The 60,948-nt window shown below is 39.3% G+C and overlaps 7 protein-coding genes across 7 annotated transcripts; 2 read left to right on the top strand and 5 right to left on the bottom strand.

Moving 5' to 3' along the window:
* Positions 1-953: 953 nt before the first annotated feature.
* Positions 954-4,110, bottom strand: LOC141838664 (protein IQ-DOMAIN 22-like). The gene is made up of 4 exons (XM_074726204.1): positions 3,421-4,110; positions 2,466-2,660; positions 2,316-2,393; positions 954-2,218 (listed from the first exon to the last, which is right to left on the bottom strand). Exons 1-4 carry the CDS (start codon positions 3,859-3,861, stop codon positions 1,466-1,468), a joined length of 1,467 nt encoding a protein of 488 aa, XP_074582305.1. The 5' UTR covers positions 3,862-4,110; the 3' UTR covers positions 954-1,465.
* Positions 4,111-9,399: 5,289 nt separating this feature from the next.
* LOC141838666 (ethylene-responsive transcription factor ERF024-like) lies at positions 9,400-10,225 on the bottom strand. The gene is given in 2 exon segments (XM_074726206.1): positions 9,400-9,810; positions 9,812-10,225. Coding segments are annotated over 2 exon segments (600 nt in total). The 5' UTR covers positions 10,142-10,225; the 3' UTR covers positions 9,400-9,540.
* Positions 10,226-11,958: 1,733 nt separating this feature from the next.
* On the top strand, positions 11,959-13,365 carry LOC141838665 (bZIP transcription factor 29-like). The gene is made up of 4 exons (XM_074726205.1): positions 11,959-12,755; positions 12,842-12,974; positions 13,078-13,162; positions 13,289-13,365. The coding sequence occupies exons 1-4, from the start codon at positions 11,959-11,961 to the stop codon at positions 13,363-13,365; spliced, it is 1,092 nt and encodes a 363-aa protein (XP_074582306.1).
* Positions 13,366-14,518: 1,153 nt separating this feature from the next.
* Positions 14,519-26,319, bottom strand: LOC141838663 (conserved oligomeric Golgi complex subunit 6). The gene is made up of 12 exons (XM_074726203.1): positions 26,154-26,319; positions 25,765-26,015; positions 25,639-25,691; positions 24,346-24,493; positions 24,154-24,261; positions 21,927-21,994; positions 21,361-21,484; positions 21,138-21,284; positions 20,683-20,946; positions 20,327-20,611; positions 18,141-18,284; positions 14,519-15,305 (listed from the first exon to the last, which is right to left on the bottom strand). The coding sequence occupies exons 2-12, from the start codon at positions 25,981-25,983 to the stop codon at positions 14,790-14,792; spliced, it is 2,076 nt and encodes a 691-aa protein (XP_074582304.1). The 5' UTR covers positions 25,984-26,015; positions 26,154-26,319; the 3' UTR covers positions 14,519-14,789.
* A 344-nt stretch (positions 26,320-26,663) lies between these two features.
* On the bottom strand, positions 26,664-29,418 carry LOC141841050 (pentatricopeptide repeat-containing protein At3g22150, chloroplastic). Its single transcript, XM_074729175.1, has one exon. It carries the CDS (start codon positions 29,395-29,397, stop codon positions 26,851-26,853), a length of 2,547 nt encoding a protein of 848 aa, XP_074585276.1. The 5' UTR covers positions 29,398-29,418; the 3' UTR covers positions 26,664-26,850.
* Positions 29,419-30,674: 1,256 nt separating this feature from the next.
* LOC141836983 (uncharacterized) lies at positions 30,675-33,107 on the top strand. Its single transcript, XM_074724472.1, has 3 exons — positions 30,675-31,583; positions 32,097-32,648; positions 32,739-33,107. Exons 1-3 carry the CDS (start codon positions 30,675-30,677, stop codon positions 32,847-32,849), a joined length of 1,572 nt encoding a protein of 523 aa, XP_074580573.1. The 3' UTR covers positions 32,850-33,107.
* Positions 33,108-45,324: 12,217 nt separating this feature from the next.
* On the bottom strand, positions 45,325-57,780 carry LOC141840528 (BAG family molecular chaperone regulator 4). Its single transcript, XM_074728542.1, has 4 exons — positions 57,427-57,780; positions 57,077-57,333; positions 56,848-56,994; positions 45,325-45,846 (listed from the first exon to the last, which is right to left on the bottom strand). The coding sequence occupies exons 1-4, from the start codon at positions 57,632-57,634 to the stop codon at positions 45,649-45,651; spliced, it is 810 nt and encodes a 269-aa protein (XP_074584643.1). The 5' UTR covers positions 57,635-57,780; the 3' UTR covers positions 45,325-45,648.
* Between the last annotated feature and the right edge of the window lie 3,168 nt (positions 57,781-60,948).

Here is a 60,948-nt window from a genome sequence, read left to right as displayed (position 1 = left end):
TGCTTGATCAGATTTGATTCTGACCCCATGAGACCACTTGTTTTTCAAAATGCTCACTAGGCTCGATATGCTCGTGCTACTCGGTTCATTCCATTCCCTTAATTTATTTAGTCTAATGTCATAAATTTTTCAAACTTCCCAAATGTAATACGTTAGGAGTGAGATTTAAATCTTTATTACTAAGGAGTCTATCCCACTTTTTATTGCATCGCACCATAGTCCGAGGGTCTCATTGCTTGCAATATTTTTTTTGGTAATTTAAATATCATACTCTTTGAATTGACTAATCTAAAAGATGATCGACCTCATAAAAAATTTTATTGATCACTCAGAAGTCAGAAAGCACAAATGACGTATCGCTTCTTGCACGGTAGTTTGGGCGATAATAGCAATAATGAAGTAAGAAAAAAGGTGCATGAAAAAATTAGGTGCTGGTGGGAAGCAAGAAGAAGATAAGAAGAGAAGACATTCACATGGTTGAGTAACAAAAAAAAAACAAAAAAGAGAGAGGCATTAAAAAGAAGAAAAAGAATGGTATAAAAAATTCACTAGAAATTAAAACTGCATTTTTTTTAATCTAGAAATCCAAGAATAGTTCCATGATCACGATACAAAGAAAGCATGAATGTAATCTTTATTAAGACGCGAATGCATTCAAAGTTCACATGTCCTTGTTATTTGCTTATATTCATTGATGTGCAAGGTACCTCAGAAAGTTGTGACCTGTCACAATCCAAATGGCTCTCGGAATTCACCTATCTGACAGAATTATCGATTAGTATAATAAACATAATTTAATAAATGAAGAATCATTTTGATTTATGTTTGAAATTAACAAGTTGATGAAGTGGCAGAAAATGGAACCTACCTATTCTTTATCTTCAGGGAACAAGAAAGAAGCTGGAACGATTGATACAAACCATGAGGTTGCTCTTGTCACTTAGGGGCACATGTAATGAACATCTCTTTTGAGATTCTTCTATCTAATTAATAAAGAAACAAATCTCAGCCCAAACGACCTCGAAACCTCAATACACTTACCTTAAATTCAATAAGATTTTTAATAAACAAATTTAAACTAGAAGCAAAATCCTGGGAGAACTGAAGCCTCTGTATCGGAACGTCACGAGCAGGGAGCATCGCCTTGAATTAATGCCTCGATCATAGACAGAACGTCGCATGCACGGCACTCCCCACCGACAGCATTCATTTCCCCAACCTGTTTTGGCACGCCATTTAATTCATGGTTCTTCGAGATCTTCGCTTCGAGTTAACATGAATGAAGCATTGAAGAAAGTAAAGAAGAAGAAGAAGACTAGCATTAGATACATGACAGTCTGTTCCAGTTGCAAGACGTTAATTCGAGTCGTCAGATTCGCTCATTGCAGCATTCGAAGAAACGAGTAGAAATTTAAGAACTAAAAAAACAGCAACACGTAGTATTTCTTCCAGGTTCAGCACCACTTCAAATTCTCAATGGCATTCCTAACCTATCCAACCTCCCTGAACCAGGGTAGGCCTTGTTCGCAAACTTGGCATGCAGGGAAGACGATCTGTGAGCTAATGCACCTGCCGCGGGTTGTCCGTATCCATGAGCCGATGACCTCTTGGTCGAACCTGTTTTTTCCAGCTCAGGACGCTGCTTTGGCGCGCTCTGCGACCGTACTTTGGCCTTGGAAGACTCCGTGTTTGCCATGTAGTTCGGGTAGTCTGAGTAACCACTGAACAAGCTCTGCGTGCACTCGCTCTTTGAAGGTGTGAAGGGACCCTTCCTTGAGTTGCCATGCCTGGATGAGGCGGAGAAGAACTGCGGGCTTTCGCCGTAGTCCATGATCTCGACAGGGAACATCAAGGAGCCGAGGCATTGGTGTACGTCCACAGAGGCTGGGCTAGGGACGGAGTGTTGGACGCTGGAGTGCTTTGATGGCGACTCCGCTGCAGTAGTGAAGCTATGGCTGTTGTGATCTGGAGTTAAGTTGGAGAATTGGTGCTGATGATGCTTCTTGTGGCCGGAATGTTGCGGCTTGCCGGGGTCTACTTCCAAGATCTTGGCATTTTTCTCATCGTCCGTCGACACGAAACTTCCTGCCTTCCGGACCGCTTCTCGGCTGTCCCAATACCTCTCCTCCATCCATCGATCCAGCCAGTTCCATGCGGCAGTAGTGCTTGCTCTGTCAGAATCAACCGTTTCCATTCGAGTGGACTTGGAGGAACTCCTCTGCATGTGCATCAAACAAGCATGAACGAAAACGAACTTAAAAATCGACTTGTAAATGATTAATGAGTAGGATTCAACACACATGACTAAAATTTACCTTCAGAGTGCAAGGATTATCAGATTTGGTACCATTTGCTCGAACAGCTTGTTCATACGCATCGACAGGTGGAAGGCCCTATTCAGAATGAAGTGTTAGCAATGAGTCTCTCTGTATGCTTCGCGGTCGGAGAGAAACAAATCAACTTACAGCATGAGTTCGAGGGCGTTTGTCACTTGCACTAGTCTCAGAGCCGATGGCTCGGGATGCCCGTGCTCGAGCTTGAACCCGCACCAGTGCCTGCATGCATCGCAGTGTTTCAGCCGCCTGTTTCCTAACAATGTTGCCTCTGACCAACGCCTGAAGCTTCACCAGCCCCCTCAATGCCTTCAGTGCTCTTCTCGCCTTCACGAAATACCACTCAGTCACTCACCAGTTGCAATTGCTATTTCGTTAAGCAAAGAGTAACGAAGTAAATGCGTGGTAAAAGGAGTAATGATCTATAGCCTTTGGGAACCAATTCTCGAACTAGTTTCTATATCTTAGGCTGTGGTCCGTAGGATTCACGGAGTCGAGTGGACATTTCTAACACGAGAAAGCGCCATCTTTTTTGTGGGCGTTTCACTAGCAACAAATGAGAGCAAAAGGACAAGCTAGAAAAGGAATGAGAAGGAAGCAGAGAGGAAGACTGTGGATCTATGACCAGAGAGAGATACGTCCATTAATGCCGCATCATCACCGCGTCTCGTCTTCTAACTTCTTGGTAGAATGTAGAGATGTACACTGCGTCGAGGAATTGATTCAAGCCAGTTAATTGAATGATGTAACGGGAAGGAAGGGAGATGGCAAGAAGGTAAAGGGAAGCGGTAGTATAGGGCCTACAATCTGCAAAGATGGCAACTTTGAGATGACAGGGGCGATTGGAACCACGCAGCTCCAACGGGTGTGGCACAGAAACTTCCAAAGGATTGATTGTTGTGTTTCACCGACTTAAATCTGGTAAAAAGTTGAATCTGGATGTTCATCATGGCCAATCCATGCTTCATATCAAGCTTGGCAGTTAAGAAAATTAAGGATATAAAATGAAGAACAAATTTGGTTATGTTTCTAGCTTGAATTTGGAGCTATTTTCACTGTTTTTTTTTTTTTGAAGGAAGAAGCTAACCAGATAACCGCGAAATGCGGACTGGATCTTGATCGCCGCCGCCTCCTGCTTCCCAGCGGCGATACCCGCCGCCGTGTGTCCGCTGCTGGTCAGCCTCACCACCACGGCAGCCGCCTGCGCAGCGGCCACCGCTGCTTCCGCCACCACCGCCGTGGCCGCCGCGACGGCGATCGCCCGCTTATTCTGATTCTCCTCGTCCATCACCACCCGTTCGTACGGCAGTCGCCTCTCTCTATACGATCCTTTCCGTTCCTCGGATACCGCCGGCGACGGAGGCTCTCCCCGTTTCTGCTGCTGCTGCTGCAGCTGCGGCCGCTCCTTCTCCCGGAAGGACTTGCCGAAGCCCCATCTGCGCTTCTCCTTGTGCTCCGCCGGGAGCTCGCCGACGCCGCTCTTCTTCCCGCCGAGAAGTCCCCGCAACCACCTGGTGGCGCGCCCCATCCACTCACTGCTCCGTCGCCCGCGGTGACTCCCCCATTCCTCACTCAAACCCGCAACTAAGACCACCAAAGAGCGGGAAACCAACCCCAAAGCCGCAGCAAGCAAGGAAACCGCAACTAAGGCAGCCAAAGAGCGGTAAACCAGCCCCCAAGCCCCAGCAAGGAAAAGGAAGCTGAGACTGGAAGAGAAAACGCGTACGAAACACGGAGTCAAAGAGAAGAGACTACTGCTGGCTGCTCCAAGGGGCCATCGCCTCGGCCCTATTTATATACAATTATTCGTAATTACACCTGATTCCCTTCACAATTCACTCTATTCCATTCCATTCCATTCCGTTCTATAGTAAATTTTGTAGTAAAAAATAATAACGTGATGGTGGTGGTACCAAAATTCATGATGTGGCAAGGCTACCCCGTGAAAGTACGGGGACGTCCCTGCCTGCCTGCCTGGACCTGATCTGACCTGCTGATACACGACTCCATCGCTTGGTTTTTCTCCGCTGTGTCGGCAGTACCACTGCACTCAGCTGAGCTGAGCTGAGCGCGGCCCGGTCGCTGCTTCGCCTCCTCGCCTATGGCATCACCTTCACGTGAGCAGTGCAGCAAGCGGAGGAATTCCCGGTTTGCTCTGCAGACTCGATCAGCTCTGGTTTTGTCTCTGTCTGTGGTTGAAAAAAGGTGTGGATTCAGTGAGGCGTGGGCAGGCGATTCGCTCCTTGGCTTGGCTTCGGTTAACGAGCTAGTCTGTGTGGACGGGCGTTTGGCTGGATAGTTTGTTCTGCAGCTCCGAGTAATGTCAGCTTAATGTCGCGGTGTGCAGTGGTATGTATATAATTCCCCTTTAACTGCTGCTGAGGTTTGCTTAGTTGGTCCAAGGGTTTCTACAAAACAAATGATCTCAGACATAGTTAATTGCCACAAGGTGCAAGTGTAAAAGTTACCATTAGGTTCAAGGTTGAAGAGGAAGGAGGATGGCTGCATTTAAGACCTCCAAACCTTCAGTTCTGTTCTGCACCCATGCCAACACAACTGGATCAAACCTTCAGTTAAATGCATTAAATGTGAGATAGTGGCCGTTATTCATATTTAATGGACCTCCATCATCACCAAAGCCTGCAAGCATCATATATATCAAATGCAAGGGTGGGTGGTGGGTTTAATAATTAGTATATGATTGTGATCACGAGTGGAAAGGCATATAAAGGTTCAGGTCTTAGTTGTCACCTGGCAACAATGGTAAATACAAGATCGTGATATTTGTAGGCAGAGTGTTCTCTGACATTTAAGTGACAACGCACAGGGCATTTTTGTGGCATGAAACAAAAAACATTGAAAAAGTGTTTCTTGGTCCATTGTGTAGATATTCAAGATGACCTTCCCATTAGCACTGGAATGAAACATTTTAACTCGGTTGAATAATGGTTTTGGCTTGAGTTTCTGATTAAGATTCATTTTTTGCCTTTATTTTCTTGTTTGAGTATAATTATCTGTGTTCATTCCCATAACAGGGCACGTGGTTTGCTATTAATGCATTGGGTTTCCCTGTAGCATCGGTCACTAGACACGAACAGTGAGCGAATGATAAAGGCAAGGTATTTTTGCTCCTACTGGATCTCCAATTGCCTTGAAAGCCCGTATGGTCAAACTGTGAGATCAACCCATTGAATTAGATCATAGAATTGACTACAGCAAAGCAATTGTACATCCACTGTGGGTGGCCTTGAATAAAAGTTAGCAAAGGAGCAGTTGAACAGTGCTGTCTTTATCGCTACATTCATTTGGAATACCTCCTCTTGTGGCAAGAGAAAGACAGAACTAGTTGCAGTGGTGGCCTTGTGAATGGGAATGAAAAAGAAACAGGAAGAAAAACAGAGAAAAGTCATAGGAAGAAGGAAAGTAGAATCGAAGGGAGAAAATTAATAAGAAAAGAGTTTTAGAGGCAAACAAGCTTTTAATAAGAAGTTTGGTGCTGCTGAAAGTTAAAAGAACAGAACATGAAGAGTTCAACAGGGCTGGAAGGAGAAGGAAGAGAAAGGGAAAAGGGATTTCAACTTAAAGGAGGATAAGGATGCCAAGTGAGAGATCAAGAAGAAGACCAAGTGATAGTTTAACCCACTAATGGAGTGAACTCTTAAAATTAATTATATATACTTTCTCCAGACATCGGTTAAGTACTTAAAATGTGTATGGATCTATCTTGGCATTCTAATAAGTATATTTTCAATTATTTCAGATGTGTATGTAAACATACTCTTAAAATATGTATGTCTTTTCTTCCATATCTTTGAGATAGTGATTTTTTGTCACATAGCTGCATTGTATGCTGCTGAAGGCAATAGCTTGTTTCTCTACCATCTTCCAAACCAGAACGATACGTCCTCCCCTACCTTGAATCTCAGTCTATAAGCAACAAAATCCCCATATGTATTTAATCTTCTCAAGTGAGTTTCGTTGAATTATTTATACATCACAATGGTTTTCCATCATGCCTTCTCCATCGGGTCAGCTAATCTCCACCACCAAGAGCATAGACAGTAAGGTAAGTTTGTGGTTTTCCATATTTACAAAGCCTAGGGCCACCTCCTGTCTTTGTGTTGGGTACTATTTGTATTGCATATATACAGCAAGAATAGCTCTTCCTTGTCATTGAAACTTCCTTCTCATCTTCTCAGTGGCCTTAGCTTGATCACCTAGATGGGTATTAAGTAGCTAGACATCCCTACACTATTTATCAGTACTGTTAGTCTACTACCCAGCCCACCCAATTGATGGCATCATAGTCTTCCAGTCTGTTTGATACTTTGTCAACTGTAGCTTTTAAATGTAGTACTTCATCTTGTCTTCTAATTGCCAGTTGAAAAGGTAACTCATTGGGAATTCCTAGCTTGTGCAACTAAAGATCTTACAGTTATATAGCAGAACACCTTGTCTTCCTCTCAGCTTAAGTACGACAAACTTATTTCCCATATATAGTTGAGTTTTATACCAGTACTGAATGAGAAACAGCTAGGATAACCTTTGCATGTTTTCGTTCCTTCTCATCAGTCTTCATCAAAACTATAGTGTCACATGCCCTTGATGTCTAAACTAAAGCTCAACCTCACTCACCATTGATCACACCATTGCATCTAGTGGGAAAAAGCCCAAGAATTTCAATACGGCTATCAAGTTGTCCTAATTAATTAAGCATCCCAAAATAATCTTTTTCATTAATCCAATTTTATCATGAGTACATCCTTTCCCTCCTTATTGTACCAGTTAACAATTTCATTAATTGTATAAAACTAACAACCCTTAATGCTTGTACAATTTCAAACCACTGAGGGTTACTAGGGAAGGTGTTCCTCAGTAAAGTCTCTCCATATCGACCATTGAGTGGATTACATATATATTTCAGCACCCATGAATTAAGCCCTTGTACACTCATTTACATCAGTTATCAAAACCTCATCCCTGTTACTTTCCTTGATACTTGCTTGTGATCGATCTCCTTCCTTGTGCCGGAAAAATGAAGTGTTTTTCATGTCCTCGTGGGAGAGGAAAGAAATTAAGACGTGCGTACGTGCATACTGACACACAGCATGTCCACGTGTCTGTCGTCTCTTAATTAACATGGACCGCGATCTATATATAGATATGTACGTGTGAACTAATAATAAGCGCAGCAGCAGCTTTCAGAATCCGACCATTATATCTCCACAGGAGCCTTTCGGTCTGTGAGTGGTACTGCGAATTGCGGCGCCGACTTCCAACCACCGCCGCTGTGGCTCCCGCAGCATCCGCCCCACCTCTCCATGACATGATGCATGCCATCTAGCTCCCTCTTTAGTACTCTTTAACTAAGCTTCCTGGAACCAGCTTAATTAGTTTACAATGGCAACGTGGAACTGCATGCATCTGTTAATTAACTCATTACACAATGAGCACCAGGCACCATCCAATAAAAAATTCAGCCAACATTAATTCTTAATCAATAATTAAAGGTGCTCTTTATACAGTTATATATATGATACATTGAATCAGGGAGTCAAATGATGCGTGCAGACGTGGATATAATATTGATGTTGGTTTCATAAGTTGGTCAGCCTGAAACATGGAGATCTTGGAGTAGATTTGATGCATTCTTTTTGTCGTGGCGGCAGACGTGGATCTCTTTCCACCAGGCCCTCGCCCTTTATGAATGTGTGTTCCCTTTCTGGCTTAGCTTCCATTTTCAAGCTTACAACTTACAAGAATCACCTTTTTGTCTGTTGGTTTTTTTTTTCTTTCTCTTTACAAACTAACGCCAGTATTTTTTATTAATTTGACTAGATCAAATGGTTGAATTTTGTTGTAATGATATATATATATATATAGGACAATCATTTTCAATTTTTCTTACCTAGCTAGTTTTTTTTCTCAATTTGAACTGCAAGAATTTTAGCAATCGTTTTTCAGTCATATCACAAATTAATCAATGTGATTGTTTCTCCTTTGTCACAAACGTGTATGTATGGCAGCTGCAAATTAAAAGCTAGCATTGCTTACTAATTGCGTTATTCTTTCTCGGCCATTAATTGTCTTTCGAATTTGTCAGCTATGAGAGTCCTTAAGGCATTTTGAATCTGACCTTAGCAATTGTTCAAACGTTCAATATAATAATCAATCTGCTAGCTCTGTCTTCTTTTATGCCAATTTTATTTTGAAATAAGGATTTGGATAGTTGATTGGCCATTGGATAAACATATATTAATAAATTATATACTCAATCAAAGTTTATAAAATATATTTACACTCTATAAAAAATAATAAATGTTAAATTAATGATATAAAATAATTAATGACTTTATATGATGAACCCTAAATTCTCAAGTGTCTTTGGTTAAATTAAAATGATTAAATATGACTAGTTGAAATTTACACCTAATTGGTAAAGTTTGAAACATAAAATTTTGCCCTCGGGACATAGGTGAGTTGGTTACGACGCAGCAGACTTGCAGAAGAGGGTAAGAGTTCGAATCCTGTCGAAGCCAGGCAATACCCTCCATGCGTCGTAACCACACTTTCTCGATTTACCTTTTCACAGATGGTCGTTGGGCCGCTAAGGTGGCGGATCCACCTTTTTACAGAAGAAACATAAAATTTTAGAACGAACTTTTAAATTATATATCCTCTAGCTAATTAATTGACAAATATTGCAGAGAAACTTCTACAATAGTGATATTCCATGTCTCTTTTCCTTCCTTCTTAATTCATGCGGCTTGTTTGTGTGTGGATCAACCGGGCGATCCCGTCAGGTCAATCACAATCTTTGGGGTGTCAAAAGAAAGAGGATCGAATTTGTATTCTTAAAAAACGGCCGAAATTATAAAATGCTTTATTAATTAATTAATTTTGGATATATATATATATATATATATATTCTAAGCCACATCTTCTTCTAGATCACGTTCTTATTGTTGTGGCTACTGCATCCTCTTATTCTATTTGTTTATATCTGTTTGCTTATAAAGTGGAATTAGTGTAAATATTCAATACTCTGAGAAGAAGAAGAAAAAAATTGTGCAAAAAAAAAAATAATTTGCATAATAGTTAAATACATATATATACTCACCCGATCAAAAATAGAAAACATATATACTTAGATACTTAAATATTACGTCTGACTGACCCATAACTGGTGGTTGATGTGGTCAACTGGTCATGGATAGCTCCACAGAGACTCATCGTCGAACATCCCCGGCGCCTCGTCTGCCGCGTTCGGACTCAGCCTCGGTGGGCTCATCATCATCCCCTCCGCCATGTTCATCAGCAGGCCAGGCATGTCGAACATCTCCTCCTCGTCCATGTACCGCTGGCCTTCTGTCTCGGCCGCCGGCGACCTCTGGCGCAGCGCAGCAGCTGCCGCCGCCGCCTCGGCGGCCGCGGCCCGGATGGACGCAGGCGACAGCGAAGCCGGCGCAGTGCGCGCCCGATATCTCCTCGGGGAAGTTGAGCACCGCGTCCGCGCCTCGCAGCGCGTGCGCCGCCACGTCGTACGCCACGGCCGCCATCTCCGGCGCCGGGTAAGTGCCGAGCCAGATGCGGCTTGCCTTCCCCGGCTCACGTATCTCCGAAACCCACTTGCCGCTCCGCTTTCGGACGCCGCGGAAGCTCCGGCGGCGTGCGTCGCCCTCTCCGTCGTGCTTGATGCCCATGGGCGCGGTCGTCGCACTGGCGGAGCTCGGTTGGTGCTGTAATACTATTCTCAGTGGGGACGACGACACGTGGGGATTTCGCACGTGCGGATAGTAATCATCCATTGGGTTTAGTTAGGTGACGGACGGCAATCCTCACATTTAATTTTATGGGCGGGCTCAAAGTAAGGGGTCGATCTTTGAACTTGTTGGTGGAGGGATGCATGGCTGAAAGATGAAAGATTTAAAGGAGGCCTTGTAAGAAGGTTAAGCGTGGTGATATCGCGGGAATGAGTGCAGTAAGAGCTGGCTTCGGAATAGACGCGGAATAGCGATGATCTAGATCTGCTTGCAATGAGCTGGTTCTCTCAGCTCTTGAGAACGACAGTGGGTGATTAATTAGTATATATATGAATTTAAACGTTACTGCAGGTTTAATTAAATAGAGCATGTGTTATAAAGATCTAGGAACAGCAGCGGTAGTGCTCTGGTGCGTGGATGGATTAGGTCAACATCATTTGCCTGGTGGGAAGGGGGTACGAAGGATCTAAGGTTGACTATCCTGCTGCATTCTTTGAATAGTGATGGCGTTAGATTTGGAATTGTTTGGGGTTTTCATCTAGCAACTCCGATCCTGCAAAGCCTTTGTCCTCTTCCTATCATTCAGCTTGGTAAGGATATACTTTTTTTGCACAGGAAGTCATTCTGCTTCCATGCATGTCATCAATGTCTCCTCCTCCAACTAAGGCTTAAGCATTCAAGAATATGGATCCATAATTTTCATCATCATAATTAATATCATCTTAAAATTATTATTGATGATCTAACTTTTCTCACCCTCATCAAATTCATTCTGACAGTCTGTTATAACTTCTTCTTGCATCTAACAACCCATACTGAAGCCAAGCGTTCCCAGATTACCAAAAAGCTCTCGGGCTAGTTGCAGAGGTTCTTTATCAAAGATTATGATTCCTTTCCTTCCACAGAACCCAAAACCATGCTTGATAGAAGCTCTTGAAAATGGATCGATAACAAGAGATTGACCGAGAACAGAATTTTATCAAAACCACTTATTTGTAATTAAGAATATTGAAGAGTGAAGGAGATAGAGGATTACCTTGTTTCGCCCCTCTTTTATTCCTAAACAACTTCCCCACTTCTCCTTGAATCAGTACTGATGCTTTACCAAAATATAATAGAAGTTCAATTAATTTCATCCGTCTTGTACGCTTTCTCAGAATCTAGCTTCAACATGACAACACTTGCCTTGTGACTATGGCATAAATCAACGACTTCAGCGCCAGCCACAAACAATCTTTAGTATTTCTACCTTGAACAAGAGCATACTGATTCCAGGTACTAGACTTTTAATGACTGACTGTAGTCTGTTAGCTAACACTTATGGAATCAGTTAACAATGGTATTCTCCAGAACAATAAGTCTGAACTTACACACTCTGTTTTTTTTTCAGAAGATCATCAAAAACTTGAGCTTAGGCCATCAGGCCCTAGAGATTTGCTATTTCCAAGCTGACCCAGACTTTGTTGAATCTCTTCTAGGTTGAATTAATGGAGCAGCCAAATTGTGAAGAGTCTGATATTCATAATATAAACTAGCTAAACAGATTTTATTTTTCTGCTAATTCATTATCAGTCAAAGCTCTGATCTGCCCACCTCCCCAAATGCCAAATGGGATGTAGTTAAGGAAGTGAAGAAGAAGGCACGTCGAGCAATGTGAGTTCCACCCCCCTTACGTTGTATAGAATTCAGACGCACGCACGCACCGAGTCCAAGAGCAGAGTGCAAGCACGTTGAAACGAGACGTCCCATCTTCGTAGTCGCCGGCGACGATGCCGCCCAGGGCCCCACACGATGGCTGCCCTTCTTCTAAATACCTCTCTACGTTTTGGGTTTGAAACACTCCAGTCGGGAGGAAATTGACGATGCCACAGCAGCAGCTGCCACCACATCCATCCGTCTCCGACTCTAAACAACTGCCTCCGGCTCCACCGCCGCGTCCTCCTGCCGCTCAGTTATCCCCCTTCGCCGCCTTCCACTCCCACCCTTTCTTCTCCTTCGACTCCTCCCCCGCTGCTTCCCTCTCCGACTCCGTCGTCCCCATGGGCGACCGCCAAAACGCACCCGTCACTACCCTGACGAGTAACGGCTTTCCTCCTCGCAAGGCCCACCGGCGTTCGCAGAGCTGCGACGTCCCATTCGCCTTCCTCCCACCGCCGGCCGTCGGCATGAAGACGGAGAACCGCGAGGACCTCGGAATATTGGACGGCGATGACCTGTTCGACGCCTACATGGACTTGGAAGGTTTCGACGCCCTCAATTCCTCCGAGGACTGTCACAGCAGAGACAGCGGATGCAAGTCCAACGCCGGCGACAGCAGCGACAACGAGGGCGACAGCAATGCCAAGGGATTGCGCGCCTTGGGATCGCTGAATCGGACCGCTGCCGCCGTTCCTGGCTCTGCCACGGCTTCCAGGCATTGCAGGAGTCTTTCGATGGATAGTTTCATGGGGAAGTTTAACTTTGAGGAACCGCCGGCGGAGTTGCCGCTTTCCGGCGGATTAATGGCGACCACTGCTAAAGTCAGCTCTTTGGTCATGAAACCGACCACCTTTAGCTTGGAGTTTGGCAATGGTCAATTTACTGCTCCCGAAATGAAAAAGATCATGGAGAACGAGAAACTCATGGAGATGGCCATGGCGGATCCTAAACGAGTCAAAAGGTTAAATTCCAAATTAATGGTTTTACTCCCAATCCCTGTTAAAATCTTTCACTGACATGAATGCTAAATTGATGCTTAAATGCTAGAATATTAGCCAATCGGCAATCTGCTGCGCGATCAAAGGAGCGAAAGATGAGATACATTGCAGAGTTAGAACATAAGGTGCAGGCATTGCAAACAGAAACCACAACCATATCAGCACAGTTGACATTGTTGCAGGTCGTTTTTTTTTAATTCCTTTTTTTGTTCTCAACACTGATCATGATGTGAAAATTATCTTTTGATACATATTCTTTAAAAAAGACTCTTTGTTGCACTACAGAGAGGCTCAGCAGGGCTTGCAAATCAGAACAATGAGCTCAAGTTTCGACTTCAAGCAATGGAACAACAGGCACAACTAAGAGATGGTAGATTATGTATAAATTATTCAATTGCATCCTGCAAATGGAAAACTAAACGATTTTTGTTTGTTTGTTTGTTTTAATCTACCTGTTCCAAGACATTTGTGGTTCCAACCAATCTTTGTTGTGCAGCTCTAAATGAGGCATTGACTGCAGAGGTTCAGCGGCTAAAACTTGCTGCCACTGGGTTGGCAGATGCTCATGCTTAGTTCATCCACTGCTTCCTGTGTGTTCCTTCCAGCGACAGAGATTTATGTTAACCGGGAAAATTATTGCTGTGGGGTGGATTGTTTTAGGCAAGTTAGAGAAGATTGTTGTTTAGAAAAGTGTATGTTATTCCCAATCTATTTTTTATATTGTCTAAATTTAAGTAGCTGTTGGTCGTTGAGCAGTATATTACATATTGCAACTGTGGCTTCACGCATGATTTCGCAACTAGAACTTATTGAAGATGCTTTATTATTTGTATGTACTCTCTCTTTGATCAATCGATGTGATTTTCTTTTGATTTTTAATACCTATATATATATATATATAATTTATTTATTTATATATTTAAAGAAAAGACACCCTTGCAAGCTTATACCCAACCGACTTTGAATATTAATATGCCAAATATTTATGGGTAATTGAATGCAAGCAAAGAAAATAGAAAAAAGATTGTATAGAAGTGTTTTTTTGTTTGAATTGTAAATGATATTTATGATTTCTAAATTGTTATTCCATGATAATAACTTTGTTAATTTCATAATTATATTTATGTTATCAGGATGACAAACAATATTAGGATTTTTTATATAGTATTTGTATTTCAATTTTAGAATTTAAAGCCGCTATTTGGTTAATTAGAGTGAGTATAATTTTAAACAATAAGGTAAATAACACCCAACTCATGGGATCCCAGCCTTTAAATGCTCACATTTGAGTAAAATAGATTTTGAATCCAAATTCTTGATAATAACTTATGTGAAGGCCTTTACCAACTATGCTACTTAGTACTTCATACAGATTAATTAAAAATTATTTTCATATACAATTTATTAAATATAAAAACTATATCAATTTTAAATATTCGTTCACTTTTGTAGTGGTAAAACACACAAAGAATAAATAATTAAGAGATATTCGAATGTTAATAGATATAATAAATATTCTAAAAATTACCTTCTGAATATAACTGTGTCCTACGATATGATGGCTGCTACTTGACAGTTGACATTAATTTATTCGTATTCATATTGTTAATCTCATTTAGCAGTGCCTCAATCAGCAATTACCCGTATGAAATATCAAATTTTACACTGGCATATATGCATTTTATATATTTGAAATGGTAAATATGAGATATCCCCCAAAATAAAATAAATCCAAGAAAGAAAGACCATAAAATATTCAGTAAAATCAAATATGTAGACTATTACAACTCATACGGTACAGTAATTGAAAATTCACAGGTACAGATACAACATCAAGCCCACTCAAGGGACGGCTAGTGCTTTGTGCTTTCAAGTCCAGAAACCATTAACTAACGCAGGGAATTTCACCATGAGACTATGGTCAAGAAAATTATTTAAAAGCTCGACTAAGCAAGACCAAAGAACATGTAAAAAAAAGCATGCGATAAGGCCAACGTTCAAATTTCTAAAATGGTTCTAATCTGATCAGGTGAATGCCTCACCATGGACCTAGGGTCAGGGTAGTTATTGTTGGGATCAATAACTGCCTTGTGGATGAGCTCATAACCATCTGCTAGCGCCCTTGCCACACGTGTGCGTGCATCTGACCGCAGCCTTGGAAGTTGTAATTGTTCATACTCTGGGAGAAAACCCTGGTTTGCAGTAACCAATTCAAAAAATGTCCTCAGGCATTCAGATAGAACCGAAGGTGAAGTCTCCTCCGCCTCTGATAATGATCCAGCCTCACTGACATTTTCTCCAGTAGTAAATTTCTGGATGTAAGACAACTTGCTCAACAGCCCACATTTCAAGAGAATGGCATCTACTTCCTTCTGAACAAGAATATTGACGTTTGTCTCAATAGCAGAGGTTATTTTATTAACATAACCTGCAGCCACTTCCTGTCCTACTAGTGGCTGCTGAATAGCGGAAAAGCAATTGATGAGGTAGATTTTGGTTGAAGTTTCAACATCCTGTAACAGGAAAAATCATGACAGCAAACAGTAATTATCATCAACGAACAACTAATATCATCAACTGTAAGGTATAAGATTAGGTAACAGGAGCACATAGGATAAAATAGGTACAGTGCAAATCATTAATTCTTAGTTACACCACTGTAACCAAGCAATAAATGATTCTATAAATAGACCACAGTACCTCATGCAAGTTTATCTATATGACACAAACAACAATTCTGACAAACAAGACACGGGAATTTTGTGAAAGAATATCCAGTATGGAAAGGTTTTAGGTTCAGAATGTAAGGCCAGATTAAAGCATTGTGAATGTGATACAGTGGCCCTCAAAGAATAAAGTTTTACATATTAGTATACAGTGAGATGGTAAATCTGGTAGATCTGTGGTCTGCATAATATTAAATTTAAATCTCTCTAGATGCCATAAAAAATTGTCACACTTCCTGTTTTATCTTTCCCAGAAATCTTCCTCTTATCAAGTAGTTATTTATTTGTTCAACTGAAAACTCCAAAAAAGTGTTCTAAAGAACAGATCTTATATATTCATGTTATATATTATCATGACAATTAAATAAAGGAGCAGATAAAGAAGTCTAGTAGAAGATATATATATATATATAGCAATCTGACATCAATTATAGATTTGATAAAAGATAATTTTACATCTATAGTTTTGTTTCTGTTATTACTCCTTAGAACAAACTAAAACTGAAAATAACATCCTGCAATATACTAATAAGCCATGAATCACTACTATGTTTGTTCCTAATATCAAAAAATGTTGAAATTGGCAATTTTAGTTTACAGTACACTCATGTAGGCACATAATCAAATTCTTCCATAACTTGTACAACTTCCTTTAATAGAAAGTTTAGTAATAGTGCCCTAGAGATTATAAAAGGGAATCACAATGTATTGTAATTGCCTATATGAATAAAATTAAGCTTTTATTCACAATCTTGTTATCTTGTATAACTAGAAGATTGTAAAATTTTATAGCATTGTTGGTTCAGTGATAGATTAAGAGATATGGTGAAACAATCTTAAAGCATAGACATTGCTATTAAAAAGGTGGGACATCAACTTCATGATACAACCAGTACGTGACTAGTTTGTAGGTGGATTGTTAGAGAACTATCTACTACACAGATTGCAATGCAAGCCCATTTGGTAGTTTAGCTAGTGTTTATGGGAGCTTATGCAAATGAGTATATCTGGTCCTCATGCTTCAGGTTACTACTTATCATTTAGAAAGATCAACATACACCTAATGTTTGATCCCTTGAAGGGGTTCCATGTAATTTTTGATCGGGTATGTTACTAATATTATGTTGCATGTACACTACTGGTAAAGGGAGAACATATCACATGATTTAATTAGTAATCACTCACATCAAATCTATGCATAGTGGAATCTAATTGAGAAGTGCTCTCAAGTTGGTCTTCCTTTAAGTGGATTATAGTTGTATCAACTAAAGTGAACATTTGGATGGACTTGTCTAACTCCTAGAGGCATGTTGTGACATGAGATGATAAAAGGGGTCTTTATGTAGGACCAAAGTGCTTGATCACTCAAGCGTTGCTGCCACTAGTTGTAGAAGCCTACAAAGCCACGCACCAAGCTCAAGATATCAGCATAGGATGTAAATAGTTTTATGATTGACATAGAGATAATTAATCATTAATTATTGACATGCTGATTAATTGAGATGGTTAAATGTTAATTTGATTATATTAAATAGGAGAGATCTAATATGAAATTCAAGGTTAATTTGCATGATTGGATAGGGGAGTTAAATTGGAAATTAATTAAAGACTTAATTGAATTCTCAATTTGGACTTAATTAGAGGATTATATGGATATAATCCTAATTGATTCTCTAAGAGCTTTAAGATTGATGAGATTGGACCTCATCACCAAGCATTGGATTAGATCATAATAGATTGGATCTGACAGACATCTTCTAGTAAATATTTTGGTACCTTCTAGAGATGGAATATTCCATAAAATGATGCTAGATGTCATGAGAATTGCTTAGTGGCTGATTGGGTTTAGTGAACTCATGATGTAACTAAGTCTATAAGCTCTCGCTAATTCCCTAAACACTAACTAGTGGTCATTTAGATCTAGATCTAATCTACCTATCTCCCTCTGGCTCTTTCTTCCTCTCCTTGGTGGTGGTGATCAGACCTTCAAGGTGGTGGTTAGATCTCCTCCTTCCTACGATCCAAAGACGCTAGCATCTCCTCATTACTCAAGTGGTCAAGATGCATGGATGACGCAGAGAACATAGTGCTCATTGCATCTTGCTTAAGGTATGACAACCTAAACCTCATTCATCATCCATTTCAATACTTGCTTTGGACCTTCATAGGAATGCAGGTATGGCAAAAGTTAAAATAATCTGCTTCTGCAGTGCGCCAGTGTGCTTCTTTTGTTGTGGCATTCAAAGATAGTTGTCACCAAATTTATCATTTAGTGCAATGTATCAAAAGAAAACAAAACTACCAAATAAAATTGTCCTAAAACTCATAATAAGTGTTCATACTTAAACACTTCACTTTCTACAAATATAAGTATTCATTTAGTCATCTGTTGCAATTTATACTTCTACAAATAACAATTCTGCATCGGTTATTTAGAGTAATAGTCATTAAACCCCAAGAAATTGGGACAACAGCTCATTGTTAATTTTAACACAAAATTTGTGTGAGATATTTTGATGTTTGTGCACCTAGAGACGATAGAAACATACACATTCTCAAAGTAGGATAACAATTGCTGGGGAACATTAGAAGAAGAAATTTAGATAGCTTGCAGACGTTCACCTGTGACAGGGTGGATGACTTCTTGCTAAGCATTGCATCAATTGTCAAAGAATCTCTGCTACTAGAGCCCAGATCAGAACTTGTTTTACTTCTCCTTGAATGTAGTGCTTTAGATTTATGTGCTTCTGCTGCTTGTTCACACATCTAAACAAAGTAATTAGAAACAAATCTTAAGATCTCAAAGCAAAGAATATAAGCTCAAATCATAGTGCTTTCCACTGAAAAATGGAGGGAGCACATTGCAAATTTTTTTAGTTGAATGAAAACCAATGAAGCTTGAAATTAGGATAAAGAAGTGAAACTAAAAGGAATGTCAGACTACATTTGAACTATTGTCAGCAAGCCAAAGTTGCATTTATGAAATATCTATTTGCTCTAATAGATTGGCATGTAAATGATATGATATTAAAGAAAACAAAGAACATATAGTATGCATAGATAACAAAACAAAAAGGAAAATCGATCTGGCCAGGATTCAACCCACTGGTTAGTTAGTCGCATTGATAGGTCTGTCGGTCAGACTGCATGCTGACTCAATGATTGACTTGACAGAACCCGTTGATCATACCAGCCTAAGTGAACTAGTGACACTGCACATCTATTTAAAATTATTTATAAATATACACATATAAGGCTTTGTTATCCACAAGAATGCCCTGCCTTGATCATCATCATTGACATGTTATTGACAAGAAAACATAAATGCCATAGTAAAACTAACAGACATGTGTATCTGTCCTTGTTGCCACTATTATTAATGGATGATCAAGTAACTCAAAAATGTAGAAGTGGTTAGACTTAGAAGTAAAACCCACATCTATAGGATTCCTGTGTAAAGAATCTACATTTGTAAATATCTTTCAAGAAAAGGTATAAGGTTCATAAATTTGATACCACTCAACAAAATGAACATCCATATAAAAATTGTGGTATTAAGTACAAGTGACTTCTCGAGTATACCATTTGATTAGCATTTGCACAATATAATTAGCAATAAAGTCATAAACCAATAAATTCAAATCAATTGTTAAAAGGGTGCTCAATCAGTGTCTTCTAGTACGATACCAAGAAAGAAGTGCAAGGCATCCATAGTATAAAAATTCAAAACTTCAGAAGCTTAGTTTCAAATTCCCTCTAATCTCCAGTAAATGACAGTCATCATATGCAATTGGAGTACATGAGCCAAAGGGAATTAAAGGAGAAAAGGAAGGAGCACTGCAAAATGCAAACTACAGAGAAACACTGGCTGACGGAGAAGAGGAAGGCTATCTCAGAGAGATCAACAAAGGAAAGACTAAAGAAGGGAGGGAAATGCTTTGTTTTGACAGTTTAAGAAGCTGAAAGGGATAGAATGGTCTATGTTTTGATGGCCAAAGAAGCCCAAAGCCTATAGATATTCCCAAAAATGTCAAAATCCTCTTGGAAGACTTCCATGATGATGTTCCAGAAGAGCTACCCAGTGGTCTTCCACCTCTTAGAGAAATTCAACATCAAGTGTTATTCTTCCAAACAGTGCATACAAACAGATGAGTCTAAAGAAGCATGAAGAGTTGAAATGGCAAGTGATGGATTTTTTTTTTATGTAAAGGATACATCAGAGAGAGCTTAAATCCTAATGTTGTTCTAGCTCTTTCAACACCAAAGAAAGATCTTGGCATCTGCATGTTAATAGTGGAGCTCTTGGAATTGCTGTCAAGTATAGATTCCTAATACCAACAATTTATTACATATCTGACATGCTGGATGGAGCTGATGTCTTTTTAAAAGTTCAATTTTCGAAGTGGCTATCATAACATAGAATAAAGTTAGGATATGAATGGAAGATCATTCATAACAAGGGAGGGATTGGATGAAAGAGAAATTTTCCCAAGAAACTTCAATTTCAAAAGAATTTGTTTTTGTAATCTTCTTCTTCTACCTCCCCATCACCACTGCAGCACATTAGCATTGTTGACCTGTCAGAACTAGTTGGCACTGCAGGGCTTGAATATTTATTAAATCTTAGGCATTTCAATTACCCAAGATAATATTTTTTGTGAACTGATTTGAATCGAACAATAAATTTCATGTTGCATTTAGCTGCAATAGAATTTCCAACTAAAAGATATACAAAAAACTAACAACTAGTAAGAAAAAAAAAGTAATAGCAATTAGTAAAAAATTACAAAAGGGAAGTAAAAACTCACTTGAATTATAGGATCGAGTAAAGCAGAAATCACAGGATCAAAATCTGGCTTTTTGCCAGAAGCAGGGACCATCATGCTGTTGTACGTATCAATGAGTTCAAGCAACAAGGAAACTCCTTCTCTCATTGCTGGTGGTGGGGATAGATCCACTGCAACCAGTGGAGGGTACCTCAAAAGTTTCTCTCCACGACTCTTAAGAATGTTGAAGAAGGTTTGCTGAGCAGCATCCTTGAGTAGCCAAAGAGTATTGCAGAGAGCTGTATCTCTTCCAAGCAAATCCGAAATCTGAAAGAAGAGCAAGATCAAATATTGGTAATTGATCAAGGCATTCACAGAACAAATGGTCAGCAACTTACAGTGTGACTGTAGAACTCTAATGTATTGCTCAGTTTATAGGATATAATAAGGCTAGGCTGAGATTGCAAAACTTGCTCTACTCTGATTTTGAATGGTCTGCAGGCACCTTCAAATATTCTGTCCAGAATGAAGACCATCTCAGGCTCAAATTTAGCATTATTCTCCTCAGAACTTTTGGATAAGTGACGGATAGTAGAGTTTGTTTCATTATTTGCATCTGGATCGAGTAAAGCAATTACAAGTTCTCTTTCATAAGCCAAAGCCTAGAAATAAGAAATATAGCAGTATCTTAGGAAAAAATCATCCTTAAAACCTGTTAATCATCACATGATAGTAATTAAAATAATGTATCTAGCCCACATATATTCAATAGCGAAATTCATGTATACACAAAATTGGTCGTCTAAAAACATAGCAGCTCAAATATATGGAGATACTTATAAAAAATCCAGACCTGATGAAGCCATCCTAACATGTCACCAACATAACGCAAGGGATCATGAGCATGCACTTCAATAGGTCTTGGAAGCGTTCCAGGTCCTCCTCGTGTAAGTGCACTTATAAATCGTCTGAAAAGTGCATGGTGTCGCATATTTGCAATCTAGAGTTGGAATGACTTAAATCAATTAGACCAGGAGCATAATAAATAAGGGATAAGTCAAAATACACGCTCACACCTCTTCTGCACAGTACTTGAAAAGAACAGGTCTTTCCTTGAGACAACATACTGCCATCTTTAAAAGATTGCTGACTTCAGGGTTATCATTATCACCTAGTTTCTTACACTCAGCTTGAACCCACCTGCAGAGAGCAACATAAATAAATAAGCATATTTTCTGCTAGCTAATGTAATTTTTTGCTTCTATTTTTTATATCTTAAATAAGAATTGATCTTTAACATCTTTTACCTTTTTATGCATTGGGAAAAAAATGTTTTAGACCCTATCAACCTTTTAACTTTCATTTAAATAAAGTCCTGAGAATATTTAGAATAATAATGATTAAGCTCCTGTGTTTCAAGTACGTGCAAAATATGCTAACCATATTCTTCAATTCCAAACATTATATTTATAAAGAGAGCCATGGTAACCCTAACCTTCTTTAAGGCATTGCCTTCATCAATCTTTCTACATGTAGTAGGGTACGTAGTAAAAAAGTAATAGTGCTTTTGTTTTCTTGAGTACAATTGGGAGCTTTAAATATTTGATTTAAATATAATATTGGCAATCAGAAAGGTTATCACCTGCACAGTCTCTCATAGGCTCCTTCTTGGTAAACTGACATCACATCCATTAGCTCCAACCCAGCACGCTGCTTACAATTTAATCCATTAAGTTCTAATCCAGATAAAGAAGAAAAAGATATCAAGAGGAGTTGTCATTCAGTCCTAAAGATTTTCAGCGTTGATAGATTAACAATGATTGTTATGTTGGTTGAATCTGGTTTAAATTGCTCTTCAATAAAGAATCAAAATCACCTTTACTTTTTTGAGAACTGGAATCCCAAACTCATTGCCAGACTCGTATTCAATTCTTTTTTATTTTTGTGAAAAAAATAAAAATCAACTCAACATAATAATTTTTATGTTACCAGCCCACATCATCTAAGTGCACTGTTTCTATTAACAATGATATAATATCTTTGGCAAATCTTTTTATATAATTGTAAAAAAAGAATGCCCAACAAATTAATATTCTTATTGTTTTGTAAGCCATAACAAGGCATATATTCTAGTCCTTGGTTCACAAAAGTTATTGCAAAGGACTATATGAATTTTACAACTCTTATGCAGCTCAAATATAGGTATATGAAAAAAACAACATGTGCATGATATAAAAAAGAAAGCCAGCAAGGAAAATAATAGTTAGTTGCGCTTGTTATCACATGTTATAATACTTTGAAAATGTCCGACTTGACTTGAAACCACACCCCAAGTTGACAATTCAGGTTCTCAGGTTGATTCATGTCTTGTGTTTTAAATTTTGGGGCTTCATATTTGAGCTGGTTATCAAGGTTTGATATAAAAAGTCTGACCTGACCCAAATATTGAATAAAGCATGTTTACAGTAAAATTTATCAAGCCAAAGTTTTAAAAGACAACCTAGGCGACTGCATATGCCTAGCATATGCAATAAGGGATCTCATCACATGTAGCACATGTGGTCTGCCATATGTGGTTAGCTTTAGGCAAGATCAAGTGATCTATGTAGTCACATATATGGGCATCCAAAAATCAAATTGTGATTCACTCAAACCAGTTTGAATTGAACTAAAACAAATAAAAATCTTATTTCATATGTGCCTTGAACACTTCTCAAATAATATGGGCGGCAATGATTTTACCCCTTAGAGGATTACTTGTAATTTGTAATACTTGCTTAGTTTTTGGTATGGTAACTTGCGAGTGTCATTTTAAGTTTTGCAAGTGTTCAATTATATCCACATTACTTACATGATTGTTCTATGTTGTTAAATAATATAGATTGTTATAGCTTATATGTTTTACACTGTATGATTATGTATATTTTTTACATGGATTATTGATTTGATAGGTTTATTAGTATATTTTATTAGCATTAATGTATATAAATAATTTTTGCATTTATTTTAAACTTGGACTCGATATGCCCAGACATATATGCTATGAAGCAGATCGATTGCACACTACAGCACACACTTTTTAATAGCATATTAAAACCTATGAAAAGTTTAACAACTTAAAAAAAACACTTAAATCCTATCTAATAGATGAGCACCTATTGAACATTACTTTTAAATACATTTAAATTCCATCAGTCACATAAGCAATGTAAATAGTGTAGGCAATCATAAAAATATAGATGCACTGTTGGTCGATACTAATACAAAAAATTATTGGCAAGAGTGACATTATTAGTAACTCAATTGTAAATCACATTAACATCACAGAACAAAACAATTATGATTGTCAAGATGGCTAAATGAACAAACTGTAATTACTTTAACTTAAAAAAGGGCAATCCGGTCCACGAAGTTCCGGTCAATGCGGGATCCCGAGGAAGGGTCAAACTATATTGGATCTATTGTACGCAGCCTTACTTTAACTTATAAATAAAAAAATAAAAATGCATATAGATGAGTTTTTTTTTTTGTGTAGCCATAGAATTATTTCTTGAAAAGACATACAATCTAGCTCAACTTGGCATTACCAATTATAAACATACAGACTTGATGAATTCTGAAGATTAATAAGGTAAGATAGCAATGGACACATGAAAATACATAGGGAACCATGATACTCAATCCTTAAGCCTCAATAACCAGCTTGTTTGCTCCCATGATGTTCAACCCAAAAAATCAAAACAAAGAATGTTAAAATCCATCAATAAAAGTTACTAGTCTCCAATAAAGCAGACGAGTGAAGTAACTAATGCAGAAATTTGGAGCTCATAATTGCACTTGAACAACCACAAAATAACAATTAATCCTACCTGGTGATGTGTTCTTAGCAATATCTTGCAGTTGGCATGAATTTCCTGAACATGTGCTAGAGCCTTGAAGAAACTCTCACCAAGTTCTTCTTCCCTCAGAGCATTTATCTATGTTGTGGATCAAGAAAACTTGTATAACCAGCAAAAAAATTTATAAAGTGAATACCATGTTATTATAGCTTATTTAGTTACCTCATCACTAGAAAGCTGGTAATCATGTAGGAAGCATGACACAATTTCTTGCCTTTGAGTAGTAACCTCAAGTTCTTGTTTTAGCCTCTCTGTGGTACTTATGATATCCCCTGTGCTAGCACTGCAACTACTCAATGCCTTTCCAATCCTGTATGATTAAAGACCCAGAAAAATAGTTGTATTGGAATAAAATATAGAAAAACAAAAAGCAGCCTAATAATGCTTAAGAAGCATCAACTTGGATAAATAAATGAACTCCACTAGAGTTAAGAAAGGCAGATCAAGCAGCAAGAATACCACAGTAAACTTAACTTTCCCAGTTTTGTGTCCTGATAACCACAAGATATGAAGAAGTTTTAGCTCATGCAGTTCAATCTTGGCAAGTTAGGAATTATAAAAAAAATATGCAGCCGGTGCACAAAGCTCCCGCGCAATGCGGATCCCGAGGAAAGGTTGGACCACATTGGGTCAATTGTACATAGCCTTACCTTGCATTTTGCAAGATGATGTTTCTACGACTCGAATCTATGACCTCAATATCACATGGCAACAACTTTACTATTCTGCCAGGCTCCCCTTTAAGTTAGGAATTATAAATGAATCAAAAATTACCCTCATGATTTTTTTTTTAATTTTATCAGGCAAAGACATCCTAATTTCCAAGATTTATCAACAAAGCAAAGATGAATTGCAAATTTGAACAGCAAAAGCTTATGAAGAAATCAGATGCTTGATTGGTCTTCATCATCCACTACATCTATTCTGGAAGGATTTCACAGTCCAGCATCTAAACAGCTTATCTTTCTTGCTCAGTCAAGAGAGAAAATGAACATTATAAATCAATAACTCTTGGGAAGAAGGCTAGATAGTCACAGGACCTGTCAACCATCTAGATCTCATAGCTATTCTAAGTCTAAGTTTGATTTGTCATTCAAAATGTCAAAGGGAACATTAGCCATCTACATACTAATAATCCTTAGGGAAACAATTTGTGAGAAAAATCGGTACATCTATCTATGTGGACTCTTGACTATATGCAGGCAAGTTGCCAGGAGAGGGCAAGTGATGATCTGTCAAAATAAGCAATCGATATGCCAGTTCGAAAAATTATAGAGTGTGAGATCATCACGACCAATTATACTCCCAGGGAGCATCACATCTTGGATAAATAGCGAGATGCAAGAGTCAGATTTTACTGGATCATTCGCCTTTACTAAATTGAGGATGGAATAGAACCATGTAACATTTACTTCATCATTTTCTCTGTTTCTTCCTAGTTTGACAAAGACTTACTGGTCGCAGCAATCAGCCAAAGCATTGATCTCTTCCTCCACTCTATCCAGCGCCTGATCAAAAGATCGCATTTTCATAGATTTCAATGAATAAAATATAAATTGAAAGAGCGAAAGCCAGAGAGACCTGTTGGGCGGCAGAGGAAGCATCAAGGAATTGATGGTTGATGGCAAGGGAGCGCTGCTCGATGGAAGATTTGAGGTTACGCCGGGCCTGCGGAGTGTTGTCGGTATAGAATGTGGAAAGGGTTCCCAACGAAGACAACAGATCAGGGCTATCCGTCCGCGTATCCAACACCTTCTTCAGCTTCCTGGATAATCCTGGCGCCAACGCCGTCACCGCCATAGAAAACACCCCAAAAAAACTCGCTTTTCTTCCTGACGAAGAACATCATCGCCATCCAATCGTCCACGAGAGAACAGCAGAGAACTCCATTAGACCTCATGATTCCAACAGAAGATTATTTCTCATATGCGATGCTTAAATTTAGATTTGAGGACAAAGGAATTGGTTACCTCCGCAAAGAAAGAAGGATGAAGTTTCTTGGACCTCGCACCCACCGTGGTATCGCCGGCTTCCACTCAGCGACGGCCTCACGGACGGGATCTCGCGCTCAATCGCTTCGTCGGAGAAATCGGAGAAAGAAAACACTCGAGACCCCCTTCATCCGCACAGCCATCTTCGCTGGATCTGAATTAATGGATCAGATCTATTCACTCATCCATCATACGGCGGTAGATGTCTTTCATAATCAACGGCCAGATCTGAAACGTCATAGTCGTTTGGCTAAACCGTCACTGCCTATTTCACAAGCTTCGACTTGATGAGTCTCCTAGGGTTCGTCGTACACAAGCTCTGTTGCATCCACGCTTTTTATATATACTTATTTCAACTGTGTTCACCGTAACGTAGATATGGATCTATTCATAATTGAATTTGAAGCAGTTTTCTAACAATTAGAATAAACATACTTTCCACAGTGAAACGATCACATTTCAAAGAATATGGATGAATAATCCATCATGGATTTGGAACGATACACATCGCACTTTTTGATATATTCTCTGATACAAGGACTGTCCATCTCATTAGTTAAAAGGAATTGAATACTTGGAATCATCCCGCATCACAAACAGAAGGTCAGGAAATGGCCAAACCAAGTGGCTGGCTATAACTAGCTGATCGTCATCAGTCATCATTTTAGTTCTGCTATTAATCCACATCCCCAATATCATCAAGTTGAAGCTCAGGGATCTTGTAACCAGGAGATTTCATCTCAAGATCCAAGCCTTGAAGCATTCCATAAATTTGATCATTTTTCGGGTGCATTTGATCCTTAGACATGAACCTGTGCAAGGAATCTGCAACCTCAATCCAACTAGACCCAGGTTCCTTCCTCATTCCTCTTTCTCTCATATCTTTCCTCACCTTATCAGCACTGTCCCAATTCCTGTCAGAAGCATACACATTTGAAAGAAGAACATGATACCCTGCAAGTTCTTCCTCCTTTCCCAGCTCAAATAGTTTCTCAGCTACTAACTCGCCCAACTCAAACTTGCCATGAACCCTACATGCAGCAAGCAGAGAGCCCCAGATTGCTGTGAATTTTCCGGTTTCACCTAATCCTTTGGCAAATTCATAAGCTTCCTCCACTCTTCCTGCTCTGCCCAGCAAATCAACCACACAGCAATGGTGTTCTGTAGTTGCTGTAATGCCAAAATCCTTCATTGATTCAAACACTGCAAGACCTTCCTCGATCAATCCAGAGTAACTACAGGCTGAAATGAGTGCCACAAAGGTGACTGCGTCAGGTTTTACTCCTAATTCTTTCATCAACTGAAACAGAGCCACAGATTTCTCTCCGAGCCCATGTTGGCCGAAGGCCGACAACATGGTAGTGTAAGTGACAGTGTTTTTGTTGCCCATGCCATCAAATATTCTCTCGGCAGAACATATCTCACCACATCTGGAGTACATGTCTATTAGTGCTGTGGCAACAAATACATTGTCATCAAGACAATATCGAATGGCAAATCCATGCATCTCTTTTCCAGCTAGGATTCCTCCAACTCCAACTGGGCTACAAGCTGGAAGGATTGAAGTAAGCGGCACAGCATTTGGAATTTGGGATTCTTGAAGCATATTTCTGAACACTGCCAAGGCTTCTTCGCTCTGCCCATTCTGTGTGTACCCAGCAATCATTGCATTCCAGGTAACTCTATCTCGATTATCAGATCTCTCACTGTTGAACAGACGGCATGCAATCTCAACAGAGCCAGACTTCGCGTACATGTCGATCAGGTAACTTTCCATGCCATCGAACTGAATATTGTGCCTGATGAGGTATCCATGCATCTCCTTTCCAATTGAAAAGTTTCCCAGATTGGATGCTGCCGAAAGCAGAGCCACAGCGGTCACCGAATCCACAACAAAACCCTGTTTCTGCATCTCGTACACCAGTAGCACACCCTCCAAGTTCAGATCATTCTGCACCAAAGCAGAGACAATAGTGTTCCATGTGACGACATCTCTCTCGGGCATTTGTTCAAACACATCGAATGCTATTTGAACTTCGCCGCATCTCGAATACATGACTATGAGAGCATTGCTGAGCACCAAAGGTAGCACCTTTCCAGGATTCTCTTTGATCAGATAGGCGTGGATTTGTTGTCCCAACTGGAGATCTTGCATCTGAGAGACTGCAATTAGAGAGGAGAGAAAGGTCACCGTATCAGCACCCACCGAACTTGATTCCAAAATCTCGATCAGGAGAGCGAGGGCTTTGCTGTAATCACCGTTCTGAACGTACCCACTGATCATGGTGTTCCAAACTTGCGTATTTTTACCCTCTGCTTGATCAAAAATCCACCTTGCTGATTCGATACTCGACAGCTCCGAGTACATCAAGATAGCAGCGCTAGCCACAAATGGATCATTGAGATGGCCATGGCCGCACTTGACGAGCAGGCCGTAAAGTACATCACAGATCCTGATTTCCCCAATTGCTGAAACAGCCGGGAAGACGTTGACAAAAGTGACAGGTGTCGGTCGAATTCGGACCTCAAGCATCAGCCTCAGGAGCGCTAACGCCTCGTCAGAGCACCGGCGACGGACGTACCATGCGATCAGTGTATTCCAAGCGACGACATTGCGCTTCGGCATTCTGTCGAACACGAGGCGAACGGCGTCGACACGCGATGTTTCAGCGTCCATGGCGCAGGCGTACATGTTAAGGAGGGAGTTGTTGAGAACCCGGTTCGTCTGAGGCGATGGGTGGAGACGGACGATGCGGCAGTGGATGGATTTGCCGAGGCGGAGCTGCCTGGCGTCGGCGCAGGCCTTGAGGGCAGAGGAGTAGGTGTAGGCGTCAGAGGGAGAGTTCATGAGGGCGTAGAGGCGAAGGGCCTCGAGAGGGAGGTCGTTGCAGACGTAGCCGATGATGAGGGTGTTCCAGAGGAGGGTGGGCGAGGCGGCGGGGTGGGAGAGGGATTGGAAGAGAAGGCGGCGGGCAGCGTCAAGGCGGCCATCCTTACAGAGCTGGCTCAGCCGGGACCGGAGAGTGGCTTTCTTCGTTGGTTGCGGGTGTTCATGAGGAGGTCCAGGATCTTGTGGTTGCCGTTGATGATGAAGTTGTTGTGATTGTGTTCGTCGGAGGAAGGTATGGTGGTAGTTGGGCGGCGACTGCTTCCTGGGAGGAGGAGTGATAGCAGCAGGGAGGTGGAGGGTGGCGCGGTGGAGAGAAGGGTGGGGCAAGGACATGAGGTAAGGTTTGGTCTTCTCCTTCCGTTCATGTTTCTTTTTATGCGTTTGTGATCCGCGGGCAGCAAAGGGAGAGGCTGAAAATTTTATCCATGCGTGGACGACGACGTTATAATGGACATTTCTTCGTCATAAATGGATTTGATCAGTACGATCCGATCCGCGTCGATTTAAAAAACAAAATATCTTTTCCATCACCGTCCGACTCGAATTCTCGACTCGGAGCTGCCCTCTCAAACCGGATCGAAATGGCTGGGATTGGGTCTTCTAAATCGACTCGGCTCGACGTCCTCTTTTATCTGCCTAGACCGAGTCGGCTCCCTTCAACTCTCCCTGCCCTATCATTTGAGGGACCACTCCACCATCATACGATTATGAATGTTCTACTGCCCCTCTGCAATTCATCATGGCAACACTCTGACAGATGTGCGTGACATGACCTCTCGAATATAAGTCAGCGATGGGACATATGCACTAACTATACCATACCTTCTGACACATTCATAACGGCGATGGGACTTCAGTCATATCTGTGATGAGATATAACGTTCTCAGTTTATATAAAGGGTTAGTTTCGTACTGAAGGGAGATATGCAATCTCACAAATCTTCTCTTTTTCACTCTCGCTTTCTTCCTCCTTCTCTAGGAACTGACTTAAGCATCGGAATGGTCGCGCCGTGGCAACCCCTGACCTTCCTACTCACGTTCGTTGTGCTCGTAGGTCTCAGAAGCTTCACGTCTTCCTCTCCACCCAAGCTCGCTCAAGTGAGGTGCTAAAACGGAAGCGGATCTCAATCGCAATATATATTTTAAAATATATATTTTTATAGTATTTTTACACCCGCTGATGAATTTGTGTGATAATTTATTATCCGAATAAGATCATGCCCGCAAGGAGCCACCCGCTCAAACGGATGCACACACCACATCATCAATTTGACGGTTCGAACGTGCCCTGGCTGGACGCCACGCGTTGTAATTTTAAATTTCGAGGCAATTAATCAGGTAATAAGCAATTTCACACTTTTCTTTACCCGTTGCGCTCATCTCAAATTTGTCGCTGGCGCTCGCTGCGTCTGCGTGGTAAGCCATGCCATGGAGGATGTAGCATTTGAACACCTGTCATCTCCTCCAAATGCATCCCTCTTCTAACCTCCTCTTTTAGTGTGCTTCGTTGTCCCGATCCCTGTGAAATTTTCAACCTTCTCCTCTTCTCTTTCCTTCCTAAAATATAACCCTGTCTCTACGTCGACCAATGACCGTTGCCGCCGCCGCCGATGACCTCGACGATGACGGCGACGATGGCCGCCCTCCCTTCTTCCTCCGTCTCCAACCGCCCCTGCCTTCCCCGCTCCCACCGCCGCGGTGGCCGCGCCGCCGCATCCGCCGCCGCCCTACTCGCCCTCCTATTCGCCACCTCCGCCTGGCTCTCCATCGTCTTCTCTTCTCCCTCTCACCGTCTCCACTGGCCGCACATTCGCTCCTCCGCCTCTACTTTCTCGCCCTCCTCCCCTCCGCCCGCCCCCTCATCCCGCAACCGAGACGAAGGGGATGACGACGAAGGCGATCTCGCCCCTCTCTCCCTCCGCCACCTCGTCTTCGGCATCGGAGGGTCAGCCCAACTCTGGCCGCGACGCCGCGAGTTCGTACGCCTTTGGTGGCGCCCCAGCGCCATGCGCGGCCACGTCTGGCTCGATGACTATGCGCCCCGACTGCCCCCAAATTCCTCCCTTGCGAGATCTCTGCCTCCTGTCCTCGTCTCGGAAGACATCTCTCGCTTCCGATATACCAACCCTATCGGCCACCCCTCTGGCCTCCGCATTGCTCGCATCCTTGTCGAGTCCTTCCGGCTTGGCCATCACGGGGCTCGGTGGTTCGTTCTCGTGGACGACGACACTATCCTCTGCACAGATAATCTCGTCACGGTTCTCTCCAAGTACGATTGGACAGAGATGGTGTACGTCGGGAGGCCTTCAGAGAGTCACTCAGCGAACACCTACTTTAGCCATGCGATGGCGTTCGGTGGCGGGGGAATTGCCATCAGCTATCCTCTTGCCGATGCTCTTTCCAGGATGTTGGACGATTGCATTGAGAGGTACCCGAGGCTCTATGGCAGCGACGACCGATTGCACGCATGCATCTCTGAGCTTGGAGTCCCGCTAAGCCGCGAGTATGGCTTCCACCAGGTGCGTTACGTGTTTTCTTTCCCTATCTAAGACGTACTGCATCATTTTCTTGCTTGGCTCCCTGTATTACTATGGATTTTTCACATGGTCAAGATTATATACTAATTAGTTAGAACACACTGTTTGTTTGCTTGTTTTTGTAATGATTAAATGTGTTGCATTCAACCATTTGTTTCTAACAACCTCTTTCGTTTCCGATAAACAACATGGGTAGCAAAATTAATATCGTACAACTCTCATTTTACTTCCTCCATTCCAAAGAAACGACCTTCTATTTTCCCATGTTATTAGTCTAATTCTACCCTTCATCTTCCTCACTGGAGTTTCTTTGTTTTCTATCCTCTTGCTAGTTCTATATATCAAGTATTCTACATATCAGGACTTTTTATTCTAATATACTGACTGATCTCTGTTGCCAAAACATAATTCAGGAGCTCTTTATTTAATTATCCATAAAGATTCCGTATTGTTGGCCGTTTAATTCTGAATTTCCCTTTTTCTGTGTTGCCTCAGTGGGATATCAGAGGAAATGCGCATGGTCTTTTGGCTGCACACCCACTTTCTCCTTTCATCTCAATACATCATGTTGAAGCTGTTGATCCCCTCTATCCTGGCTTGAGCTCTCTTGGAAGCCTGAAACTCTTTACCAAGGCTATGAAAGCCTATTCTATGAGTTTCTTGCAACGATCAATTTGTTATGACAGGGGGAAAAAGTTGACATTTGCAGTCTCATTGGGTTATGTTATCCAAGTGTTTCCAACCATTGTCCCTCCAAGAGAGCTGGAACGTTCCGAACGGACTTATGTTGCTTGGAACAGAAAGAGTAATAGGATGGAGTTTGATTTCGACACAAGGGATCCATACAGATCTGTCTGCAAGAAACCTATTATGTTTTTCTTGAACAATATTGGAAAGAATGAAAATACAACTCTAGGATTATATAGACGAGCTAAGGGAAGAGATGATCTCAAAAGAAAAGTATTCTGCTTTCCTCTATCTCCTCCTTTGCCTGACGTGACTGAAATTCTAGTTGTTAGCACTCCATTGAGCAACACATGGCAGTTGGTTTGTTCTCTACTTAAAATGCCCTTTTCTTGGGTTTTAGCTGATATTTCTTGCCATTTCTTTATCTAATTGAACTTTGTTTCCTTTCAGGTACCTAGGAGATTATGCAGTAAGCTAGGTCAAGAACATAATGGGACTCTCAGAATTGTAGTTGGGCAGTGTGAACGAGGAGCATATGGGTCCGCTGCAAATTCCTTGTGAGGGCGTTAACCTTGTACATCATGACTGAATAGGATGGCTTGAGATATGGTGATTATTGTAAGTGAAAGGTTTTATTTTTCCATGCTTCAAGTTTATTTCCCTTCTTGGAGCTGCCTATAGATAAATGGAGCGGTCTTCTGCATTTTGGAAAGGATTAACATTAGGAATTTAGTTAGTCTATGTTGTGATTTATAGCATCTGTCAGTGAAGCTCTATTAGCTTAAATGCTGATACATTCTTTGGCTACTAATATCAAAAGGCATTTGATTTTGATCTGATCTCAATTCAACGAACAACTTATCTACTGTTTGTATGTTTATGCTTTACAGTTGATGGATGATTTTGTAACCTTAATTCAATAAACTTATTTTATGTCAATAACTGCATGGGATTTTTAGTCCTTTTCTGGCTTCATAAATGTGTTGTATACGCTTGAGTCCTTTTGGGGCTCCTAAATGTTATCATTTGCATGATGTTTCAAACTACAGATGAAATATTATTCCGCGTTTGAGCATGACTGACGCATTTTAAGTTTCAAACTTCAAATAATCCTGTCCCAGACTTGAGTATGATAATGTAAGCTTTGATCTCTGCCAAACGTTGGCATTTAAACTTGCTTTTAATTCCATGATAATTTAAGCTTTGAGCATAGAATTTATGTTTTCAGTAATTCATTACTAGAGCCTTTGGTCATGCACTTTTTTTTTTACTAAACATTGAGCATCTCACATTTGCTCCAATATTCCTTTTGTACACAACCTGCATCAAAACAGGGACAAGATCTTGTAACGAATACTTGTATATATATGCCACTTGAAATTTTAATCGCGTATCTAAATCATAGCTGATATGAACATAAAAGGCTTGCTTCAATGTGCAAGTTTGACTGGTAATTAATGGCAGTTTGATTAGGAGAGCTCCTTGACTATGAGGAGACTGCTTCGTCCTTGTTCTACTCCAGTTTTATTTGACTAATAACCCATTGTGAAGTTGTTTCAGGTGCAAGTTTGAGCTCATTCGTGATTATAATTTGGCCAAACCAATAGCTTGTTAATATCGTACAGTCAACTAAAATGAAAATTAGAGTTTTTTTTTATTGTACAGGTTGCTATAGTACATACCCGGCCCTCTTAAAAATGTACTTTTGCTACTCATGAATCTGTATTGCTTTGGGCATCTCGAACCATATACTTATAGTTTCAATGAAGGTTCAAAATCTTGAACCTCCTTGAAGTTTTGGTATTTGATTAGAATGATATTATTTTGATATTGTATGAAATGAAGTGTCAAATATGGTTTTAAATTTTGAACTATACAAAGCGAAATAATCTAAACATATATTTTGATAAATTATTAAAATTTGATATTATTTGTACAGATAATTTCTCAAAATTATGGTACAATTTGAGATTTTGAATTTTAATTTCAAATGATTTTAAGTTTCGATGATTTATTCAACTGTTTCGTCCGAAGTTGTACTAGATTTTAAATCATGATTTCCATAATATTTTGCTTATTGTATTGTCCAAGATCTGCCATCTTAATGGTCAAATTTTGATCATGAGATTTCTCATACAATATTGAATACGTGAGATTATTCTTTATCGAAAGGAGTGCTGAACAATCATAGTATTATTTATGCATCTAATCCCTGTGAATGAATGCCATGAAGATATACAAGAGAGATTTGAGAGCAGAAAGTTGTTTTCAGGACATAACTGAGTTGGTTATAATGGAATAAACTTGTAAAAAAAGATAAGGGTTCAAATCTATATTGAATTGAATTACCTCCTCACATATGACAAACTACAATCGACAATTACTGGCAGCCTAATTAAAACTCTGTACTTCATGAAAACCGCAAAGTCCCCTCATCCATTCATTCTACTGTGACCAAATCTTGCCTAAGGACACTTAAAGTATGCAACTTGCAACCTCCACGCATCTTCATTTATTAGAGAGTAACTTTAAGGCCGACACATTGCGACTGCTTACATTGAAGTGAAAGCTTCATTCAGACCACGTAATTAATTAAATTGCCCATGATATTATATATATAGTAGTATGATCATTCCATTTTCATGACTAGTCCAATGATGCGTGCATGGTTGCATTTGCATCCACATTTCCTTTGCATGTCAAACAATGAGTTACGGATGATCTTGATGCATCTTTTTGCTTTGTTTTGTTTTAAATATTTGTTCAGTCATCTTTATACCTCCATCAATACAGCATTTAGGCATGCATCATAATTTATTGTATGGCGAAGTCGGTGGCTGGTGGCCGCTGCTATGCTGCATGGCTCCTAATAATGCTCATACTTATTACGTATGTACCACTGTCGCCTAATTGTTTCGCTAGAATTTATTGCGATCAACTACCACAACAGCAGGAATCACATGGTCTAAAGCTATCCAATTACAAGGGGAGCGCATGCCAACTGGTGTTGCCGTAGCAGTAGTCCGCTCGATCGGAAAGGGAACTCAAGACGAGGAAATTGAGAGGAGATCGCGATCGGGGATCAAATGGAAGGGGAGTTGAAGGAGGTGAGAGAAGCGTATGAGAGCGGGAAGACGAGAGCTTGTCTTGGAGGCTGTCGCAGCTCAAAGCGCTGCGCAGGCTCCTCTACGACAAAGAAGATGACATATGTAAGGCCCTGGAGAAAGACCTCGGCAAGCACCGAGCGGAAGCCTACAGAGATGAGGCATGTAATTAACTTACTCTTTTTAAACTATAAAATCTCGCGTCTTGTTAACTGAAATCTTTTGTTCTTTTGCGATCGATGTTACTTGCGTTCAGGTGGGTATTCTGATCAAGTCCGTCAATTACGCAATAGACAATCTGCAGAAATGGATGACTCCAAACAAGGTTAATCCTCCAGTCCTGATCTTTGTTCACTTGTGTGCTGTCATGTACGAGACCAGATATCTGCTTTGCCGTGGGCATGGTCAGCAGATATCAAAGTAATCCAGGACAGGGACATTGGACTGCGGTAAAGCATATTTTGAAGTACCTGAGAAGGACTTGGGATTATGTGCTGGTTTACCAGTCAGTCCCTGTGGGTTACACAGATTCAGACTTCCAATCAGATAGGGACAGTAGTAAGTCTACCTAAGGGTTTTGTGATTACTTTAGGGAAGTTGGGTCAAAGTATGGAAGCTGAACAGCTTCTAAGGCAGCCAAAGAGGCTGTATGACCCAGAAACTTCTTGATGGACTCAAAGGTGATTCCTGGTTTGCACGAAGCTATCACAATTTATTGTGATAACAGAGGTGCAGTAGCAAACTCGAAGGAACCATGAGCCCACAAAGCAAGTAAACACATAGAGCGCAAGTACCACCCTGTACGAGAAATCGTAGGTAGAGGAGAAAACGTTGTCGCCAAGATTGCATCGGTAGATTACCTGGCAGATCCTTTCACCAAGGCCCTTCAGGCGAAAGCTTGTGATCGGCATGTTGAGGGGATGGGAATCAGATGTATGGCAGGAGAAGACAGCGTAGCCTTTTAGTGGATGACAGAAAAAGACAGCATAGTCTTTTAGTATAAGTGGGAGATTGTTAGGAAGTATACTGAAAAGACTAGCTCTTTTGTATATAAACATTTATGAAATAAAGTATCATGTTTTGGTCAAATGATTGCAATAGTGTATTTTGCAATAAAGTCCTCTTAATTTACATTGTAGATAACTTGGTGTCTGTGAGACACAGAAGACCATGATTATCGGTCCCTTGTGAATTATAAACTAAGGCTCACAACCAAGATGACTTTGGACAAACCATCGGGAACGGTTGTAGTGTAATTCGGTGACTGTCTGTCTTGACTGTAGAATTACACTAGTGCACTTTGTGTGTATTGAGTAGGACCATTGAGGTTGTTCGATTTACACTGACTCGCAAATTGAACAAGACCTCTGTTATTATAATTATGCACTCTTAATCCCGATGTAATAAATGGGCACCTATACTTAGTAATTATTGCTTTGATTTACCAAAGGGTGAGATCTTTCCGTCAGATCAAATATTCTCGGTAAGTTGGGTGATGTTACTATTTATACGGTGTGCCATTAATTATAGAAGGAATCCGTGTCCCAGTAGGGCTGATGATGTCCCCTTGGAGAGCTCATAAGGATTGTCAAGTCAAATCTTGCAAGTGGACTTGGTCCGGCTGACAATAAGGTTGAGTGGTACTATTCAAGGTCTTAGATGTCGATTATTGAGTTGTCAGTGAACTCAGATAATTGACGGACATACGATATCTTAAACACGGGGAGCAATGCATAAAATAATAAGAAGGAACCCATAACGTAATTTGGGGATTGGATTGGTAGTGCAACAATGATCCTCTAGTGGAATGGATCGTTGTTGATGGATGTAGGTGTGTATTCGGGGTTGAATACGGGATCCGAAACCCATCAGAAGGCCAGATCCAATACCTCCTCGAGGTCCCCACTGTAGCCTAAAGACATCTTCAAAAGGATGCAATCAAACGGATGAGATTAGTTCTCAGCCGTCGGATGAGATTTAATCTCAACCGTTGGATGAGATTAGTTCTCGACCGTAGGATGAGTTAATGGATGAGATCAGCTTGTATCCGTGGGATTAGATCAAGTTGCATCCATTGGATCGAAATAAATAAAGAAGATTGAAAGAGAATAGATTAGAACCGTTGGATGAGATTAAGTCGCGTCCGATGGACGAGATCTCTCCGGTTCGGTTTTAATTCTCTTTGGAAGGAAGAACCGGTTCACGAGGTGAACCAAGGATGGTTCAATGAACCACACGCCCAAGCCATTAAATTGCAGCCGTTGGATCGGAGCAATTAAGTTATATTAAAAGAGATTATATCGTAACCGTTAGATGAGATTAAGTTGCATCCGACGGATGAGATCTCTTCGGTTCGGTTTTATTTTCTCTTTTTATATAAAGTTGGTTCAATGGATGAACCAAGGGTGGCCGGCCACATCTAGATGAGGATAAGGTTGATTTCATTTTTTTTTATAAAAAGGAAAAACCAAATCAAAAAGATCCGACGGTGGAAAACCAAGCATGCTAATCTAAAGGCCTAGATTTAAGATGATTCTAAGAATTTGGAATTGGTTATTGGAATCAATCCAAATTAGAAAAAATTTCTTAATGGGCGGAATAGGCTTGGTCTTGGCGTGGATACTATAAAAGGAGGGGAAGGGGTGGGCGGCACATCAATTCAAGAGAATCCAAAGAAGAGAAACGAAACGATTTCGGAAACTCCTCTTCCTCTTCTTGTTGCGCCGCCACCTCCCTCTCTTCTTCTTCCTTTTCTTCTTCTTCTTCTTCCACCGCCCCCTTCTCCTTCTTCTCTTGAGGTGGCCGAACCTCCTCCTCCAAGGTGGTGGCCGGATCCTAGCAAGGAGACGAGACAAGGCGAAGCAGCTGCGAGAAGAAGAAAGGCGATCCAAGGTTTCATCATCCGGAAGTTGCAGTTCCTTTATTTCTGGAGGTTCGTTGTCCACCCAACGTCCAGGAAGAAGTTAGGAATACAGCGGAAGGCTCCGAGGTCATCTAAAAGGTTCTGGTATGATTTATTTTTCCGCAGTTTTTTTTCGTACTAGAACTAGTTGTAGAAACCGTAGTTAGTAATTTAGGAATCGGCGATCCTGAAGGATCGATTGACTTAGTCTTTTGTAGACTTTGTCAATTGATCCTGGCGGGATAAAATTTTTATCCTGTGGGGTTCTATGCTTTTCGGAGCGGATAGAATCCGGAACATAGGACGGAGATCCAGAACGCCAACACGAATCTCGAGCCCCACCCATGTCGTAACAAATTGGTGAAGTACCATTAAGGGTCCAAAACCAAACTAAAAACCCTCAGAAACATTTTGGGTTGCTTAGTCACAGACTAACGAAGAAAAAAATTCAACAACAAAACAAGTTTTGTTACATTAAACAGCGGCAAAAGCGAGAACGACCCTAAGGATTGTCGGCCCTAACAGAGGCAGGTAACTCTTCGAAGACCCACAGCGGGTCAAGGTGGCTGATGTCCGTCTCTTGGGAGAGAAGACCCGTCTCCACGCATTGCCGCAAAGCTCCCTCAAATCCATAGCGCAGCATTTGGCTGCTCCTGTCCGCCAAGGCCTCGAAAAACTCTGGATACCGGAAGAAGGCTGCCCGTTGCTCAGCTGAACCGTGCTCTGCGGCTAACTCTTGCTCCAGCATTTGTTGTCTCACGGCTTTCGCTTCAACCTGGGTCGTGACTAGTTCCGCGGACAGCCGGTCGACTACTTTCTCCACATCCGACGCGACTGACCGTTGAGACGTTGAAGGTGTCTGCGCGGACACACGAGCTAGCAACCCGTCCCGCTCTGCTACGACTTGCTCCAACTGCCCCCTCGCGACCATCATCTCCCCTTCAGTTATTGCCTGCTTCTGTTGGCTCTCCTGTAGGTCTCATTCTAGCTGCTCCAGGCGGGCCGTGCTGGCGGCTGCCCGCCTCTTCCATTCGGAGAGTTCGGTGGTCGTTTCTTCCAATCTCCCCCTTGTCTAGAGAAGTTCCCAGAGAGTTTCTTCCATCAACGTCCTCAACTGTAGACGGCATTGGGCCCGATCCCGCAGGAAGGAGGGCAAATGTTGATGGACCAGCCGGAGTTCCACCAGACCCTGCCGAAAGGACTGGAACACGCTATCAAGGACCTTATAGATGTCCATCTGACAAAGAGTACTTCGCTCGTACTCCTGAAGCATAACGGTAAAAGGAGAAGCACTCCCTTCCCCTTCTGCCGTCTTAGCTGCGACATGATGGGAAAGTCTTGAAAAACCGTTCCGGTAAATTCTTGCAGAACAAAAATTTTTCTCGAAACGATCTCAAGTTGCCCGATCGTTGGGCTCTTGTGTTTGGTTTACAGGATCCAAGAATAATTTAACTAATTGCGGAAACATTAAATTATACCTTACTTCCGACGTTTCGGAAGGACGAAGTTTGTACCCGAAGACCTCTTGATCTTCTGCCGTATTCCTCTCCTCTTCTCGAACGTTGTGTGGGCAACGATCCTTCGAGAATTTTCTCCACCAGAATTCTCCTCCGATGGCTTGCTAAAACTTCCTTCCCTTTGCTTGGAGAAAAGAGAAGAAGAAGGAGAAGAGGTGTTGGCTGCCGAGAAGGTCTCGGCCACCAAGGAGAAGAATTTGTGTGTGTCTCAAAGCCCTTGCCAACCCCTTCTTTTATAGCCTTGCCATCCCTTATTTATGGTATAATTTGAGCCATAAACATGGTATGATTGATTCACAAACATGGCATGATTGCAATCAATCAAATCGGAGAAAACGGCAAGATTTCGGAAGTTTCCAATTCGAACCCGCGAGCCTTAATCGATCAACGAATCGATTAACTCACGTAACTTTTCCTCATTAACACTAGGTAATCGATTGGCTGATCGATTACCAGCCTATTTTCCGAATCTCCGCTTGGTAATCGATCAGGTGATCGATTACCAGCATGGTAATCGATCCCTTGATCGATTACCACTCGCGGTGAGGAGAAAACATGGTAATCGATCAGCTGATCGATTACCAAGGTGTGTAATCGATCAGCTGATCGATTACACCCTTAGCATGGGTTCGAATGCCTGGTTTCTTCACGAATTCTTCCAAGGTGGACTTGAGGATTCCCAGAGGCTACAACAGGGACCTAGAGGAGGAATTGGTTTTGGCCTTCTGATGAGCTAAGGCTTCCCGTGTTCGCCCCGAACACACAACCTTAGTTCATCAATAATAACTCATGCCACTAAAGAGTTATTATCGAACTACCGCACCAATCCCATATTACAATATGGGCTCCTTCTTACTATCAGTACATTAGTCTCCCTGTGTTTAAGATATCGTATGTCCGTCAATTAAAATGAGTTACTGACAACTCGTATTTAATCGACATCTAATCCAAGAGTAGTACCACTCAACCTTATTATCATGCGGACAAGGTCCACCTGCAGGGTTTACATGATAATCCTTATGAGCTCCTCAAGGGGACATCATCAACCTAGATTATAGGACACAGATTCCTTCTATAATCAACAACACACCATGTACATAATACTACTTCCCAACTCATCGGGCCTATTGATCTATCGATCTAAACCTCACCCTTTGATGAATTAAAGAAGTACATATTAAGCACACGTGTTTGTTATTATATCGGGATTAAGAGCATGTACATCTATAGTAACAGAGGTTTAGTTCGATTATATAGTCAGTATAAATCGAACAATCCTCAGATGGTCCTGCTCAATACACACTAAGTGTACTAGTGTAATTCTATAGTCAAGACAGACTAAGACCAAATTACACTACAACTACTCCGATGGTTTGTCCAATCCATCTTGGTTGTGAACACTGTTTATAATCTATAAGGGACTGATAACATGGTCTTCTGTGTGTGACTCCGCACACCATGTTAATCTACAGTATAGATTAAATGGACACTGTAAAATATTAACCAAAATGTGATTCTTATTTCAGAATGTTTATTTACATAGCTAGGATTCATCCCAACACCAGCCTCCAAAAAGAACCTGTCCATTGTTCCAAGGCTAAGAAGCTCAGGGAGCTGCACACTTTTAGCAAGCGGCCAGCTATCAACGGATTTGGCGTGTCTTTACCGTAGCCGTTACTACGGACTAGATAGGTTATGTCGGTGGACCTATTCACCCTCATAGGCTTTTTGACAAAGCCTTAGCCAAAACGGATTTGAGACGTCTTTACCACAAGCCGTTTGCTATGGACTAGATGGATCTATAAGGATGGATCCATGCACCCCAAATTTTTTTTTTTACAGTGCTAGTATGCATGCATGAGTGTATGTTTGTGCAAATGTTCTGTGTATGTTAATGTGAATACAAATGCAGATACATAAATATAAGGAGATTCCTACTCTAGTATGTGAGCTAATCTAATGATCCCTCTATGCAGTATGTATGTATGTAAGTGAATGTGCATGATGTCCAAAAATACATGTGATATGGATCCAATCCCAAAGACGTCGTGGTCCGCCGTGGCCTACTCCCGCCTCAGCTCTCGATCTGTGTAGATGTCCATCGCCCAATATACGTGTGTCTGTACCCTTCGAATGAGTGTTGTCTCCTCCAATCTCCTCCCCTCATGCATGTTGTAGTTACGGACCCCCCATATATGATGTACCAAAGCTGCAAGGGCTATGTGTAGTGCCAATGAGGCAGTGGAAGTCCTCCGATACTGCCGTCTAAATATCCTCAGCGTACGCCGATATGTGGTCATCTCTGGCCGCATGTGCAACCATGCCCGTATCCATCCCCATAGGCGGCTGGTTGTCTTGCATCGGAAAAAAACATGCTCCAGGATCTCCTCCTTCTGTCGGCATAATGTACACCACCTGTTTGGCAAGTAATCCTATGGGGCACGTACAGGCAGTCTCCCTCATGCTAGCAGCCAAAATGTGAAGGCATGACTCGGCTAGATGGAGCGGTGCCAGACTGTCCCCGCCCATGGCTGCCGCAGTCGGACACCTCGAAAATGGTCATATGCCCTCTGAACTCCCCCTGCCTCTGCTGGAACCATGATGAGAGAAGCTGCCCTGCCGTTGCTAGGCTCCCAGCCGCCGTCAGGAGTCTGTCTCTAATGTATAGTAGCTGTTTTAAGAGTGGAGAATCACCATGACCTGCCGTCCACTCCCATATCCCCACCCGCTATAAGTACCGGTGATGTATCCATCTGATCCACAGGGCATCCTGCCTGTCCTGAATGCGTTATAAAACCTTGGCCAATAAGGCAAGGTTCCAAGCCCGTAAGTCCCTCAGGCCAAGACCCCCCTCTGCTCTCGGTCGACATAGCTCTACCCACGCAATGAGTGGACGCTGGGTAGTCCACATGAATGATCTGCATATCCCATGAATATGATCAATAACTCCACTAGGGATGGGTAGGGCAGACATCCAATAGCACTCGACTCCCTGTAGGACCGAGGCCACCAACTACGCCTTCCCTGCATATGATAGTGTGGCCTTAAGCCAAGCTGTGACCCTCCTCGTCAAAGCATCCAATAGAGTTGTGTAATCAGGGATTTTGAATTGTTACGGAGGAGATGCTATCCGAATTTTTCAGACCAGCCATCTTTCAGGACGTGACATATGGTACAAGTTCCATAGGTGTTGATAGATGTGAAAGTTCAACAAGTGAGTTAGAAGATGAAAAATTCAAGTGAATCAAGGTTTAATGGGCACTTGGCTGATGGAAAGTCTAGGTGGATCAGGTAGATCAAACACCTGACAGTGAAAGTCTAGACATGTCAAGGTGTATTAGATGTTTAGTAGATGATTAGAAGTCCAACCAATGTTAAAAGTGGAAGTTTAGATAGGCCAAGTTAGACTAGATATTTAGCAAATGATGAAAAATTGAATAGGTATTGGTAGGGAACTTTAGGCAAGTCAAAGAGGACCTAATGTTTGGAAAGTGATGAAAAGTCTTAGCAAGTTATCGATGACTAAATGTTAGACAGTGAAAGTACAAGTAGGTCAATGAAAACTAAATACTTAGCAATGAAAGTCTAGGTAGGTCAATGGGGACTAGATATTTGGCAAAAGAAGTCATAATAGGATATAGAGGATTGAATGTTAGGCAGGTAACAAAAGTCTAAGTAGGTCAAGGAGAATTGAATATTTGACAATAGTGAAGTCTTAGTAGTTTAAGATTGATCATATGCTAAGAAAGATTAAAGTCTCAAAAGAATAAACTCTAGGCAAATGAAGTCCTAGAGGCAAAAAGTATCTAGGCAAGGGAAGTCCTAGAGCATAGGTCTCTAGGTAGTGAAAGTCTGGTTAGTCAAGGTTGACCTTAGGTTGAGCAAGAGGAAGTCCTGGTAGGCAGAGATAAGTTGGATACTAGGCAATAGGTGAAATCTCAAGGATAAGGAGTCTTTAGGTAACTGAAGTCCTAATAAGTCAAGGTTGATGAGTCTAGGCAAACAAGGATGTCCTAGAGACATAGTCTCTTGGCACAACATGAATTTAGCATTGGTAATCAGAGTCTCTCGACTAGAGAATTAGTCAACTGATTAATCCAAAATTACAAAGTTATGGTTTGGATAGATTCAAGATTTGAATAGTTGACTAACATTGGTTGAGCAGTCGATTGATAAGTAATTGACTCAATAAAAACATATATTTATATTTGGTTATGGATGAAGTCTAGTCAAATGGTGAAGGGAAGTTAGTTGGCTAGTAAAGAGTAGTCGATCGGAGGTGTTTAATCAGCTAACTAGGTAGCATTTTTCAGACTTGAGAAGAAGTTTAAAAAGGTTGATTCTGTGGAGGCTTTCATAAGGGGTTCTTGGCTGGTTATAAGGTGAATGTTGATGTGTTTCAAAGCCTTAGTTGAAAAGCAAGCAATAAGTAAGCAAACAAAATAAAAACACTTTTATATACTGTTATTACTTGTATTTCATTTGTATTTTCTTATATATTATTTGTTGTTTAATATGTAAGAGATTTTTTTCATTTCTGAAAAGTATTCAAAAGGAGAAAAATAGTGATATTGCAAAGAGTGATCAACATATCATAGGTCGTGGAATAGCAAACCACGTAAGTCTTTGTATGATTTATTTTTTTTTCTTTTTTTATTGTTATTATTTGAATTTATTCTTCTCATTTTCACTGCATACTAACTCATTATAAATAAGAATTCACTCCCTCTAGCCGCTACAAATGGTCTAACAACTTGAACAAAGAAATTGCTTTTGGACTTGAAAATTTGATTTTGGAAAGCAATATTCAAAGGGAGGCTAGAGGAGATGTAAACAATGAAAGAAGGAAAGTAGAAAATATTAAGAATGTGGAGGACACATCTCGACCACCTAGGACATTTAGGTTTAATCCTAGCCACCCCATTAAACAAGTTGTTGGAGGTAGGAGTAAACATTAGATCCTAAAAACTTAAGAAATCAATTTGGTTTGATATCTCAAATTGAGCTTAAGACCTATATCATATATTGTTAGACCTAGATTGGCTACATTAACCATGAAAGAAGAATTGTTTGAACTATGGTTTTTAGTAGTTTTATTTTGTCATGCTAGGCAATCCGAGTAGTTTGATTAAGCTAAGCAAATCAGCTAAGTCGATGGAGCCAAGCTAGAGCTTATTAGTCTACCAAAGTTAGATATGCCAATCAAGCCAATCAATCAAGGTGGGGGTCAATATAGTCGAGCATGATAATCAAGTCAAGCAGGCCAATTGGCCGAGGATGACAGATAGGATTGGTTGGGTCCATAGGCTAAGAGGGTTTGTCAATCCAATCAAGTTCATTGATCTGCTTCATTGAAAGAACTGCAGACCACCGGTTCACTTGCAAATTCAAGTTATTCAAATACAGATAGCCTCTTAACAATAGTAATGCTCCTACCTATTTTTAGAGAATAGCTATTCTTACACTCTCCAGGTATCCACCATTCTGAAACAGTGCCCAAGCTCATGGGAGAGTGGTTGAAGAATAATTCATGGAACAGGCACAAATCACTGTTGGAACAAATACAATCATAAACTCTCAAGAGGTTTCAAGAATGTATATAACAATCATAATCATGCCAGTATCCAAACATTCTATAAGCTGAATTAACCATATTGACAGTGATGAGCAAACAAATTTATTTTCCCGTTACACAATGCCTTCTGAAAAGAACTTTGTTGTGCTGCCTTCTACGTGCATGATCATGGCATCATTATAAGTGTTAGAGGATTGAGTATGACGACACAGATATCAGCTAGCAAAAACGATGTATAATTTGTTCCTTTCCATATGAAAGGCTAGTCAAAATGTTCCCAATCATTGTTAATCGTCGCAGATGATGTATTCGGAAAAGGTGCATTTAGGTTTCCTGACCCAGAATCAAATGTCTCCCATGCAGTAGTTGCGGAGACAGCACTGCTGTTGTCAATGAAGGGGTTAGAATTTAATGCTTTTAGCGAGTCAAGTGTCTCCACGATGTTCTGGATACGGCGAACCTGCAAGGAAATTAGATTCTTGAACAATGATGTATTGGAAGTAACCAACTGCACAATTACTGTTAGCTCAAAAATGAAGATAAAATGTTCTCGATAGGGGAATAAGTAGGATTTTTCCTCTTTTCTGTTTACACAATAAGATAAAGTCATGGTAACATTTCGAAGTTAAGGGAAAAAAAAAGAGAGAGAATTGCCTTAGGATTAGACAACCGATGTCAACTCTTGAATCAATTTTTAGTGAACCTGTGCCGTCATCCACAGGTGGAAAGACTTCATCATTCAAGTACCTCAAATAAGTAAAGGATGAGCTAGGAAGTTGCCAAAAGTGACTCATCACATCAACAACATCTGGATGTGGATGTGGATGTGAGACAAAAATAAGGGTTTTCAAATTGTTAGATGAAGTTAATCAATGATTATAAGCAAAAGATAAATGTAGAATAATTCTCGAGAAAGTGCCAGAATTAGTAGATGCCGAATAAAATTAACATAAATTGCTTACAAGAAATAAACTAGATTGGAGAAAAGGCTAGATAAATAGGAAAAATATGTTCTAAAATTTGGTATACTGAAGATAAGTATAAAAATGGAATGGGTATCATGCAAGAAAAGGATTATAAGAATATATTTGTCACAGTAAAAAAGATATGAAGATAAAATTTATTGTGCTACAACTAGTTTTAGAAAATAAGATACTTAACATTATGTTTATATGCCTCAGCAAGATTGATTGATCAAAAGAGGATTATGAGAGTACCTAAATTAAATTATTCACAATATACCAAAAGAAATGAAGAGGTTAGTGCATAGTGCAATTTTAGAATCTTCTAATTCTCAATGCTTGCTTTTAAGAAAGAGAGAAAAGAGCATTTGTTCACCTTTAGCAATGCCAATAATCATTTTACCTTTCTAGATAAATTGTGTAAGGATTATAAAGTAACCTTGGAATGCATGACTACCCATCTTAGAAACTGCATGAAAAAAATTTATATGCAAAAGATGCTAATTTAAAGTCACTATTTAAAGAGTGAAAGACATAGACATGTAGATAATTTGAATAGAAATATAAAGTAGCAAAAAGGGATAAAAAATTGTATAAGCATAGCAATCGGCAAAATATTTTATTTTATACTAGGAACATGTGTGTGTTGGATTCTATCCTCTACTATATTATCTTCTATATTTAAATTAATTTTATCATATTTTATTATTGGTAATCAAATCTTCTTCTTCCTCATTTAATGTGTATATTTAACATAGTTTTACATCACCTACCTAGAGCATTTATTAGTCTTCTAAGTACGTCTATACCATTTAAGCACATCTCTCGAAATTTTTCTTTCAATAGGTGCAACCTTGACTTTCTCTCTAATATTCTCATTTTTTATCCTGTTTATCCTCGTATATTCACACATTCACCTTAACATCTTCATCTCTGCAACTCTCATCTTCTGCTCGTGTGCTCGAGTCATAACCCAATATTTAACTCCATATAACATAGTAAGTCTAACTGTCATTTTGTAGAACTGTCATTTAAGTTTTAGAGATAGTTTATGATTCTCCATTTCAACCATCCTGTTTTTATTATATGTAAGACATTTTTTCAATTTCTCTATTCTTTTGCAAAAGCAATCCTAAATACTTATAACTCTTAGTTATAAGTAACTCGTTATCTTCTATCTTAATAATTATCTTACTACATTTAATATTATTTAATTTAAATTCTATATATTCTATCTTTACAAGGCTTAAAACGTTTCACTTTTTTTCTTCTAATGTTTCCCACTAAGATTCGAGCTTAGTATTTAATCTTTTACGTGTCTTATCTACCAAAACAGTATCATTTGCAAATAAAATAAACTATAGGAATGTGTTTTGGATGTGTCAATGAATTCATCCATGATTAATAAAAAAAAATAGACTTAGAATTGATCATTAATATAACTCTATCTTTATAGGAAATATTTCGATTAATCCGTTTAAAATCTTCACTCTTGACATTACATCCTCATATATATTCTTTAACTATTTCAATATATACTACGTTAACACCTTACTCTTCTAAAATTCTCCATATTATTTTTCCATACTTTTTAATTAGTTGTTTGAGAAGATGCATAATTTCTATTGTTGACCTTCTAGACATGAACATAAATTGAATTTTGGTCTCCTTAAATTTTTTCACTCTTTTCTAAAATTTAACAGTATGACTCATTATTTTAATGCCCCTAAATCACACAATTTTATATGTGTTCTTTGTTTTCATATATATATAAAAAAAAGATAGTCCAGTACATGAAGCTTCCGCCAATGTGGAGTCCTGGGGAAGGGTCGGACCACATTGAGTCTATTGTAGACAATCTTATCCTGTATTACAAGAGGTTTCGACGACTCGAACTCGTGACCACGTCATATGGCAACAACTTTACCATTGCACTAAGGCTCCCCTTTACAAGATTTTTCATATATTCAGAAATATTTTTCCTTCACAAGAGCATCTTGATGTTAGACTAGACCTCTCGAGTCGAGGTAATTGATCCATCTAGCCCACTGAAACTAATTGAGTTGTTTGAACCAACCAGCTCACCCAACCAAACAACTAAATTAATTAACTCGACCAAATCACTCGACTCTGTCAATCACCTTAGCTCACACGAATTTACTAGACCACTTGGCATTCCCATCTTGTATGGCCAGGCTAGCCTTTGCAAATCGATCTACCTCCATGAACAATGGTGAAGGCTAGAAAACAAAAAAATGTTACTAATAAATAAAGTGAAGGATTTGTGGGTAAGTGAGAAAAATAACTTTGGTTTCTTTGTAAAAATCATTTTTCCCAAACAAAGAAATACCCGGTGTCCATAAAGAAAGTTTTTTGTTGACCATAAATAATTTTACATTTGACCATGATTTCTCATAGCATCAAACATTAAAAAATGTAAAAAATATTTTCATAAAACAAACGAAGCCTTAAGAAATGCTTGGTGTATACAAGATAAAAATAAATAAATATATATTAATTTGTTTATTCTTCTATAGATAATTTATTTTTGGAGACAAAATTATGAATATTTAAGAATCATCTAACTGTTCACAAAATTAGATCAAATAAGATTTTAAAAAATTTGAAGAAAGAAGAAGATAATACAAGGTCATCATATATTCCTGTAGGCATTTATAAGAATTTAAAAGATCAAGGTAATATTTGGCTAACTGTGTTATTTAATAAAATTTTGAGAACTAAAAAGATAACAGAAGATGTAAGAAAAGGATTCTACTCCAATTAATAACAGTAACAGTGATATACAAGTCTGTAATTATAAAGATATTAGTTGATGAGTTATACTATGAAATTTAAAAAATAGTTATTAAACATATAAATAGATAAAATATGAAAAATCATTTTTAAGAATCAATTAGGAAGGTCCTGCAGGCAGTAATTTGGGGTAATGACCCTGAGGCTTCATATTGGGAAGATTACCCTAGATGCAATTTATTTAATAGACAATTATTAAAAATATTTAAATAAAAAAGCAGAAAAATTTACGTATAGTTTTACCAATTTAGGAAGAGCTTATAATAATGACATTGATGCCATTAAAAATATGCATGATAGTTGTTACTAATATTAGAACTAATGATGATTTTCTTGTAGTTATTTATATTCTCCATTAAAGCTCAATTGTATGTTTTTTAATTAATATTGAATAAATTAACTAACTACAATCATATTCAAGAACAATATTGTATTATTTGATAAATCATTTTCCTATAGCTATATAGCCTCGCTTTAAAGGTCAAGTCAAAATTGTTTTCAATTTAATACTAGATAATCATAATGATATTCAATAAATAAGTGGTTAAAATAAAAGCTGCTACAGTCTTGTGTGATCGTCATGTTCCTCTTTAGCTAAAATAAAAGATAACTAGTATTTGAGGGAAATTAAATGTAGCTTTAATATATTATAGAATAAAAAAATGATCATGGCATTATCGTTGACACATTCAATGGTGACTAATAGTTAAAAGAGTTAAAACTACAAGAGTGGAAGGTTATAATGAAAAAGACTAAAAAAATATTATGATATGTAAAAAAATAATTAATTTAAAAAATGGTCAATTGTACAATTTTGCACAGTGACTTAATGGAGGAAAAAACTCATGTAGTTTGTATCTGACCTTAAATAGTTGGAAAAAACACAACTCAACTTGATGATGATGGCAATGTCCTTGCACTTTGGATAGTTGATATAGTAGCAATTTGGCACAAAGTGAACATAATATATTGCAGAAGTAATAAAGTATTGTTAGAGAGAAAAAAGCCACACTATCGGATCATCAGTTCATATTTCTTCCAATAATTTATATTCAACTTTCATAACTTCTTGAATAATGGGGATTGCTATATGGATACTCCTACAACATTGGGATTAAACCCCTACTACATTATCATTTATATTTAAATTAATTTTATTCTATTTTATCGTTGCTTACCGATTCTTATTTTGTCTCCCTCCTCATCAATTAATGTGCATATTTGTAACAGTCTTACATCGCCTAACTGGACATTTATTGATCGTCTACATGTCCATACTATCTTAAATGTGTATCTCAGAATTTTCCCTTAATAGGTATAACTTTGACTTTATATCTAATGTTATCATTTCTTATTTGTCCATTCTAGTACCCTATTAGATTCATCTTTAATACATCTTATTTGGATAAAATCCTTTGTTTTCCTATCTCTCGTTTTAACTACATTATAGATATCCCCTTCTCCTTCTTTCTGTATTAAGTTATCAATACAAGCATTCAAAAGCTTTATTCTTGGTTTCACTTATTGCTTTCTTGACTACTACATACTTCTAAAGTTTTCTTCGATTTTGCATAACTTATAGATTGTTCTTTTTGCATTCAATTTCTCTTGTACTTCCTCATTCCACCATTCTTTATTTGATGGTGTTTGTCCTCTTGATTCATCGAGTATGCTATTGGCCACTATTTTTATATTTGGTGTCATCTTATTCCACTTCTAATACTTGTGTTTTTACCTTCTCCTTAAAGATATTTTATTTTCCGTCCTTTAACTTCCATCACTTAACCTTAGAAGTCATATATATTTTTCTTCTATTGATATTATACTTGAAACGTATATCTAAGTGTTCTTCTCTCTTCTTAAAAAATGTATTAGCTATTATAAATTCATATGCTATCACGAAATCCATTATAATTTTTTCTTCTTTTTTTATTTCAAAACCATAGCCCTCATACACCCTCTCATATTCCTCGTTTCTTATTCTACATGCACATTTAAATCTCCTCCTAATAAAATTGTATTGTTTGTCAAGTTTTTTATATTATCTCATTTTGTTCTTCCCAAACCTTAAGTTTAATGTCTTCATCTAATTTCTTTTTAGGTGCATATATGTTAATTACATTAATAAATTTTTTTAATTCCACAAATTTAAGAGCTATAATTCTATCTCTATTTCTAACTACTACTGTTATTTTGTCCTTTAACGAAATATCTATAATAATACTTACTTCATTTCTCGTTTTACTATTTCCTATGCACCAAAACTTAAAACTAGAGTTCTTTATCATCTTTGTCATCTCCTCAACTCATTTTGTCTCTTATAAATATAAAATATTAATTTTTCTATGAACATCATATTTACTACCTCCATAACTTTGTCAGTGAGAATTTCTATATTGTATGTTCCAAATTTAAGACAATCAATATTCCTAGAATATTTGTTCTTATCTAACCTAGAGAGCGAGAACTCTTGCATATTTAACACTGCATTCAAGTTTTCATATCCTTGCGAAGACATTGCAATCATACTCTACAACGCGTTCCTTCCGAAAAACAACCTAATATTAACATAATAGTTTGATAGATCAATATATAATATTTGCCTATGTTTTAACGGTTTGATAACCTAATGCAACCCTCCTCTTGATGACAACTAATTACAACAACAACCAAGCCTTATCTCACTAGGTGGGATCGGCTATATAGATCTTTCTATGTCATTAGGCTCTATCCCCTACTATATCATCATTTATATAACAACAACAATCAAACTTTATCCCACTAAATAAGGTCGGCTATATGGATCCTTCTATGTCACTAAGTTTTATCCCTTACTATATCGTCATTTATATTAAAATAAATTTTATCTTGTTTTGTTATTGCTAACAATCTTTTTTTTATCTTCCTCTTCCTCGTTTAATATGCACATTTGTCATAGTTTCATATCGCCTAACTGGAGTATTTATTGGTCATCTAAGTACATGTTCATACCACCTTAAACGTGGTCTCCTTACAACATAGCAGGTTCATCCTATTTTTATTATTTTTATTTCTTATCCTATCCATCTTTATATATCCACACATACATCTTAACATCCTCATCTTTGCAACTCTCATCTTCTGCTCATATGTTCGAGTCATAGTCTAACATTCAACTCCATACAACATAACAGATCTAACTGTCGTTTTATAAAACTTTCCTTTAAGTCTTAAAGGTACTTTACAATCACAAAGAACATCTGACGCTCTCCTCCATTTCAACAATCTCGTTTGTATTTTATGTAAGATATCTCTCTCAATCCCTTCATCCTTTTGCAAAAATAATCCTAAATATTTAAAATTCTCAGTTACAGACAACTTATCATCTCTTATCTTAACAATTGTCTCATCATGTCCAATATTGCTAAACTTAAATTTCATATATTTTCTCTTTTTACTCTATTAAGGCTAAAATCTTTACTTCTAGCATTTCCCGCTAAGATTCAAGTTTAACATTTAATTTTTCACATGTCTCATCCATGAAAACAATATCATCTCCAAACAACATGTACTGTGGTATTGTATCTTGACTGAGTTCATCCATAATTAATGTAAAAAAAGATAAGGACTTAGAGTTGATCCTTGATGTAACCTTATCTTTAACGCTTCGACTAATCCGCTTGAAATCTTCACTCTTGTTCTTGCATCCTCGTATATATCTTTAATTAGTTAAATATGCGTTATGTTAATTCCTCTCTTTTCTAAAATTCTTCATATAATTTCCCTTGAGACTCTATCATAAAATTTTTTTCGAGATCCACGAATACCATATGTAAGTCTTACTTCTATTCTCAATATTTTTCAATTAGTTGTCTGAGAAAATACATAGCTTTTATTGTCAACCTTCCAGATATAAGTTCAAATTGATTTTCAATCACCGTAGTCTCCTTCCTTAATCTTTTTTCTATTAATCTTTCTCAAAGTTTCATAATATGACTCATTAGTTTAATACCCATATAGTTTGCACAATTTTGTGCATCTCCTTTATTCTTATATAAGGGAACTAGAGTACTTACCCTTCACTATCAAACATTTTTTTAGTTTTCAATATCAAATTGAATAACTTTGTAAGTCATTCAATACCTTGTTTCCCAAGATACTTCGATACCTCTAAGAGTGGACTAACTATTTTTTCATTTTGTATACCATTTAAAATTTGCTCTACTTCTGAAATTTGAATTATATGATAAAAATTTAAATTTCTATACTCATGTAATCTACATAAATTACCTAAGTTAAGTTAGTCATCTAAACCTTTATTTAAAAATTGATAAAAATACCTCTTTCATCGTTCTTTTCATGTCTCATCATTTACTAATACCCTATTGCACATATTTTTAATATATCTTATTTGGATAAAATGTCTTGTCTTCCTCTCTTTCGCTTCATCTATATTTTTAAAAAAATATCTTATTTTATTGTTGTCAACCAAGTCTTTTTTATCTTCAAATTACCCATAGTAAAACAAGTTTTCCAAAGGCCTAGATGAAGAGAACATGTGCAACACTTCTAGATCATGATCTAGTATCAACGTATACCTTATCATCGTACTCTAACTTATTTCTTCACGCATTATGCTCATATAAAAGAAGGGATCATGTTTCTCTTCCCTTGGCCTCTTACCAACAGATAGTGTTGCTCAATAAACATAGGGCTACATATATCATGAAAAGTTCGACAAGCAACCAAACCTCTGACAATCATGTCGACTACACCTATGGGATGGTGTAAAACAACAAAAGCTTCAATTACTTTCTCTTTCCACTTATTCATTAGCTTTGCAACAAAATTCTTTAGTCAACCTCTCTTTATAGACTTTCTAATTTTCTCCATCAACTATCAACATTCATTTGTGTCGTGCTCGCTATCTCTATGATACTTGTTCGTGTTGAAAGCACCATGCAATCGAACCAAAGTTTTGATATTGGCAAAGGGTTAAGGGTACTTGTGATCTAACATGCTTATCAAGTTCAAAAGAAGTCCTAATTGAGACTAGGCAAGGAAATCCTGATTAGTGGGATTAGGTAAACTCTCCATGCTTATCAAGAACGGAATAATGAGGACGCACTCTCGGAAAGAAAGCAGTAAGCGTTGATCCAACTTGAAGTTTCACGGGAGATCAAAAGTTGAGACATCAAACAGTGGAGTAGTGAGGACGCACTGGAAAGTTATCGATCATACCCATTATCATATAGTGTTTGTGCTAACTTTGTAATGCAGGAACTTAAAACGGAAGCTGGTCGGAATCGATGATTCCGGGCACCCGGATGGAGCTCCGAGCGCCTAAAATGGTCCAGCGCTGGGATACGCTCCAGGAACCCAGAAAGACAAAATCCAACGAGCAGACTGAATTAGCACGCGCGAAGCGGTCGGTACATGTCAACTTCTAAGCGCAAAGGGATCCAAGCATCCAGAAAAGGATAAAGTTTAACGCGGATAAAGCTTCGGTCAGATGTTCTCACATAAGCACTCCAAGCGCTCGGAAGGGTTCCAGGCGCCCGGAGGTGGATAACTCACTGAAGAAGCGGATCGGATTGGCCTCGTTAGAGGCACCTGAAATTGGATCCAAGCCCCTAGATCACTCTATAAAAGTAGGATTTAACCAGAGCTGAGAAAGAACTACTTCCTCGACCGTCCAAGTGTTACTCTGTGAATCCAAACCTCCGAGAGACGACGTGCTCAAGCTTCAATGACACCACGAAACCGTTACGCGCTCAAACGAGCCTAGCCTTTGGTAACACCTTGTTAGTTGCTACTTTGTCTTTTATGTTTCTTTTGTGCACTTAATCTCTAAGGGTCAGTAGGTTTGTTACCGAACCGTACTATTGTAAAAAAATGAATCTTTTTCTTGTTCAAGTAAGCAGTCAAACTGACTGCGGACATTGGAGTAGTAGTCAAGCGGTTGCGAACCAAGTAAAACAACTGTGTTTGTTTGTTGATTTGTTTTATTTCCGCTGCAATGATTTGAATTCGAACGATTTCTGAATGCGTACGAAGCGCTCTATTCACCTCCCCTAACACGTTCTCGATCCAACAATACTGACAATACTTAATTATGCTTCTCTCTCCAGCTAGAGAATCCATTAAAGTCGTCTTCCATAGCAATTTTTTCCTTTAATTGCAGTCAAAATGGAACTATGACTAATATTTAGACAAGTATACATCGCTTTTAAAATTACCCAATAACCTTCTTCACTTGTTCCTTTTGGACTTCTAGGCCGCTCCAAGCATGATGTTGAAACTCTTCTTTCACTTCTCTAACAATCTAAGGTGGTCTGTTATAAAGTTAAAAGATAAATTCTAGATTATCGAGTCTAGCCCACTATTACCATCAAAGGAACCACCCAAAGTATTCCGATATGGTTTTAAATTCTACATTAAATTTCCGACATAACCTGTGAATCTCATCTAGATGTTACTTTATTGTCAACAGATTCTTTGCATTCTTTGGTCTAGCAATTGCAAACATGTTCCTTGAATTCTGAGTGAATTTACTGAAGATAACCATGGAACTTATAGGGAGATTCATATACCAATGGCATGCAACTGTTCTTGGAATTGTCAAAAAAATCTTGTACAACAAAATTCATAATGACAAGTTTATCTCATGGAAATCACCTAGGTGCCATCAGATCATTAGTTCCATTGTAGATGGGTAGAGGTAGAAGCTTAAAATCGGATAGTACAGGAGTTCCTCAGTTTCAGCTATAAACAGTGTCCACAACTCCCAAAATCTGAATGTCTCTGAAGTTCTCTTTCATCTATCATCATTGATTTATCAGCATTGCTCCTCCAAAATCCATTTTGACTAGCTTGTAAAGCAGCTGGTCATTGTGAACCCAATTTAGAGTCTTGATTGACCTCAAGGAAGTTCATTAGGCATTGCCTTTTCAAGCTCCTCCAAATCACATGGCAGTGGTGGTGATGGTGCCATCTCAGGAACAATGGTTGTGCATGGTTTGCAAATGCTACAAATCCTTTCAAGTCTTTCACCTGAAGATTCATAGTTGTAGAGGCAGTTGTAGAGGCAGCAGCTGCAGTGAAGCTACTGCCACAGCACTGCCATACCAGTTATTGATGTCTTAGGTCAAGTGTTCTCAGAAGATCTAAGATCCATCTTCTCTGTTAGGCCCTACTAGCACTAGATATTCGTGTAGTTGCATTTACCCCATGAGCAAAGATCAAAGGATGCCAAATTCAAATAAAAATAAAATAGAGTAAAAATGTGGAGTAAATAAGTACCTAATGCATTAAGTGGCTACACAACTTTGAGCAGTATTAACTCAAGACATTAAGAAAATAACTACATTCAAACCTGGCATCATTAGGCTATTGGAAGTTGGAAAGCAAAGCATGAAAGTTACAAATCAACAAATACTTAGTTTGATTGCTCTTATATGTGCACTGATATCCCAACATCGAGAAATCATATAAGCAAAACCATAAAATAGGGCAAACTTTTGTTGTTAGATGCATTGATACAGGAAAAGGAGATTTCATATCTGATAATAGAATGCGGATGAGAAAAAAACAAAAGTTGAGTAGCTGGATACTACACAAGATTAGCTAATAAATAATGCAACAAACACTATAGAATAAAACTAAATTTATTCTAATTACAGCAAAATCTAGATGCATATGTTCACCTCAGACTTCCTCTGCATTTTGGCTTCGCCCTCAGCATCAATGCCGTCCAGTTTCAACAATTGCATCATGAGCAACTCAGTCAAAACAGCAAAGTCCTTAGCATCAGCTTTCGTGCTTGAATGAACGGCAGCCTCCAAAGCTGACACCTACGTCATAAATAAACTGGATTTAATGAAATTTGGAAGGAATATAGAAGATTAACAGGTGATACGCCGGGAAGGCCCCGACCTTGGTGGTGAGCTTGTCCACTTCGGCTCTCACGGCTGCGATGGCATCGTAAGCCTTCTTCATATACAGATCCCGCTTCATCTGCTCGAACTTCCGCGCCTTGCTCACAGGGTCCTCTAAAAGCACGACCTTGGACATGTCCTTGATACCGGCCATGTGCAAGCAGCCATCATCATCCTTCTCTTTGCCCCGGAATAAGAGCCGCTGTTCGTGCGGCTCCAGACCAGTCTCTTTCTCAAGTACCTTCTTCAGCTCCCCTTAAAACCATGAATCGATCATCATAGTCAACGAAACAAAAGAAGGAAGGGATCAATAGGGGCGATGGAATCAGTAAAGGGAAGGGGATCTACCGAAGGTGGATTCGGCTGGGACGGAGACGTCAAGGAAGTGGGAGCCGCGGAGAACCTTGATCTTAACGAGGTTGCCGCCGGGACCGGAAACCGCGTCGCTTCGATTCTGAACCAGTATCCCTCCCGGGTGAAGCTCCCCAGGTGCTGCGCCCACGGTGCCATCGGCCTGCGCCGCCGCAGCGGCGTCGGTGGAGCTAGAGCCGTTCATTCGATTATTTTCAGGGAGAAGAGAAGAGAAGGGCGTCGGTGATCTGAATTATGACGATGGGAAGGTTCCAGAATTGGGATAGATATAGAAGCAAAGCAGGAGGTGTGAGTCGGGAGGAGGCGAGAGGGCAACAGCTTTCGCGAGGAGAGGGGTGGCTGCTTTCGACTTAAGCAAAAAAAAAAAAAGACAAAAACACAAAAAACAAAAGGTTTCGGATGGAGAGCACACGTGGCAATTAGGCCGAGCCACCCATCACCCTGTCTAGCCAAACCCACGAGGGATGTGCCATGCTGGATTATGTCAGTCAAGCTTGTCTTGGTAGCGGCGGCAGTTGGTTAGCCCATGAGTCGAACTGGACATGCAACTCTCCTCCTCTATCAATATTAATTATTTTGCTAAAATGATATATTTTTAATCACATTTGTTGTGTCTTTAAAACCCTTCGAGAGTATTATCCTCACTTCTCAATAAAAATCTGTAATACTATCTCGTACAATGATCAGTAGAGAGTTATCCTCCATAAGTGAGAAGTGGATAATGGTCTGTTTACTTGAGAGGGCAAAAATGAAAATTAAAGAAATCTTTGTACTGTTTATTTCATTAATAGTTTGCTCATTTGGGAGGTTGGAAATGAAAACTAAAAATAAACTTTCATGGTAGAAAATTTTTCACTATTTATTTCATTTAAATTTTAAGCGGGATGAAATCTTATCGATTGGCGAGTTATTTTAAAGTCAAAATCTATCATCACTAAATCAAAAGGAAAGTAGCGAGACAGAAAAGATGAGAAAAATAAACTCGTGTTGATCATATTTTTCATTTTCCGTAAGTACTTTAGCTTTAGATTAATATATAAGAAGGATTGTTTCAAAATAGAAAATGTAGTATAGTGAATCATATCGTTCCTTTTTAAAATAATCTATCATATTATACTTATTGTAGGTTGTGATGATGAGATGTGATGATATATTAGTTTTTAAGATTTGAGTTGGGATGTAATGAATTTGAATTATATTATTATTGAATTATGTATTACTTTAGATTCATATATCGTTAATGAATGTAAGAACAATTTTATAGTGTGGTTTATAATTGGATTTGAATGTGTTTGTGAATTGATGTAGCGCGTATCGTGAATGTATGGTGTATTGATTTGAGTGTGAATGTGTTTGGATTTGAATGTGTATACATTCGAATGTATAGTGAATGTGAATGTTTTTGGATATGAATGTTGTGGATGTTTTTGGACATGAATGCACATTGATTTGTTTATGATGTGTAGTGAATGTGTTTGATGTATTGTATTTGATGTATCGTGTAGACAGAATGAAATCCCCCAAAAGGGGGAGATTCTACCAAAATAATTAGAAAATTAGCGATGACAAATTAATATTCTGTTGCTAATATTAGTGACAAAAAATTAATTTTTCATCGCTAATAATAACCACGACAATTCCTTTCTTCGCTAGAATTAGCCATAGAATATTAATCACTAATAAGTCACAAAAATTAATTTCGATCGCTAAGATGATGTTAGTGACCAAAATTAGTGTGATCGAACAAATCGGTCACTAAGAGCACTTAGTGATCGAAGCTTTCGATCGCTAATTGTTTATCTCCTTGTAGTGATGCTGGATGTATAGGACATGTGTGCGTGTTAGAGGGGGTGAATAGTATTCGTCATTTATTTATTCTATTACAGAGACTAGCAATAGAATTAGATAAAGAGATAGGGATACATGGATTTTACTTGGTTCCTAACCCCCCAAGATTAATACGTCTAAGGCCTATGCACGGAAAGACATTCGTTCACTAACGGTCTCCTTTTTGAAATTTTTAGAAGGAGAAGAAACTCGTCTTATAGTCTAAAATATAATAATGAAATATAAAATATAAGGCTAAAAAGAAAGTAACCAAACAATCGTATAGAGGTCAATCCGGAAGTCCTGAGTGCAACGCACCCTTCCTGGAGCTTCCCTGATCGCACGATCTTAGCTCCATTCGCATTCAATAGCACCGCAAGATGAAGACGTATGAGAGTTAGAGTTGTTTCTTGTGGTGCACATTGAGACCCTTATATAAACTCTTCCAAGTGCCTAGATTCTTATCCGACGCTTCGATCCGATCCGATCTTTTTAGTCTTTATCCAGGCTGATTCTTCTTGATCCAGGCACTTGAACCATCTAGGCGCCTAGAGTAATATCCGAGCGCTCGGATCCAGTCAACTCGAGTTTGACCTAAGTTGACCCAGGCTTGATTCGGCTGCTTCAGTTTGCTCCTCTTATGCTTCTTCAATTTTGCTGGTTCTTGCAAGATTAACATACAAATAAACAAGCAATCTAAGCCTACATATAGTCCATCTGACTTACTAGGCTTGCCTAAGCCTTATTATGTAGGTTTAACTTACTAGACTTATCCGTGCCTAACTTCTAGTTAGGACTAATCACTTTCATAAGTAGACTTTCTACCTGTCAAATATCATGTTTAGATTTTTCATTGCTTAACCTCTAGTTAGGACTAGTCACTTTTATTGGTAGACTTCTCACCTGCCACATATCCTATCACCCTTGACCTGTTTAGACTTTCCCTTGTCTAACCTCCAATTAGGGCTAGTCACTTTTATAAGTAAATTTCCCACTTGTCAAATATTCGGTCACCCTTGATCTGTTTAGACTTTTCCTTGTCTAACCTCTAGTTATGACTGTTAGCGTTCTGGATCTCCGTCCTATGATCCGGATTCTATCCGCTCTAAAAAGCATAGAACCCCACAGGACAAAAATTTTATCCCGCCTGGATTAATTGACAAAATCTACAAAAGACTAAGTCAATCAATCCTCAGGATCGCCGATTCCTAAATTACTAACTACGATTTTAACTAGTTCTAGTAAAATTAAAAACTGCGGAAAATAAATTTTATCAGAACCTCATTGATGACCTCGGAGCCTTCCGCTGTATTCCTATCCTCTTCCTGGACGTTGGGTGGACAACGGACCTCCAGAAATAAAGGAGTTGCAATCTCCGGATGAAGAAGCCTTGGATCGCCTTTCTTCTTCTCGCAGCAACTTCGCCTTGTCTCGTCTCTTTCCTTAGATCCGGCCACCACCTTGAATAGGAGGTTCGGCCACCTTAGAGAAGAAGGGAAGGGGCGGTGGAGAAAGAAGAAAAAGAAAAGGAAGAAGAAGAAGTAGAGGGGCGGCGGCACAAGGAAGAGAGGAGAGGAAAGATTTCGGAAACTTGCTTCTCTTCTCTTCTCCTTCTTCAATTCTCTTTTGCCGCCCACCCTATCCCCCTTATTTATAGTTATAAGCCCAAGA

This window comes from Curcuma longa, chromosome 11 (genome assembly GCF_044706935.1).
Source record: "Curcuma longa cultivar G26 ecotype Majalengka, Jawa Barat chromosome 11, ITB_CL_G26_1.1, whole genome shotgun sequence".
Lineage (NCBI taxonomy): Eukaryota > Viridiplantae > Streptophyta > Magnoliopsida > Zingiberales > Zingiberaceae > Curcuma > Curcuma longa.
Note: the sequence above shows the minus strand (reverse complement) of the source record. Positions and strands in the feature narration are given on the sequence as shown.

Coding starts and splice junctions, on each gene's coding strand:
- LOC141838664 (XM_074726204.1), bottom strand. CDS start 3,861: ATGGGGCGCGCCACCAGGTGGTTGCGGGGACTTCTCGGCGGGAAGAAG. Junction 2,661..3,420: donor CCGCATTTCGCGGTTATCTG/GTTAGCTTCTTC, acceptor TATTTCGTGAAG/GCGAGAAGAGCACTGAAGGC. Junction 2,219..2,315: donor ATAATCCTTGCACTCTGAAG/GTAAATTTTAGT, acceptor ATGCACATGCAG/AGGAGTTCCTCCAAGTCCAC.
- LOC141838665 (XM_074726205.1), top strand. CDS start 11,959: ATGCCACAGCAGCAGCTGCCACCACATCCATCCGTCTCCGACTCTAAA. Junction 12,975..13,077: donor CACAGTTGACATTGTTGCAG/GTCGTTTTTTTT, acceptor GTTGCACTACAG/AGAGGCTCAGCAGGGCTTGC. Junction 13,163..13,288: donor ACAGGCACAACTAAGAGATG/GTAGATTATGTA, acceptor TTTGTTGTGCAG/CTCTAAATGAGGCATTGACT.
- LOC141838663 (XM_074726203.1), bottom strand. CDS start 25,983: ATGGCGGTGACGGCGTTGGCGCCAGGATTATCCAGGAAGCTGAAGAAG. Junction 21,285..21,360: donor TCAAGTACTGTGCAGAAGAG/GTGTGAGCGTGT, acceptor TTCCAACTCTAG/ATTGCAAATATGCGACACCA. Junction 20,947..21,137: donor TGTTAGGATGGCTTCATCAG/GTCTGGATTTTT, acceptor TCTTATTTCTAG/GCTTTGGCTTATGAAAGAGA.
- LOC141841050 (XM_074729175.1), bottom strand. CDS start 29,397: ATGTCCTTGCCCCACCCTTCTCTCCACCGCGCCACCCTCCACCTCCCT.
- LOC141836983 (XM_074724472.1), top strand. CDS start 30,675: ATGACCTCGACGATGACGGCGACGATGGCCGCCCTCCCTTCTTCCTCC. Junction 31,584..32,096: donor GCGAGTATGGCTTCCACCAG/GTGCGTTACGTG, acceptor GTGTTGCCTCAG/TGGGATATCAGAGGAAATGC. Junction 32,649..32,738: donor TGAGCAACACATGGCAGTTG/GTTTGTTCTCTA, acceptor GTTTCCTTTCAG/GTACCTAGGAGATTATGCAG.
- LOC141840528 (XM_074728542.1), bottom strand. CDS start 57,634: ATGAACGGCTCTAGCTCCACCGACGCCGCTGCGGCGGCGCAGGCCGAT. Junction 56,995..57,076: donor TGGACAAGCTCACCACCAAG/GTCGGGGCCTTC, acceptor TTTATGACGTAG/GTGTCAGCTTTGGAGGCTGC. Junction 45,847..56,847: donor AAATGCAGAGGAAGTCTGAG/GTGAACATATGC, acceptor ATTTCCTTGCAG/GTTCGCCGTATCCAGAACAT.